Below are 72,089 nucleotides of genomic sequence, written 5' to 3'. Positions count from 1 at the left end.
AAAGATAAAGTCTGGCTCAAATGGAAGACATATAAAGGTCTTTCTGATTATCGTGAATTTTCCTTCTTACGTGCTACATACAAAAAATTGACTTATGAAACCCGAAGGTTATTTTTTGACAACATCGAAAGTTCATTTCAAAATAACATCAAAAGCTTTTGGTCATACATATCCTCATTAAAATCGTCTGATGGATACCCTGCTGCAATGTCCTTCGAAGGGCGCAAATCTGACGATGCCCAGGAAATTTGTGATATGTTCTCTGAATTCTTTAAGTCAACATTTGAACCTTCCTCTATCAATGACCCAATTATTAACATTGACCAACTTGAGGAAGTTCAGGACTCTGGACTTGCGCACATTCACACAATTAAACTAACGGAAAAAGAAGTGCACTCGAGTTTAAAATCGATGGACATAAACAAGGGTGCGGGTCACGATGGAATACCGGAGTTTTTCCTTAGATCTGCTGCGTCGTCACTGTGTGTGCCGCTTACCATAATATTTAATAAATGCCTGAGTGATGGAGTTTTCCCTGATAGGTGGAAGTTGGCATATATTATACCGGTCCACAAGGGTGACTCGCGTCAAAGAGTGGAAAACTATAGACCAATATCCATTCTCTCGGCGATCCCTAAACTATTGGAAAGACTTGTCCATAACAATATATATCCCCAGCTTGCTGCCAAAATTACTGAACAACAACACGGGTTTGTAAAAGGCAAATCTACCATGAGTAATTTACTTATTTACTCAAATTTCTTATTTACTAGTATGGATCGAGGCCACCAGGTAGATGCAATATATTGCGATTTCATAAAAGCTTTTGACAAGGTTGACCACCTTATTCTTATCAAAAAAATTATGTACAACGGAATTAGAGGAAATTTATTACGTTGGTTTATCTCATATTTAACAAAAAGACAACAAGCCGTATCATTACGAGGACACACTTCTACATGGGAACCAGTTACTTCTGGCGTGCCTCAGGGGTCAATCCTGGGTCCGCTGTTGTTTATTCTTTTTATTAACACTGTTACTAAATGTTTCGTGCACTGTTTATATCTTTTGTACGCTGATGACATAAAAATATTTGCCATTGTTCGGAATCTAAACGATTGTCTGCTCATACAAAGCGACTTAGTAAGGTTCGAAACGTTTTGCAATGAAAACAAAATTTACCTAAGCTACAATAAATGTAAACAAATAAGTTTTACTAAAAACCACAACGCTATCAAACACAATTATTGTATTGGTAATTATTTACTCGAGCGCGTTTACTGTATAAGAGATCTAGGCGTTCTCTTTGATTCCAAACTCCACTTCGATGCGCACATTGATAATATTGTGAATAAAGCTTACAACATGCTAGGATTTGTCATCAGAAACAGCCGTGAATTTCGAAAACCTGAAACATATCTTCTTCTTTACCACACTCTGGTCCGTTCTCAACTTGAATACTGCACCTCCATATGGAATCCACTTTACGATATCTATAAAGAAAATATTGAAAGTATTCAAAAGAAATTTCTGCGTTGCCTCAATTACAGAATGAGCGCACCCAAACGCGGGTACATAAATATGCTCTCGAGTTATAAAGTCTCCACTCTATCTAACCGGCGAACATACCTTGATCTCATGACTCTGTATAAAATCTGTAACAACGTTATTGACTGTCCCGACTTACTGAAATTAATAAACTTCAAAGTACCACCCAGAGTAACAAGGCTTAACGACTTATTCCACATTAGCAGGACGCGTACAAATGCTGGTGTCAGGGATCCAATCAGAAGAATGTGCGAATCACTTAATCAGAACCAAAACCTCAAGGACTCTGACTTATTCTTTGACACACGCACTACTTTTAGTAGAAAAATGAAGACTGTTTTCCTACAAAGTTCACAGTAAAAAACTTAGACATACTTGTTTAAATATGTATATATTTTTTAATTTCTGTTTAACATTGTTTATCTATTTATATATATATATATATTTTTTTTTTTTTGTTTTACTCTCTAAATTTTTTCAAAAATAATTTGTAAATTCTTATAAGGATATTGCGCATTTCTTTCATATCTCTATTTGTAAAATAATATTCTTATGTATATATTTTTCCCCTATTTATAAGTCAAAATATTTGTAAATGTTTTTAACTGCTGTTTAAGTTAATTCGTGAGAAATAGTTTGGATGCAGGTAAATTCTCTAGTTGATGTTTTGTATATTCTTGTCAATTGATATCTGTATCTGTTTTTTCTCCTATATAAAAAAAAAAAAAAAAAAAAAAGTTAAATTACCCGCGGTTAGTAAGATAAGCACATTAAATTCTAAAAACATATAATACGACTAATTGTTAAATCATACACGGAAAACCGGTTTTACCTGATGTCTGGTTAAATATTTCGAAGCGTGGTAAGCATTCCTTTTGTATATTCGACTGATCAATGTTAATTTCCGTACAAGAAAATCCCCCTTCGTCTTCTTTTCGGGGTCCAAGTTCCGCCTTGATAGTAACTGTCTCCATATTAATGCTACCTTGAAAAATAAAACGACAATATGTACGTTGAACAGTGATATAAACCCTACCCAATTCAAACACGAAAGATAATATCACAATTGAGTTGAATTTTCGTTAAAAAAATATTATTTCTTTGCAAATAGTATCGAAATATCTTAATATGTAATTTATTGTTATGTATTTTTTTTATCTATTATTTTTTTTTTTTAAATAAGTAATTTTTTTAATTAAATAACTCTAATCTAAAATATTTACGAAAGATACAGATTTAACATGTATAAGCGGAAATTTGGATAAGATTGTATCCAAGATGTCCGCTTCAGGGACCGATCCTTAAACGAAAAACCCATCTCCCGAGCACTTTTAGTATGGGGTTTGGTTATTTTTAGTCCATGGAATGATGTTTTCTTCAATCCGCATTATTTATGTTTTTTAAATAAATACGTGTAACTTATATCATATCCGTATAACATGAGATGAAAACTTGAGAAATCAAGAACTTATAGTAAGCAATTAAAATAAATAAAAAGTTCGGTAATATGGTAGTTTTAGGCAGACGCTACAACAGACAACAACCAAATATACTAATGTACGGCAAGAGAGGATGTAATGAATAGGTATGCATGTGTCCTGTTTCCACGACATTTAAAAACGGACATGAATTCCGAACATCCGCATTCAACATCCAACCAGTCTTACAGATTTAATATTCCCTCCCTAAAGACGAGTAATTCTCATTTGGTAAGGTATTAATTTTCATTACGGAACATCTATTTACCCTTATGCGGATAATTTCAAATAACAAATTGTTTTACTCCGTTATTGGAAAGTTGGTATTTTGGTATTATTTTGCTATGACCTTGTTATTAATTTGTAATTTCTTATTTTTACCTTCTGTCTAGTTAACACTGAGATTATCTAATAAACAAAAAAAGGATAAATAAAACTAACGGGCTGTACGAGTACTATCCGCATATTCCAAACATTCTTTTTTCACATCTTGGAGGTCGAAATCTATATCCATATACGGCATTTCACCTCCACCTTCCTCCTGGGGCCCTGGTTCCGTCTTGATGGAAACAGTTTCTAGATTAAGTAGATCCATGGCACTGCTTTGTGGTAGCGATTGGTGATTTGTTCAAGCTCAAACAAATATACCTGAAACATTACAAAGAAGATACGGAACTCTTATTCGAATGAGCTTTGAATATTTGTTGTCGCTTGGAATAACATTGAATTCTTATACATAACTTATAATTATTGGGAATAAGTATATTATTGTGGCAGTATCACAACATTTGCAAACGGTCGTGAAAATCGTCATAAATCGCAGATAACTCAATTCATACAATATCTATCTCCAAAGATAATATCCGGTAATACGTTTTATTGAATCCGTCATTCCGCTTTTAACAGAAAATCGGAAATCCATATTTTTATAATGTTTGTACTGTAATCAATGCAATTTAAAAATCGTCACCCACCAATATGATTCTGCGACGTATTTACAAATACTGAAGGCGGTAATGTTATTTGTCTTCGGTACACGACAACTGATTTATTCAATACGCGATATGACAATGGGTTATGTCAACGCTTCCGGAGATCTGGGATCATAGATATTTTATTCACTAGATCGATATCGCAGGTTTTTTTAATGAAAAAAAAATGTGTGTTCCACTTAACCACAGATTAAACGGACCTACGTGTTTACCATAGACGATGATTGATGATAATTCAAGGCCTTTAATTTAAAACAATATGTCGTAATGTTTTGAAACATTATGATTTAAAAAGTGCCACCATAGTCAATATTATTGCACTAAGACATTATTGCTTTCATTCATTATCTCAATAAATATTTTTAGTTAAAAACGATCGATTTCATAAAACAACCAAACATTTTCACTCGACAATGGTTCTATCTAATCACAAACAAATTGAAACATTATGTTTTCACACCATTGTCTAAATAGGACTAGACACGGCCTATTGACATTGAAATAACCCCAATCCAATTTTGATTTGGTTCACGTGAACATTTAAAAAAAGCGCGCGGATTGTGTCGCAATGCGAAGAGGGCAATGTTTTGCTTTTTGCGTTTTGCCTTTTGTTGAAATATAAGCTAATCGGTTTCCCAGTCATGCTTTGAAAGAAATTTTTTTTCAAGAAACAACACATTTGTAAATATTTTAGAGGGCATCTATCGCGGACTTTATTTCTGAATAAAAAAATAAATATTTAAATAAAATCATACGTAAAACACCTCAAAATACATAAATCATTCCATATAATTTAAATAATTATTTAATTTATAATTGTTTTACTACACCATCTATCGACCAGTGGACAAAGCGTAATCAGTTACCTACCGAGAAATATGTTTCAAAAACCAGAAGTATGCCGATAGATTTCACAAGAGTGCAAATTTAATAATATTTAATACAAATCTAAAATTTAACAGATATAAATTATGAATATCAAAATCAAACCATTTTTTTTAAATGGCACCAAAAAGTAATATATATTAATAAATGTGAAAGCTTCATAGAACAATTATTGCAAAAAAATGACTGATGGAATTGATCTCCAACTGCAAAATTTAAAAAAAAAGGCTAAAATAAACTATTTTTAGATATTAAAAACGATATACAAGGCCTAGTTAAAAGCGTAGAATTCTGCTCGAACAAAATTGATGATTTTGAAAAAGAAATTAAAAAACAAACGACCACCCAAAAAAAACGAAGCGAAACATCAAAATCAAACTATCTGTTAATCATTTCCGACAAAGCGCACTTGAAAATTTTACCGAAATACAAGAAGTCTAAGTGAAGCAAAATGATTACGTACAAAAATCTATTTATCTACTGAAGTCGGCCCTAGACTGCCGCGAACTACTAAATAATAATTCTTTAATAAGCTTCTACAACAATCCGGCCAAGCAAATTATTTCTATCCAATTCAATTCAAAAGAAACAAAGGAGAAGGATATTAAACAAAAAATAAAAATAAGGAATTCTCACCCCTAAAGAAATAAAATTCTCGGAGTTAACTCAAAAAACCTTCATCAATGACAAGCTAACCCCGCAAAATAAGCATCTCCTGTGGTTGGCAAAGACGACAAAAGCTTTGGGATACAAATATGTATGGACGAAGGACGGACTAATTTTACTAAGAAAGAGCGACAACTCCCCTATAATACGAAATAAGGATGCAAACGACATACCATTACAGTAAACAGTACTGGGACACGAGGAAGAAATCTTATCACCTTGGCTATAATTAATGCATAGAAAAAATCCAAAAAATGGAAGACATAGCAGACTTAATAGATTAACACAACACCAATCCCATGGACGTCTACTAATGATTCCGAAATAGTACGTCAACTGTTACTTCCTAATTCTACCATTAAAATATTCCCTATGAACATAAGAAGTTTTTTATGAACTCTTAATTCTTCTCACTGACCTAGCCGCAGATTTCAGTGTAATTGTTTTGAGCGAATGGTGAATGAAAAAAAATGTCATCCCTAAAACTATAAGAAATTACAATCACTACAATACACAACATAATCAAACTTAAAGCGATGGCGTTAATGTCAACATTAAAATCTGTCACAGATCACTATGTAATCATAACTTCCCTCATCCAAACAATCCACAAATCATCACAAAATACCCTCACCCAAAAAAGATCTCCTACGACGCTCTCCTAAACAATGTCTCTAAAGTAAACTGGTAACTTACATATTCTTATACCGATGCCACCTCTGCGTGTGATTATTTTATTAATACTTTTCATGACCACTTGGCCGATGCCATATCCTACATCAAAACTTAAAAAAAAACGATCCAATGCTAATCTGAAAACAAGGGTAACTGCTGATATTCTTCACTGTATCAGAAAGCGTGATAAGATTCACAGCGTCTGTATCTCAACGATTATGCATCTCTATTATTCTACAAACGCTATAGAAACAACTGTAAAAAAATATTTGTGAGCGTTAAAATGGAATACAACCAAAAACAAATCAGTGAAGCTTCCAATGACAAAAACATTGGAATATTATTAAAGATATTGCCAATATTAATAAAACCAACTCACCCATTGTAAAGATTAATATCGAAGGTCAAACAATACACGACAACTCTGACCCTGAAAAAATATCGGACCATTTCAACAATTTTTTCTCCAATATCGGACCTTACTTAGCAAAAAGTATTTTACATTATAATTAATTTAATAACTACCGACCCATATCTTAACATAGCACAGTATCTAAAATCATAGTAAAAGCGGTGATTTTCTTGAAGATAACAAAATACTATCGGATAACCAATATGGCTTCCGCAAAGGAAGGAGTACTTCAGATGCAATAGCCGCCCTCACATAATCTCGACATTGGTCGCAAACCACTAGCTGTTTTTTTTCGATCTCGCAAAAGCGTTTGATACGGTATCCCACCCCTTACTGCTTAAAAAACTTCAACAGATCAGAATAACAGGGGTACCCTACACTTGGTTTGAAAACTCTAACAAACGAAATTCAACAAACTCTTATCCAATCTGACAAAATTCATTTAAGCAAAAAATTATCAATGTCCTTCGGCGTGCCTCCAGGCAGTGTACTAGGACCAATTCTATTTCTTATATACATATAATCATGATGTACTATGGATATTGGAGGTAAGATATTATTTATTTATTTATTTATTTAGACGCCGTAAAAGGCTTTTACAATATACATGATTTATGTTTACAGTGGTTCACAGGAGCGAAACAGTATTATGTTAAACAGAATAATTACTGAGAAATTATGTTGAAAATTAAACAAAAATAACATCTGGTATACATAGGTACATTAGCATTTTTATTTTCAATCCGTACAGTAGTTTAGTATTGAGGTTATTGTTACCTTCAATATTGAATTTGGTTGAATTTGCTGAGAACTAAGAGTTAGCTCTATTGAATCAGGGCTGTCAGTAAGACATCTCATAACAATTTTGGGAAAAATTATAGTTTTGATTAAGTATATAAAATTATTAGATAACACTCTTCTGTCTGATATCTGATGTAAGTGCATAGTTTAGGTTCTGTGATAACTTATGAATAGAATGGTATTATGCCTAATAACATTGATAATTACGACAGAGGTATGTTATTATAGCCTTCTTATAACTATATTCCGTGCAGTTGAATACATCTACTACTTCTGAGAAAGCATTGCCAACTGCATGCAATCTAGGTATAAGCGAGTTTCTAAATGACGCAGTCCTGATATTTTTATTGAAATTAAAAAGAATTTTGGATCGAGTGGTTCTAGTGGGTATATGGAAGGTAATTAGGCTTAATATATCAGGGCGGTCTATAATACCATTGACAATTTTAAAAATAAAAGTCAAATCGGAAATAAGTCTTCTATCTGAGAGTTTAAGTAAGTTTAATTCTTTCATCAAGTGATTGTAATTTATTGATTCTATAGGTAGACCGAGTTTATAGTTAATGTATCTTAGGAATTTATGCTGAATTTTTTCAATAGAATCGGAGTGGATTTTAAAGTCAGGACACCAAATAGGAGAATTATATTCGATTTGACTTCGAACAAGTGAGGAATATAAGATTTTTAGTGTTGAAATATTTTTAAAGTCTCTGCCATTTCGGAGAATGAAGCCGAGCATTTTTAATCCTTTGTTGGTGACTGTTTCTACATGTGAAAGAAAGTTAAATTTTGAATCGAAAATAATGCCGAGATCGTTAATTTCACTTACAGAGGCTAGAGAAACATTGTTAATTTTGTATTGATAGTTAAGGGGTTGTTTTGTTCTGAAAAATCTTATAATATGGCATTTACTAATATTGAGATAAAGTTTGTTAGTTTTGCACCAATCTTGAAGTTTATTTAAATTTATTTGAATGTGAATACAGTCATTTATTGTTTTTATAATTTGAAATAGTTTAAGGTCATCGGCAAAAAGTAGCACTTCAACATTTTTATCAAATACAGTAACAATATCGTTTATGAAAAGTAGAAACAGTATTGGGCCTAAATGTGACCCTTGGGGTACACCGCTAGTAGCTATGAATTTGTGTGAAAGGTTAGAATTATTTTTTACTTGAAGATTTCTATTTGTTAAGTAGCTATTTAACCATTCCAATAGTTTACCCTCAATTCCGATTTGACTAAGTTTATAGAGAAGAATTTTGTGGTTAACTTTGTCAAACGCTTTTACAAAGTCTGTATATATTGAGTCGACTTGGGTTTTGTTTTCGAGTGAACATGCTATAAAATTTTCATATAAGGAGAGATTTGTTAGTGTGGATCTGCCTGGCATAAATCCATGTTGATTAGTTACAATGATGTTGTTAATATGTATGGAGATTTTATCGAGGATAAGTTTTTCAAACAGTTTGGGGATAGTTGAGAGCATGCAAATGGGTCGGTAATTAGTGACATCATGAATATCGCCTTTTTTAAATACAGGTGTTAGATAGCAATTTTTCCATAGGTCGGGGAAGCAGCCAGAATTTAATGATTGGTTAAATATATGACATAGTGGATTGGCTATTATTGATGCACAGTTAATTAGAAAGGCAGGACTAATTTTGTCAGGACCCGCATTATTCTTTAAGTCGAGTGTTTTTATTTTGCGTATAACATCAGGAACATTTATATGTAAAGCGGGAATGTGGACCGATTCCTTTGGATGAAAGGGTGGAAGTTGAACATTTGGGATATCATTATCGTAAACATTTTTGAAGAAGTCGGCAAACAAATTAACGATGTCATTAGTATCTAATGACAATACACAAGATAGACACAACAATACGAATATACACATTACTAACGTGTTTGAATCAGCTCCTGCTAAAATATTAAAAAAATAACGAATTTAAATAGATCCTGATCATAAGTAATACGTTACTCTAGTGCTAATTTAGTAACAGTGCAGTGAAAGTAGTGCATCACTCCACATACGTGTTGTGTCAACTCAAAACCCAAGTTTATTAAAAATAATCCGCCATTACCGCTATTAGGTACCTAATTCCACCGAGCGCGACTTACTACTCTAGTGTGACTGTGTGCGTGTCCGTACTAGCCGCTCAGCGCAAGTACTCACTCCTTCCCGCCGATACAAGTCAGGGCAGCTAAACCTATCTCGCCAGCTACTTTATCATGGACTCCTGCGATACATATGCATTCATCACATTAGCAAACAATATTATACGTGATTTAAATACGACCATCATGGATCCCACTAATAAATTTACTAAAGAACAAATGGGTAAATTAACGCCTCAACTCTCAGTGCTACTAGGCAATATTAGTTTGGTTTCCACAAAAGTTGGTTTTCTTGAAGGTGAATTGAATGCCTACAGGAACATTTCACCTAATCATTCCAAAAATTTATCAACTACCAACATCGAAACGGAACAACTAACAGGAATTTGCGAAACTTTGAATGAAATGGACGAGAGAAAATCGCGATCTAAAAATGTAATAATGTTCAATGTTCCTGAAAGCTCGGGTAATTCTCAAACTGCAACAATGAGTGAAGATCTGAATAATGTCAAGAATATTCTTAACAATGTTGATAATGTAGATACCTCGCTAATTAAAGTGTATCGATTGGGTAAGAAGGACACTAATAAAACACGCCCCATCAAGGTCGAACTGTCCGATAAATATCAAGCCAGAACTGTTCTACAGAAAAAAGGAATACCGTATGGAAATGTAATTATCAAGACCAAGAACGACTTAACAATGCTTCAACGGCAAGAAGTACAAAACTTGTGGAAGGAGCTGGAAGATCGAAAAAGCAAGGGAGAAAATAATTTAATTATCAAATATATAAACAATAGACCCAAAATTATAATAAATATACCAAAAAACTTATAACCGCGCCACGTTACATCTTCTACCAGAACGTCAGGGGACTTCGGACTAAACTCAGTGACTTTAGAACTAATGCACCCACCATCACACAGGACATCATCATACTCTCTGAGACCTGGCTGGAACCATCGATATACTCAGCGGAGCTCGGTCTACCTAACCACAGTATCTACCGAGTTGACCGAAATCGGAACACCAGCTCCAAATCAAGAGGAGGAGGCGTCCTGATAGCAGTAAATAAAAAAATTTCATCGAAATTATTAAAAAACAAAAACAATGATGTTGAGCAAATTTTTGTAATGTTAAACGATAAATCCAAAAAAACTATCATCGGATGTGTATATATTCCACCAAATTCTAATATAATAATGTATAAAAATCACTGTGAAGATGTCGAGCTACTCAAATCTAACCACCCTAATCACAATATTATAATTTGCGGTGATTATAACCTACCTAATTGTAAATTTAATGATTTGGATTACTTACCATTAACGGCGTGCGAGAGAGAAATCTTAGACATGTCGAACTATTTAGGTCTATTTCAATGTAACAATGTGCTGAATTGTAGTAATCGGACACTTGATTTAATTTTTTCTACTGATGAGGGTATAAAAGTCTATGAGTCAGCCGAATCCTTTGACCCAATTGATAGTCACCACCCTCCACTTACAATACTAGTACCTATTACAATAGAGTGTGACCCTCTAATTAAAAATTGTAGTCGTAATTTCATTAATGCTAATTACCAGGACATTAATCATGCACTTAACAAAGTAAATTGGCCTGTTCTCAAGGAAGGTGATCTCAACTATAGCGTAGAACTATTTTACTCTCAACTGAATAGTATCATTTCCGACACAATTCCTCTAATTCATCATAAAGTACGAAAGTATCCGATATGGTTCAGCAAAGAATTAATTCAGTTAATTGTTATTAAAAAAGAAACACATAAAAAATATAAAGAACACAGAACAATTCCCAACTATACGGCATTCAACAATATTAGAAGAGATTGCAAAAAAATGACAAAAAGATGTTATAAAAATTACATTAATTCGGTTGAGAACACGATACTTCATGATGTAAAATACTTTTGGAAATACACAAAATCAATGAAAAACAATGATGCTGGTATTTCTGGTAATATACGTTACAGACAAAATAGCTCCAGTAAAATTTATGAAATTGTTAACATGTTTGCTGATTACTTTAAGGACGTGTATGAACCTGATATTCCAGATGACTTAATTCCTTACTTCAATTCGGATATAAATTTACACTTATCGCAAATACACATTGATATTGAAGACATTATAGTCTGTATTAAATCACTTGAACCCAAAACGAGCTCGGGACCTGATAAGATTCCTTCCATCTTACTTAAGAATTGTGTCCAAAGTTTATCTGTTCCGCTTAATATACTGTTCAACAAGTCACTCTCCACAGGACACTTTCCACAAATATGGAAACTTAGCTACCTAACTCCTGTATTTAAAAGTGGTGATAAATCCTTTGTTGAAAATTATCGGCCTATCTGTATTCAATCGTCTATACCTAAACTTTTTGAGAAATTGATTCTTAAGAAAATCAGCTTCTTTGTAAACTCTTGTATCGCAACTTGTCAACACGGCTTTATCTCCGGCAGATCAACTTTGACTAACCTAACATTTTATGAAAATTTTATTTCCAATGCACTTGCCAACAAACAACAAGTTGATTCTATATATACCGACTTCAGTAAGGCGTTTGATAAGGTCTGTCATAAAATCCTCATTAATAAACTTTTGAAACTCGGCATTAATGGAAACCTTTTATCTTGGTTTAAGAGTTACCTACTTAGGCGTCAGTTAACTGTCTGTATTAATGATCACTTATCCTACATGTTCGAAGCTACCAGTGGCGTACCCCAGGGTTCGCATCTTGGTCCTTTACTTTTTAATTTATTCATTAACGACGTAACAAACATATTCACCCGTGTTCTCATTCTAATGTTCGCTGATGATATGAAGATATATAGAATTATTGACAGTATCGAGGACTGTCTAACACTTCAATCTAATATTAATAGCTTTTACGATTGGTGTCTTAAAAACAAATTAACTCTTAATGTAAAAAAATGTCAACTTATGAGATTCCACAGAAAAAAAAACCCATTTTTGTTCACCTACTTTCTCAATAATCACACCTTATTATCTGTGGATGAAATAAGAGACCTTGGTATAACATTTGACACTAAATTAACATTCATTAAACACATTAATAATATAACCAGTAAAGCAATGCAAATGTTAGGATTTGTCTTACGGATTTCAAAGGATTTTAAAAATTTAAAAACTGTCAAATTACTTTACACTTCACTTGTTAGAAGCCAACTAGAATTTAACACCACCATTTGGAGTCCTTACTACAGTGTACATGAGAATTCCCTTGAGCGAGTCCAACATAAATTTTTACGTTATATTAATTTTAAATTGGGAATATTCGTCGAAAACATTAATTACCCCTCTCTGTTACAATTATTGGGACTCGATACATTAAAAGAAAGAAGAATTTGTTTTGACCTATTTTATTTATTTAAAATCGTTACCAACCTGTTGAACTCCCCTGAACTTCTTTCGTTAATATGTTTCCATGTACCTAGTCGATCAGTTCGTTTCAAATTACCCTATCATTGCAACAATACAGGATCTAACGCTGAACTCAATTCCATAATAAATCGCCTACATGTACTTGGTAATAAATATGTTTTGGATGAATCTATAAACATTACTAGCTTAACCTCATACAAACACTATTTAATTAAAACTGTATGTCAGCGCTTCTCAGATTGATTATAATCAAATATAGTTTTAAAGTATTAATTTATCAGGGATTTATTGTATATGAATTGTTTATATATTTATATATATATATAAATATATAAACAATTGTTGTATTGTATTTATAATAACTATTTCTATTGTTCTCTTTTATGTATTTTATATTTATATTTTTTTTATCTATGTATTTTCTGTATTAATATGTATAACAAATGTTATTTTTTTGTAAAAGCCGCTATAATCGGCGTTAATAAATAAATAAATAAATAAATAAATAAAAGTATCACTACTACTTTTCCCTTCGAAATACATGTATGTTGGTAGGCTAGGTTTGTTTTTTCTTAGTGAGTTTACATGTGTAAAAAAGTTTTTGGTATTTGAAGGAATAGACTTTTCTGTGTTGAGTATGTATGTTTGATATAATTTTTTGGAGAGCTTTTTACAGTCAGTTCTATATTTATGAAATATTTTGTAGTCTGAGATAGAGTTGCTCTCTTTGAAATTTTTGTGCCAGATTTTTTTGTTAATTATTAAGTGTTTTAAGTCATTATTAAACCATTTGGGGAACTTTGATGGTTTGAATTGAATTAAGGGAACATATTTTTCAATAGCCGTGTTGATGATGAAGTAAAAAGATTCAAGATTTTGGTTAACATTTGTGTTTTTGTCTAAAAAGGACCAGTCTGTACTTTCTAAGTATTTTGTTATCAGTGGATAATTTGCCCTTGCAAAATTGAATGAATATTTAGGAACACTAATAGAGTAAATGTTTAGGAAGTTGTTAGTAATGGTGATGTTTAAGGGAGGATGGTGGGAATCTTCGGGAAGAAGGGGGTCTATGGATTTACATAATTCTACTGAAGGATCGCTACTAAATGCAAGATCTAGTAAGTGGTGATTAGAATTGTATACGTTATTAATTTGTTTAAGACCTAGGAAATTTGACATATTTATAATTTCACGAGCATTAGCAGATGTATTAAAATGAGTTGTTGAGTTATCGCTATGGGTAATCCAGTCAATATTGGGAGTATTGTAGTCGCCGATTAGCAGCATTCTAGCTTCCGGATATTTGAGCTTGAGGGCCTCTACATCTTCAATGTGGTTTACGTAAATTTGTGTAATTGATCCGGGAGGAATATAAACACATCCAAGAATGATTTTTCCTAGGTTTGTCTTGAGTAGTAGGAAAAATTGTTCTATATTTTTGTGTTTGCATTTTAGCCTGGATGAAGTTATAGATTTGGTGACTGATATTAATACACCTCCTCCTCTTGATTTGGTGCTGGTGGCGGTACTTCTATCTAAGCGGTAGGTGTTGTGTGAAGTGAAGCCTAGTTCTTCTGTGTTAAAGGACGGATCCAACCAAGTTTCAGTCAGGAAATATATATGAAAGGGATGGATTGGAATCGATGATCTTAGCTCATTAAGTTTTGTGCGGCAGCCTCTGATATTCTGATAGTAAGCCATGATAGGTTTTAGTTTTTTGAGTTACTATTTACAATAACAGGTTTATTATTTTTGTATTTTATTGTGAGTCCAATCTCACCATCTTTGGTTCTTTGTTCTAGTGTTAAACGTAGCTTGGTGAGATAGTTTCTTTGAGCTGGGGTTTGGTCTGAATAAATTTTAATACCGGGGTATTCGGTTATGTTGTTCTTTTTCTTCAGTATGTCTATGGCTTGGATGGAACTGTCAAGGATGACTTTAAGAGGTCGAGGTTTGTCAGGTTTTGTGATTCCCAGACGAAAAGTTGTTATGTTGGCTCGGGTGATGGATGAGTTAAGAGTTGTTAGTGTGGTTAAGATTCTCGTTGTATCATCAGTATTTTTTTCTATATGGGAACTGGCTGAGCTTTCAGGGAAGTTAAAAATAATTATGTTTTTTGACCGTTTTTTCCTCTCTTCGAGCTCATCGGCAGCTTCACACATTGATACAGTTGATGAGTTTGTGGATTCTTGTGATGAGTTTGAATCTATCAATTTTGAAGAGACCATGTGCTCGTACGACTTGACCTGTCCCTCGAGAATTCCAACTTTTACACCTACATCCAACATAGTGCCAGAGAGGTTGGACAGTTTATTGAGTAGTTTGGTCATCTGATCTTTAGTTAGTTTTAAAGCGGGATCCGTTATGTTACTGTATAAAGCACTAATTTCTTCTTTCGCTTTATTGATATAAGAAAGAGCATCTGTGGCACTCATCTTGCAAGTTGGAATTTATAAAATTATTTTAATTTTATTTTATATAATATAGCGGTGACAACCCTGCACTTGAGTTGTCTGTGACAAGTTAGATGGGCAATTCACTTGCACACTTTAATACTCTGAATGTGTATGTCAGTAGTACTTCCTTCTGTATGGCGTTTGTTTGTGTGTGTCTAATGCGCTCTGGTGACAGTTGAGATTTGAGATATTAAGTTATAAATAAAGAGTTACCAGTTAGGCAGCTGCAATTGTATGTATCTAAATTGCATATTGTATTGTATGTATTTAAATTGTAAAAAAATGACATTTGTTGTTGAGTTTCACTTTTTCACAAGAAACATAAAAATTATGAACATACAAAACGTTAATAAAAATAAAGATTTAACACAAAAAATATACAAAAAACTTATTACCTTGAAAATTATAAAAAAAAACTTAACTAATCGTATTCATCCAACTTCAACGTATAGTTGGGCGAGTTGGCAAATGATGTTGACGGTTGAGTTTGTCTAGAATTAGAAATGTTTTATTAGAGATCTCATTCATTCTACTTTCATCGTACCTCCTAGCTGGACTGCTTGCCTCTCCAAGGACAATTGTTAATAATCGTGTTCCATCCCTTGTGAACATACTTCGCAATCTCTCAAGTGACATATTAAATAATGCAATATTTAATTTAATTCGTTCAGTTTTGTACATTAAATGTTTTTAAAAGCCTGTATAGATGTATAGCAAATAAATACCTCGCCAACTGTCGTTGGAGTAAACAAACCCTTTCACGTTCCACTGCCGTGTATCTCTGAAACAAGAGATGATAATTCATTAATTTACTAACTTAATTTACCTTCTATAGTTAATTAGTTATTAGTGCCAGTGAGACGAGACCAGAAAAGCACCATGTCTATGTAGACACTGTATCTTGCCCGGTCTCGGGGTGCCCTGACAAATAATTACAAAAAGGAACAGGAAATACCTCAAAAATGTCAGCAAATCGATCCATTGAACTCTGAAATGATAAATAACAACTCATTAATTTATTTTAAATAACAAAAGGTAGTCGACATACTAAAAGGAAGATTATAAATTAATTTATTCATTTTGAATTTCTCGCCAAGCTGGATTTTACATGTTTATTAATTTTTTTTAACACAAAGAATATCTAAACAAACAGAACAATAAAAACTCCACCGCGCAAAATGGAAAAATAGTACATTGGGAATAGTACAATAAATAAATGAAATAAGTCAAAGCTGGGCATTTTATTTTGTTCTACTAAGATTTAATTCTAATTTAAAAGTACAGTGCCACACTTATAAGTTGGCGGTGGCCTAAACATGATTTGACGCTATTTCTTTATATTTTAATCTGGCAACTTACACGTGTAGCGCTGTATTTGGGAGTGATTCGAAGAGAAATAGGAAATACCTTAAAAATATTGGAGAAATTATTAATAGCTCCCACAAGCTCCTTGGATGATTTGTTACTAGCCTCCTGCGCCATCACCATCCGAACCCCCACATCTGGCTTGTCAGTTAGCTTCCTCTTCTTGCTCGGGCGAGAAGGGGAAGCTAACTGCGCCGTCTGGAAATCTGTGGGCCCTTCTCCAACTTCATCGGAATACTGTAAAACACACAAATAATTTTCATTGATAATGAAAGATCAACTAAATTTTGACAGAATATATTATATTAACATTTTAAGACATTAGTGACCTCAACATCCTGCATTATGAGTTCAGGTCCCTCTCCTATACAGCTTTCTGGAAGTCCGCTGCCCTCAGAACTGGCTCTGCCGATGATGTTGATGACCTTCTGTGTCAGGTCAGTTAACACCGGTATCTCGGCAGTGTTTCCAGTCGTGAGGGCAGCTCGCTTGGCATCGGCATTTTGGGCACGCGACTTACATTTTAAGTCACGCCATGTCTGTAAAATGTAAAAATAATGTCAGGTTAAAAGTGATTTACGGTCTTATATCAAGTGTCTCGATGATAGATTATATTAGAAGGTCAGCAAAGTTTGCTGCAACCAGTTTGTATAGGTAGGTACAAATACTCACTGTTTTCCACTGCTCGGCTGACTTAGCAGGACCCAATTCTGCCAGTTGTTCCGCCAAATTCCGCCACATTTCCTTATTTCAACCCTGAGGTCCCACAAACCTTCCAGCGGCGAACTCCGAATGGTCAGCCATATAGCTGGTTAGCAGATCCATTTGACTGGTCGTCGACCTTACTCTCTTCCTGAAATCATAATATCAGCATTTTGAATATCTTAAAATACTGCGTATGATTGAAATATTAGTAAAAATAACTTCAAAATTTTGACACAATAGAATGTAAGTATATCTCTTTGATAATAATGGAAATTCTTTCACATAAAAAGATAAATAAATAACTTACCCAGCTACCATTGCTTGCGACATCGTAAAATATTAAAAAAAAACAAGGCGGTTACAATGATCAAGCTTGAAATCTGACGTTTGACGTCTGACGTCTATCCAATTCATAGACAATTCCGTCCCAGTATTGCCAGCGTATATCGATTTGTATTTATTGCCTTATCGATGTCGTTAGAGATATCAATGGAGTTCTCATGCTAGGGAAGTCGTTATAAAATGGTCGGTAGATACACTTAGCAATCCGATATCGTTAAGTTCGATCGATTCTCATGCTAAGGCCCCAGAAGAGGCAATGATATTCCCATGCTTGATCTTGGATCGAACCTGAGTAGAACGGAATTATTTTCGATCTGTGGCAAGCTGACGGGGCACTACCCCGTATGTGGATGGCTAAGGATAGCCTGCAGCTTCATGAAGAGGGAGTGTCAAGGCCAGACGTGGGATGATTACGTAGGTGACAGGGCCCAAAAAATGGCTGAAGAGCTTCTGGTGAGATTGCGAATTGATGATCCTGTACAAGGAGAGTGGCTAGTCCCCGAATCATTAGGCGGTGCCAGAGTTTACTGTGATGCGAATAATCTGGCCCTAGGAGTTACCTTGAAAATTAAGGGGAGAACTGTTGAAGATGCCGCATGGCTGGGGAAGACCACTGATGTAGTGCACATCAACGTAGCGGAGCTAGATGCTGTCCTTAAGGGATTAAACCTGGCTCTCAAGTGGAATCTTCAAACTCTGGAGATCATTACAGATTCAGCGACGGTTTTGTGCTGGGTGCGATCTACACTGACCGGGAGTAGTCGTGTCAGAGATGCTCGTTAAGTGACGCTTGGGGTTGGTGAAGGAGATTGTAGAAGAATTTGATCTGACATTGTCGATCACTCTTGTAGAGTCCTGTAGAAATAAAACTGATGTACTTACTAGGGTTTGCAAGACCCGGGCAAAGAGTTGCCATGACAGGAAACGTTGTGAAAGAGACTCCTCAGAGTGTGAAGATAGGTGGGAGAGACTTGAAAGTGGAACTGGTGAACTGGAGTAGAAACTCTTCATGCTCAGCATCACTTTGGAGTAAAGCGAACGCTTTATCTTGCCCGGCTGGTCGATCCCGAGGTGAGAAGAGAGGACGTCGATAGATGCGTGCGTTCCTGCGTACAATGCAGGACAATTGACCCACCGCATCCCATGAAGTGGGTAATCTGAACGTTGTGACAATCTGGAGTTGCTTGGCTGTTGATGTTACTCATTTTGGTAGGAAATGTTTAATCACATTTATCGATTGCGGTCCAAGTAGATTTTCCGTGTGGCGGGAAATCGAGTCAGAGAATGCCGCTTCGATTGTCAGACATTTGGAAGAAGTGTTTCGGGAAAGAGGCCCGCCGAAACTAGTTATCATGGACAATGGTACTGCATTTCATTCATTACAGAGTTGCAGACATGTTTAAGAGATGGATTGTTTGTCAAAGATTTCGCGCGGCATACCGACCAGCTGGAAACGGTATACGAAATCATCAAACAATAAAGAGAACTGATCAATCAAATCAATCAACTGAATCTGTTGATCAAAATAAAAAAGTCTAGCTATATTTTTAGACTTAAGAAAAGCGTTTGAAACTGTAAATCATAATCTACTCATAAACAAAATTAATCAAATAGGTTTAAAAAAATGCACTAAAAATTCTCACTAACTATCTCAAAGACAGATTACAAAAAACAAAAATAGGGAACTTTTATAGTACAGAAACAGTGATAAAAAATGGAGTACCACAGGGGACTGTGCTTGGCCCAATTCTGTTTCTAATATATATCAATGATTTATGTAATGTTGTAATCCCTGGTAAAATTGTATCTTACGCTGATGATACAGCAATAATAATAAATGGAAAATCCTGGCCTGAAACTTTTTTAAATGCAACAAAATGTACTTCATATGTCTTATCATAACTAACTTGTAATAGACTTTTGTTAAACTATAATAAAACATTTTACCTAACTTTTTATGAAAACAGTAAAAACAAACCTCCCAATAACCTTAAAATTAGATTACATAATGCTAACTGTAATAAAGTAACATGCACCTCTTGCTTTGAAATTGGAAAAATTGAAAAGATCAAATATTTGGGTATATATATTGACACAAATTTAAACTGGCAACCACAAATTAATATCACCATTTCTAAATTAAGATATCTGACGTTCATATTTTATAGACTTAAGGAAGTACTCCGTGTTGACAAATTGAAGATGATTTATTTTTCTCTAGTGCAATCCTCAATTATGTACGGTATATAAGGATGGGGTGGCGCACTAGATACATTTATAAAACCACTACAAATAGTACAAAATCATATTATCAAGGTTATATATAATAAAAAGAGGACATTTTCGACTGATCAATTGTACAAGGAATCTCAACTATTCAATCTCCGTAAACTATTTTTACTTCAAAGGCTGAAATATGTCATGAAAAACCAAAACAAATTTCAAAAATATGAACCCAAAATCAACTTTAGAAAAAATCATGTATTTTATACCCCACAAACCAATACCAAACTAATGCAAACTCACAGTAGCTTTATTGGACCTCGCACTTTTAATCAATTACCGAAAAAAATTCAAGTAACAACTAAACTAGCGCAATACCAAAAAGAATTTAAGTTGTGGCTGTACAATGCAAATGTTAAAGCATTATTCATTTAATTTTTACTTCTTTCTCTTTTTCTATTTTGTTTCTGTATGGTTATTATTATTTTATTTTGTGTTCTTTTACTTCATATATATTATCTTACAATCTTTATTTTTACTTTGATTTTTTTTTTAATGTGCACCTCTTGCACAATCTTTTAGACTAACATTAATTATAATCCTACCGTTTTTCTTTATATGCTTACTGTTATTTTTAGGTACAAAAATATAATGTATAAACTTATATTACCCACGCACAGGCTGCGCCTTAGTGGGTTCCCTCTCTTATTATTATAAAACTGTAATGTCAAATGTATAAATTGGGAAAAAATAAAGGAAAAAAAAAAAAAAAAAAAACTGCATCCAGAAGTGGAAGCGATCCCCTGCAGGCAGTGTTTTGGTACAATCTGGCTGCGAAGGGTCAGGATGATCAAGGTGTTGCGCTTTCTAGAATAGTTCACACTTACTCGTGGAGACACCCTTCTGCGCAAGTGAATATAGAAGAGAAAGTATTGACTGAGTTCTAAGTGGGCGATCTTCTTGCGATTAAGTCAGTAGATGGGAGATGCACATCGTGCTGGAGGCTTGGAAGGGTGACAGGACTTACTTCAGTCAACAACATAGAAGTAGATGGCATACCAAGACATGTGCTTGACCCGCGGAAAATGCCTGACAGAGAACGGACTGTGTCTGAGGAGAGACGAGATGGAATTACCGCACGTTCCACCGTCAATATTTTGGGTTTGTTTGAAGGGGACAGAGAAGAACCGGATCCGGGTATGCGTCAGGAGGAGATCCACTTGGAAAGAGATGGTGATATTAGAGGAGAGATAATCACAGAACAACGACCTATTAGGAACCGAAGGGCTCCGGGTTGCTTAAATCAATTGGTGCAGTAATGATGACATCAGGAGGGCGTGTGGTGATAAGCAGGTACCACTGCAAAAGTGGTGAACGCAATCGCAGAGGCACATAAAACAAGAGAGCTAGGGCAGAGCGTCACACGGTTCAGAAGACTTCAGTTTAGACTACAGATACAAACACTATTCATGACTTCACAATTAAAATTAAGGTTATAAAATGTTCAAATTGATTAATCAACTTACCTCAGTTAATTTCACGGTAAAACTATTACACCGTAAATAAATTCCCTCAGTCAAAAACACAACCAGCGCGCACGGCTCACCGGCCAATACTGAATTAAGGAGTTTCGAAGTATTCGCGAGTAAAAATGGCACCATGGTGTTACGCAGTTTCCTAATTTGTGTTTATCTAAAAGGTTAATTTTTTTTAAATTTGCGAGTTTTACTAGTCGATGCGGGACTAATTTTAACACCAGATGGCATTAAAAACGTATTTTCGAAAAATTTGGAGTTACGGAGTCTACGAATTAAAGCGACGAATATATATTGACCTCTTCCTATAGTATGTTGATCCAGTAAGAAGTTGTTAGACTAAGATGATCCACCTTTAACACCATATAACTTGGCTATTATGGAATACATAAGAAAGCTCGAACAATTGGGCATTATAAACATTATAGGGGCAGCAGATATTCAACCTGTTGACTGTGGGAAATCCGGAACCTTACTAACAAATCACAGTAAAATATGTACACAAAATTTAAAAAAACATTGTTTCTAAAATAAAATTTAGTGCAAGCGATTTGGACACTTACCTTTATTTCAGTTTCTTTATACATAAGGATTAAAATCGCTTTAAAAACTAAGGGCAAACACATTACTATCCTATTAGTCGTTAACCCTTAACTAGGCAAGGATATCAAAATTTAAATTTTTATAGTTAAACCGCGTTATTAAGTTTCTGGGTCTAAAAGAGTTCTTGAAAAATAGAGCAAAAAATTATGTTTTTAAATTTTCAGTAATGTGAGAGTTTAAATGTTAACTACGGTAAACAACGTAATGTTAGATATAAATGAAAAATTGTAGCGAATAAGTAGTTATCTGTATTTACTTCAAATAATTACAAAAACAAGAATATTTCAACTTTGTTTTTAAATGAAAGAGTTTTCGTTTTTTCCAATAAAATCATAGAATATATTGGCATTGCAGCCCTTACAAACCCATCTTTACTGTTTTCTGTTCCCTGCTTTACTACATTACACAGGATCAATACTTAATTGATTCTCGTGCCGCAGTTCGTCCTAATTTTCTCTACAATTGGCAATATATTTTACCAGAATAATCTTAGTAACTATTGTCAAAGTGCAAAAATTTACGAATTTGTTGATTACGCTTCAAGAGTGGGTTGTAGGGCAGAATGTTGATTTGCTGGATAACGGCTCTCTAAAACGGCTTAATACTACCTTTCGTATGTCATTCTCAGACTTCATATTCTTTGTTACCAATTAATGGACTATTACGTTTCAGTCTGCCTATTTTTTTTGTAGTTGTTGTAGGCATTCGACCATAAAAAATAAAAACATTGATACACCATACAACCCACTTTTAAAACTTGGATCTATGATTATCGCGTTAATAACGGCTTTACACAATATTTTTAATTTAAAATTTGTATATAATACACACATCTGTAGAAGTACGGCCTCTTATTATCGTTATGCTATCTGTGGATATTAACAATTAAATAAATACTTCATCTTGCACCAAATTTTCAACACATTTCACAGTTTTTTTACTTATTCCAGGATGGAAGCCCCCGGTGATGGCGGTGAAACAATAGGCTCCCTGTTTTACGGCGTATATATTTCGAAAATGCCATCAAAATGTTTCATTAACCATTTCGTCCCGGAGAGAAAAAAATCACATAAGATCCGAAGGGGGGTCACTAGGGTCCCCCAATTTGTTTTGCTTATTAAAGGATGTTAATGGCATAATATTGCGTTTATTTGTTTTAGTAATAATTAGGAGGGAGTATATTCAACGTGTTTCAGAAGTCATTATCTAAATAATTCCATAAATAAAGTCGTAGTTAATATTCTAATGAATTTAGATAATAATGCGCCTTTTCCCATACAAAACAGGGAAGGCGGGCCGATAACGAGCATAACTCCTCGATTCTGAATCTCTACTGGCGATTGGCGATTACAGCGTGGCTAGTTTGTTGCACAGGGTGGTCCGTAAATGATGGATATATTTATAAATATATATTTTTTAAGTTTTAAAAACCTACCACTACTAAACCAGGTACGGATGTTATTCCGAATATAATGGAATTTTTAGATGTAAGTGAAGGTTATAATTCCTAATTTATGGTTTTATATAGTACATTTACATTTAGGGTTAAATTGTAGTGTTTGCCTTACCATAAATAATGGGTTCGTTTGTATGTCAAGGGGTTCGAAATAAAACGAATTTTCGGAAAAAAGTGAAAAAAACAAGGTATTTTTAAAACTTAAACGTGGAGTAAATTATTTTTAATTGTAACCTCAGATATTCCTGTTTTTGATTTTTCTATGTAAATACACCACGACAGTCCCAACTGCTCCTAATCATCTGGAACCAGTGCGACTATGGCATTCCCAGATGGGGGATGTTGGAGTGGCGGCTCGTAACTTTTAGGTGTACTAGAGTGATAATATTTCAATTAATAGTAGACCCAAAAGTCACGAGCCGCTACTGGTATGTTGTAAGGCTAAAGGTAGTGGGGAGGGTAAGGAGATGGGGAAGAGGAAGGTGAGAAAATTTCTGGCTATTCAGATCTGGTCACCAAACAAGGTAAAAGTCATTTCAAGCAACATTCGAAATGAATTCTGGTCAGTAAATTGTGAAATATCACAAAGTAATCTATTAAAATTTACTTGCGCACACCGGGATTGGAACCCGCGTCCTCCAGTTTACTAGTCTAGAGCCTTACCTCTCGACAACAGATGCTGTAATATTTATGAAAAAATATATATAATATCAAGTTGCAGGGCGGTAGATGCTTTCAGTATTGCCCTAGTAAAAGACCACCATGTAGAATCCAAACGTTGCTTGAAATGACTTAAGCCCATATGGTAACTAGATTTGAATATGCATGTACTTCCACCTTTGTCTTTCCCATATCCTCCCCCTCCCCATCCCCACTATCTTCAGCCTCACAAAATACCCCAATTGGGGATGCCATAGTTCCACTGGATAGGAAAGTTGGGGCTGTTGGGCGGCTTTCACACAAATTAATTAAAACCATAGAATTTTATGATCTAATTTAAAACATTGGTAAATATGCCGTAAGAAACTGCAATAAATACATGCCGACTGATTACATAAATTCTAATATTCTAGGTACAGAATAAATATTTTACAACCCTGAAATAGATATTAATTTATAAACACCATTTCATAAGTATAAATGAAGTACTTATCAGTCTGAAGATGCCCATAGCAGGGCGAAACTAGTCCGGTTTTGCAGAGAATTATTTACCACGAAAATTTAGAAAATTAGCAACTAAAACCCAATATCCAATTTAACACACGTTTGCGATAGACTTTTTAACCATAACTTAAAAATGTAAACAAAATATGTGTCTCTTTCTGACCGATTTCTTTTCCATGTGAGAAACAGAGACAGACATAATTTTAATGTTGACTTTAAACATGAAACATTTACCGGATGCACGCCAGACAGGCCGATCTTAGTCCGGCAAGTGAACATTTTAGCATCGCAAAAGGAAATACCAGTAGTGCAGTGTAAGCGACCGGGAGTTAGCCCTTTCCATAAAATGCAACTTTTACGGTCCAGTTCGCAGCTCGCTGGATCGTTCACGGTGGAGAGCGGAGAGTAGGGATGGGGACGGGGGAATTTTAGCCGATGCAACGAAGCTGAGGTGCGGGGCAGGGGACAGGAATTTTGCCGCAATTTTGTACAAATTATTTAATATCTAAGAAACTAGAACAAAAATATATGTTTTTTAAATGAAGATCGATAACCAAATAGTTTTTTTAGGCTTAACTAAATTACAGAGTATGTGGTGTAAAAAACAACTTAGATATAGCATAAAACTCTCGTTAGTGTAAGTGTGTTCCCCCTGTCCGGTACGGGAGTGTTAATGGGTCTAAAAGTAGAATACCGACTCACTTAAACAATTGCAATAATCTAAGGAAGCTATAAAAACAGTAAGTACTCACAAATTCTCTTTTTTCATGTAAATTTGACGTATTGTATTTTTTCAAGTGTCATATTTTTTAAAAGGCGTAAAATACAACATTTAATATGCGTTCCTTTTCCAAACGGTTAGCACTAACGTCATGTTGTTTACTGGCGGCATCTTTATGCAAGTTTGTGTGAGATAATTCATTGTCTTTACGCGCTCTGACTAAGTGGGAGAGTGAACGTTTTTTCATATGGCACGTTTGGTAATTAAACCAAAAATTACCATCTCACGCCAGATCATTTGTTGGTTTGGTAAAATCGGACGTTTTAAGTGAAAACAAGTCAAGTTTTTCACTGTTCCTACCTTAAGGGGTATTAACACGTTGAACGCCATTGTTAAAATGAAGAAACATTACCATTTTAAACTTGGAAAAAAAAATACTCAGATGGCATCGGCGACCATCAAAACGTATTCCTTTTTTTTTACCAAAATTTTCCATGAACATCAAGAAAATTAACTGCGGTCACCGGTGACCGTCATGGCACTATGGGAGAAAAATGACGATTTTCGTTATGAGGAGTAAACAAGTTTAGTACCGTTTTTTATTTTTATCTTTAGATTAAACAGATAAAAAAATCTTTTTAAGGAAATTAACAATACCATCGCTTTTCTGCGTATAAACACGTAACCATTCACACGTTGTCAAATCAAAGATATTCTATCTATGTGTTGTGTTGTAAAGTTCCAAACAATAATATTATTTTTCTCTTTATAGATCAATATTATGATTTATCCATGGCAGCCGGAAAAAATACTCCAAACAAGGTATGCTTCAAGTAACGAATAAATGAAAAAAGATTATTGTTTAGTTGTACTAAATAACACAGAATAATTTAACAAATATATAAATAAATAAAAAAATTACTTTTATTTCTCGAGGTCAATTTATTAATGATGTTATTAATATGTATAGATATTCTATCAAATTTAAAATTAAGAAATTTACCAAATAAATCCACCTTCGATTTTCTCGAAAACGAAAGCTCAAATAAAAAAAGTCATAACCCAAAATTGACAATAAATGAAAGGTTATTCACAAGTTATCCCTTTATAGGACAACTTTTTTTTAAACGATACGCCCTTAATGGTTTTATTTATGTATTCTATATTCATTTTGATGAACAGAAAAAAACTTTTTTTGAAATTTTCGATTTTCCAGCGGGTTTTTTTCTGACCGGTGTCCATTTAAAAAAAATGATATAAAATTATTGTTTTCATTACAAAACGGCAGGTTGGTAAGGAAAAATGTACTTTTATTTATTTGCGTTACAGGGGAATAACTGCTTTGATAATTTTATAGAGAAACTGACTAGGACGCGATTTTCGTAAATTTACTCAACATGTGCGAACTTCGGGCGGTTGGTTCGATTCAAGACCTCTGTGCGTTACCTCAGAATGATTACAACCCAAGGGCTTATAACTTGTAAACATAAAGAAATATAAACCTTAATGTTGCAGGTCTCAAAACTATCCGTTTTTAGCTTATGACCTATAAAGGGTTTTACCGTTTATACCACGAGTTTCCGAACACCGTGTAAAACAAACTATATGTATCGGAAATGTTCCTCAACACTAATGACAACAGCAAGTGAATGATGAAACATTTATAAAAAAATGTCAAATTAAATGCTTTACCAAAATAGTAGGTTCTGCAAATAAGTCATACCTATTTACTAAGTTGTTTGTTTTACTTAATATTTCACATTCATATTATACGTTCATTGCATTGCGACAAACGCACATGTGACGTTATATTTTAACAAGTTCATTAATGTACAACTACCGCCCTCTAGTGACAAAAAAATGAAGACATTTTGACAGTTTGCGAAATTTCGCTATCATTTAACAAGCGCTTAACGGAATTATATCTGCTTTAAGCACGTAACGAAATGTATGATTGCATGAAGCCATTTCGACAACAATTTTCAATTAGTAAAGATTTAAAAAAAAATCTTAAGTTATGATTTGTCGGTTCAGTTATGTAAGGAGAAAAATACTAACATTTTAAAATATCGGAGGAAAATCGTCATCAGTCAAATCACTGGAATTTTTTCTGTCTACCCAGGTAGTACGTTCTCGAGCGGTTGAAGTACCTAGCGGTTGTGTTTACCAAATAATTCTAGTAGGTACAAGGTGCGATCTCCGTATAGTAAACAAAAAAGAAAATGTTCTAGAATGCACTAGTAGCTGCTTCTACAGTTCTACAGTTTAGACAGTGAATGTAGAAGTGTAAAAATATTATTTGAAAAAATAATTAAATATATTACTGTACATATATTTACATATATTTTGATATTCGTGTTAGAAGCATGACATAATTATCTTTTTACACATATATTTACATTTAACTTACAAGTACATTTAAGTTTTTAAAAAATCAAATATTTTACAATGCGATTCAGAAAAAATTCAAGGAAATCTAGGAAGGGTTATAAATATTTTGACCATTATAAAATTATACAAATTTTATATACTGGAAACTCTCTGGTGAAACATATCATATCTAATACTAGAATTTATTTTGTAAATAGTTTTCGTGAAGGTGAATGTTAACGCAAGGAACAAGAAAAGTGTCCAGTCAAAGATTCTTTTCGAGAAAACGCATAATTAAATACGAAAAAAAAACTGTGAGTGCGCACGCGTTTTTTCAAATCTCTCTTCAGCCAGAAAACGAAAAAGTTTTTTCTCAGCTGTCATTAAGTATTTTCTCTTCAAGGAACACTGTTGATAACTTGCATAGTTGCACTAGGAACAAGAAAAGGGGGGTTTTATCCGCTCTGAGTCAGCATGTGTCCCAACAAATGTCCTATATGGGTGGCCTTTCCTAGAATCTGAATATGTGCACTTGGAAAATGAAAAAAGTTTGTTGCCACTGTGAAACAGCATGTGGCTTTTTAGATGTGCGTTTTGAGAATATCCATAGATGAACAAGGAAAAAGAAAATGTTGACTCCGTAGTGACTTAACGTGCGCTTCATATTGCCTTTATAATAACATTAATATGTGCACTTGGAACATAAAACAGGTTTTTCGCCACTGTGAGAGAGAATGTGGGCCTTTAGATGGGCGTTTTGATAAAATGAAATGTTTCACACGGGACATGAAAAAGGATTTTCTCCACCGTGAGTTAGCATGTTGCACTTCAGATAACATGTTTAGTTGCACACGGAATATTAAAGAGGTTTTCCTACGATGTGAGAGAGCATATGGCTCTTCAGTTGGCCCTTTTGATAACATGCATAGTTGCACTCCGAACATGAAAAAGGTTTTTCTCCACTGTGAGTCAGCTTGTGCCTCTTCAGCTGACCCTTTTGACAACACGTATAGTTGCACTCGGAACATGAAAAAGGTTTTTCTCTACTGTGAATCTGCATGTGTACGTTTAGTTGGCTTTTTCGATAACATGCATAGTTGCACAAGGAACATGAAAAAGGTTTTTCTCTACTGTGAATCCGCATGTGTACGTTTAGATCGCTTTTTCGATAACATGCATAGTTGCACAAGGAACATGAAAATGGTTTTTCTCCACTATGAGTCAGCATATGGCTAATCAGTTGACTCCTCCGATTACATGCATAGTTGCACACGGAACAAGAAAATGGTTTTTCTCCACTATGAGTCAGCATATGGCTAATCAGTTGACCCCTTCGATTACATGCATAGTCGCACTCTGAACATGAAAAAGGTTTTTCTCCACTGTGAGTCAGCTTGTGCCTCTTCAGATGATCCTTTCGACAACACGCATAGTTGCAATCGGAACATGAAAAAGGTTTTTCTCTACTGTGAATCCGCATGTGTACGTTTAGATCGCTTTTTCGATAACATGCATAGTTGCACAAGGAACATGAAAACGGTTTTTCTCCACTATGAGTCAGCATATGGCTAATCAGTTGACCACTTAGATTACATGCATAGTTGCACACGGAACATGAAAATGGTTTTTCTCCACTATGAGTCAGCATATGGCTAATCAGTTGACCCCTTCGATTACATGCATAGTTGCACACGGAACAAGAAAATGGTTTTTCTCCACTATGAGTCAGCATATGGCTAATCAGTTGACCCCTTTGATTACATGCATAGTCGCACTCGGAACATGAAAAAGGTTTTTCTCTACTGTGAATCTGCATGTGTACGTTTAGTTGGCTTTTTCGATAACATGCATAGTTGCACAAGGAACATGAAAAAGGTTTTTCTCTACTGTGAATCCGCATGTGTACGTTTAGATCGCTTTTTCGATAACATGCATAGTTGCACAAGGAACATGAAAATGGTTTTTCTCCACTATGAGTCAGCATATGGCTAATCAGTTGACCCCTTAGATTACATGCATAGTTGCACACGGAACATGAAAATGGTTTTTCTCCACTGTGAGTCAGCAAGTGTCTCTTCAGGTTACCTGGTTGATAACTTGCATAGTTGCACTCCGAACATGAAAAAGGTTTTTCTCCAATGTGAATCAGCATGTGCCTCTTCAGATGATCCTTTCGACAACACGCATAGTTGCACACCGAACATGGAAAAGGTTTTTTTCCACTGTGGGTCAGCATATGCCTCTTTAACATTCTATTTTGAGCATTTGAATAGTTGCACTTGGAACAAGAAAAAGTTTTTTCTCTTGCATAGGTGCGTACGTTTATTGCAAAATTTGACTTAGGAGAGGAGGAGTAGTTGTGATGGGGAGGAGTGAATCCCTTTTCCACAAAATGCGTCTGAAGATCTGTCGACAAATTTTAAAAATAACATGGGTGAAAAAGATTCAGTTAAACTTATTTCCTAAACTTAGAGTAAATAAGCGAAGTAAGTTCGTAGAAACGATAAAAAAAATAGGAGAGTCCGAATCGTTCAAGTTTACAGTGAAAAATTGGTTTTACCTGCTTCCTTGGTAATTCTTCCAAATCGTTCTAAGCATTCCTCTTTTACATCCAGCAGGTCTATGTCAATTTTCATGTAAGTAAGCGCCGCTTCATCTTGTCGGGGTCCAAGATCCGCGTTTATGGTGACTGTATTCACATTAATGTTTCCTGGAATAAAAAAGGACAGTAAAGATATGAATTAATCTTTGCATGGCCAGCCCCAAACCAAACGGCGCCTGGCGCTAGTTGAATTTTGGCTGCCCTTACGATCAAAATTAGTACACGCCAAGGCAGTATAACACTGTAATCATTAAAATGATGATTTATATTTTTTTGTAGAGCGGTATTTATCAAAAATAATATCAAGGACGATGTAATAGGTTAAGTATTCGACGCCCGGAACGAACTGCACTAATTGCGCCCGCAAAGAGCCAGCCCTGTGTCTTCGTCAAATTGACATTGACGAGATTTTTTTTAATTGAAAAACAATAAACTATTCTTTTACGAATAAATACCATTGATCAACAAGGTCAATGTCAGATAAAAAATGAACTCAGATGTCCGCTTCAGGGACCGATTCTTCAAGAAGGAAAAACCTTTCTTTAGAGCACCTGTAGTAGAGAGTTTGGTTGTTTTCGGTCAAAGAGATATTGTTTTTACAATCAATATTTATGTATTTTTAACGTATAATACGTGTAATTCACATCATATCTCAAATAAAATAAGGTGAAAATCGAGGAACCGACAACTTTCTATGAATAATATAATAAAGTTTAATGAGTGCTGTATTTTGGTATTTTCCGGCAAGGACACATATTAAGGTAAATACCCAATACACCTCATGTTTTATAAGAAAGGATGTTGTGCACAAGTGTGTGTCCTGTTTGCACGACATTTCAAAAGAGACATTGATTCCGAATTTTAAGTTCTATATTTAACACGTATGCAATGCAACAAACTGGCTGTCTGAGTACTCTTCGCATATTGCGAGCATTCCTTCGTTACAGCTGGGTGGTCGAAATCTAAATCTGAAAATGCAATTTCACCTCCATCTTCTTCCTGGAGCCCTGGTTCCGTCTCGATGAATATAGTATCTGGCTTCAGTAGATCCATGGTCTGCTTTGGTAGAGTTTGGTTATTGGTTTAACCCTAAACAATATATCTGAAACAGAACATTGTTAAAATAAAATAAAATGATAAAATTCAAAAGTTAAATTAAAACAGGATACATGATTTTTAGCTCAAATCGTAAAATCATTCCTCCTAACGTACCCTTAAAAATTGAATATAACAACCTGTAAATCCTGATACGGGAGAATTATCATGGGCTGTGCATTGATAAACACCTAACTTTTAAATAGCATATTCAAGATATTAAAGATAAAATCACCCCTTTAATTAGCGTATTTAGCCGGATATCATATCTGTTACTAGATAAAATTAAAAAACGGTCTATATTATAGCCTCGTATATTAACATTTAAACTACTTGATTGAAATCTGGTTAAATGCATATGAAACATATATAAATGAACTACACGTAAAACAAAACAAAGTAATCAAAAAGCTATTTCACTTCAAACCTAGAACATCAACAGAAAAATTATGTATGAAAACAAAACTATTAACATTAAGAAACTTTTTATGAATATAATACATGTCTCACTATATGAAAAATAAATAATAAACTAATACATCCAAATACAGAAATCATTAAAACGTACCAAGTAAACACACACACACGGCAACAAGATAAAATACATTTAAATACCATACATACTCATTACGGCAAGCAATCCATTGGTTACGAGGGGAGCAACATACATAATTGCCTCCCAGACGAAATTAAAAATGAAAAAAGTGTAGTTAAATTTTTTTTAAAGTTGTTCAGTTTTATGATCAATCAACAAAACAATGATCGTGAGTAAAATAGTTGTGTAATATATTAATTTATTTATTTATTTATATATACGCCTAAAAAGGCTTTTACATAGAAGTGATACATGATGCAGTACAATAAGAGAATATGTATTATACAGGAGATATTGACAGTAAATAGATGTAATCCATTTTAAAGAAGGTAAAAAATACACACTTGTAAAATTGTGATTACAAGTATAATGAGAAAATATTAAAAAATATGAAGCAATATTAGTAAAACGTAAGAGTAACATAAAGTAAAAAAGAAATTATAACAACACTACATATAAGACAAATCATTAAAACTAATTTATTATAACGCTTCTCTAATTTGTAGGAATCAACAAAGTGTTGGTGTAGATTATGCATAATTCTATTTATGGAGTCAATAAATAAATCAATAGCACCCCCATACTTGTTGCCCAGATCATGCATCCTATTGGTCAGTGAGTGTGTCTGATAGTTGGTCGAGTATGTATTACAGAAAAATGTTATATTTTGTCTTGTATTCCCAGTCGGCACATGTAGTTTAATAGTGGCAAGGATGGCAGGACTATCAATTAAGTTGTTAATGACTCTGTGTAACACAACCAGGTCTGAAATAATTCTCCTGTCAGACAGTGTTATTAGATGCAATTGATTCATCAAACTGACATAATTAATGTAATCAATAGGAATTTCGAGCTTAAAATTTACGTACTTAAGAAATTTATGGTGAACTCTTTCTATATTATTGGAGTGAACTTTATATAAAGGGGACCAAATAGGTGAATTATACTCCAATTGACTTCTGACTAATTAAATATAGAGGGTTCTCATACAATCTATGGACTTAAAATCAGTTAAAGTTCTGCAAAGGAAGCCAAGCATCTGTAATAATGTGTAATGTATTAGTTTTTTCTAGTTAAATAAGTGAAAATGTAATTTTCTTTTATCTAGAATAAAAATAAATAAAAAAATGTGGTTTCGCTTGGAATATCCTGTTAAAACAACGAAGACGTAGCCAAAACACATTTGTCAACCTTGAAGATATGACAACGGTTAAGAGAAACGTTGTTTATAGTGGGAAAACTATATATATATATATATGTTTACAATGTTTACCGCCATTCCGCTTTTAACAAAATATCTGTTAACAATATGTTTTTTTTTGTGATCATTGTAATAAATGCCTTCGAAATGCTAATCTAATAATAGGTAGACGTCAAATTGACAGTTTAAACATTCTACTGTGACAAAACGCCCAATGATTCCCTAACTAAACTGGAATAACGGCAGCTACCAAATAAATAGCGATGAATATAAGAATAAGTACATACTTTACCAATAACCATCACAGGCGTGTGATAGTATGTTTAACAGGAATAAACGGCTCTCGGAGAAGAAAGCACTTGTTAGCACTTGTCAAAAATAATTATAGGTTATGCATAGACAAGAATGAAGTCATAGACAATTATTATAATTATCATGGCGACCAGATAACTCAAAAAAAAAAACATTTTCATCATGTGACTTTTGAACACATACATAATATATTGTTAACATACAAAATCATCATATGATAATTAATCACGGTAATTAATAAGAACGGTTATTATTAAGAAGGATCGTAACTAAGAATAATGATTTTTAAGAACATTTCATATTCAGCACAATTTGCGAGTCATTCCACGAGAGTAAAAATTAGTTCTGCCTCAAAGTCTCAACAAAACAGTTCCATTATTTTACCTGGTTAATTATTGATTTGATAAGGGTTATTATAAATTTTAATTATATTTTCATTTGTGTTCCGAGTTTCAGCAGGAAAGCAACTAAATAATTTGGAGTCTTAATGTGAACATGTTCGTGATATTTGAAAGTAAATTGATTATTTGTTTTTGACGTTGTTATGTAAATATTTTGTTGGTGTATTTATTTGCAGGTATCGACACTTGCAGAGAGCCATTTCTTTGTGATTCTCTTTCGACGAGACCAATCCTGTCCTTACTGTCCCATAACTTTTTCGTCCATTGCCATTGTTTTTAAAACCTTCTGTTTAAATGTGAGTATATTCAATAACAAACCTAACAAATCGACAGTCCCGAAAAACCATGTCAGATGTGCATGTATTGTATTTTTGCAATAAAGCTGTTTAAAGTTTCTTTGATGTATTTTAACTGTTTTTGAAATCAAGAAATGTTGTGTTGTTAGATATGTGGCGTCAATAGAAGAATGCAGACTAAATAATTAATAGTAAACAGCTCAACCTACTTAGGTACTTGCAAATTACTACAAAGAACAAATCGTAAACAACGCGACCTACCTACGACAATATGATTGCAAGTCGGTCTGGCACGCCAACTCGCTAGAAGGTTCTAGCCGGTCGCCTATGCGTAATTGCGACGCCGCCGAAAGTTCCCGAAAGGCCCATACTGAGCGATTGGCTCCGATTTATTTGCAATTCCACCTACCTACTGTTACCGCCGGCTGTACCGTATAAATAAGCCCAACGCAGCGGGCAGTCAGTCAGTCATCCGTCCGCCGTCATTTAACAAGGATCAACGAGTGATAACCCGCGCTCCTCTTACTAGCACGAAGGACAATATTCCCGGCTTTGCCCGTACTCATCGTGGACTCCATTGGGACATCATCCTAGCGCCTTGGCCACCGTTCCTGGCCAGCGCTACAACGGATTAAAGCGCCCTGTTTCCAGCGCCTCTCACCAGCACTTCATCCACCTACGTCATCTGTCCTACGTCAACTCTCATTACGGCTACCTGACTCATCAATAAACACTGTGACCTTCACGACACGTCTTTCATTTCGTGCCTCTCGCCAGATCCCCAAAGATATATTGGCTATTTATTTAAATGGAGAAATACATTATCGAAAACAAATAAAATGCAGAAACGAAACTTTTTGCCAAACTAAAAATTTGCACATTTGACATTTTTCTTCGGTACCATCGAAATGTTGGGAAATGAACAAAAGTTTTTTTTGTTATTTTTTTGGGGTGTTATGCCGTGTTGCGCTAACTCCCTCTTTAGCCATCGTTTCGGACAGCATTGCAGTGCTGCACTGTAATGCTGTCCGAAACGCTGGCTAAATAAGGAGTTAGCGCAACACGGCAAAACACCCCAAAAACAAATAGCAAAAATACTTTTGGTGGTGAAAATCTTAAATCATATAAAACAAAAGATTATATAAAACGAAAAATGTACAAAACAATACATTTATAGCCATGGAGAGAGGTTGTAGATATAAATCAAATCATAATAGAAATATAAACAATAGAGACATAAGTCACAAAAAAATACTGTACAAGCTTAACAAAATAGGAATTATAGATAATGCTAAAATGTGGATAGAAAGTTTCCTGAACTATAGAAATAAATATGTAAAAATAAAGAACACTCTCAGTGAACCGAACACAAGTAACTTTGTATTACCACAAGGCACCATTTTGGGCCCTCTTCTATTCATATTATTTGTTATATATCTTTTAATTACCATTAACAGGAAAACTCATTTCATATGCAGATGATACTGCAATTATATATCAAGCGAATTCATTGAATGAACTTGAAATAATTGCTAACAATGATATCAATACGTTAAAGAAATGGTTTGATAAAAACTTATTAACATTAAATATTGAAAAACATATTATATAATTTTTAGTATAACAAAAAAAACTTTTATTACCTTAAATATTAAAAGACATTAAAAAAGTGAAATTAAATATTTAGTTGTAATAATAGATAGTAACCTTTAGTGGAAAACTCTTATAAACAATATCATAAATAGATTAAGAAAACTCATTTACATATTTATTAGTCTAAGAAATATACGAACTGAAAAATTATTAAAAATATTTACTACGCTCTAGCCCATTCAATAATACAGTATGGTATCGTTGCATGGGGGGAGCTTACAAATCATCACTTTTACCGCTGGAAATCACTCAAAGGCTGTTCATAAAAATTTTAATAAAAAAAACCATCAGACTACCCAACCTCACAACTTTTCCAAGACTTTCAAGTCCCACCACTAAAAAATATATACAAAAAATACGCTGCTTCAAATCCACAAAGATCTGTATAAAAAGTCACACCATGCCATGGTTCGTGTTGAGAGCAATAGGCAAAATACAATGGGTCGCTTATGTACTCCATTAATGCACTCCAGTTTAGCACAACACTATTACACGTACACTGGAGTGGTGTGGTTTAATGAACTAACGGCAGAGATAAGGTTAGAACCGGAATATAATAATTATGCTTATACAAGAAAAAACTGCACGCAGAGGACACTATATCAAAAAACAGTGGTCATCGCATGACCTTAAGTCTGCTATAGTTTTAATTTCAGTTTAACTGTATTTTAACTGTCTTAAAAAGCCTACAAATTGTTAGTTGTTATCATTTTTATTTAATTATTTTCAATTATTATTTCTATTTATTTTATTTTATTCTTAGTATTTTTTGCATTTTGTTAATTTAAATTGCCGTCGACTGTGAAAGGAGGTGGAGGTTTCGGATATTATGGATACGACTGTCTGAAAAGGTGCGTTTTAAGTTTAGACCTAAATTATGTCGAGTCTGTGATCATTCTCAAATCATGTGGCAGTCCATTCCAGGCTTTAGGTCCTGACACGGCGAAAGCACGCTCACCGAACTTAGTATCTGGTGTGCGCTTTGGTTCCTTCAACCTTCCGATAGCTGATGACGTTGCTGACCTAAGGGTTGACTGTCGGGAATTGGAATCTTCTGGAATACACAATTCTGATAAGTAAGCCGGAGCCATTCCGAAGTGACTTAAATACCATCCAGCATACCTTGAACTGGATTCTTTCAGGACATTTGAGCCAGTGCAGATTTTTGAGATGCTCTGAAATGTGGGAGTATTTAGATACTCCGGTGATAAGCCTTGCCGCGGCGTTGAAAACGGATTGTAATTTGTTGATTTGAAATTTGGGGAGACTTGCATATATTCCGTTGCAATAATCTAGACCTGAAACAACATAGGAATTGACTAGCAATTTAGTCGCCTCTGTTGGCAGGTTTCTCCGCACTGCTTTAATTTGCCTTAATTGAAAGAACCCCGTGCTTACAGTTCTGTTCACCTGAGTTTTAAGGGAAAAAATTAGCATTCAGATTGACACCCAGTAATTTGATGCACGTTTTTGGAGTGATGTCACTTCCTGAAATGGTTATTGGGGAGTTTTCAAAGCTATGCTGACGTCTGCTTGTAGCAGTCCACAGAAACTTAGTCTTTGTAGGATTCAGTTTCAATCTATTTGAGGTCATCCAGCGAGTAATTGCTTCTATACACTCAGTTATACGAATTTTTAGACTGTTTATTTCTTCTGGTAAGCAGTAAAAATAAACTTGCTGGTCATCAGCGTAGCAGTGAGATAGAAGGCCAAATGATTCGATTATTTTAGCGACATCATTTGTGAAGAGGATGAAGAGTAGTGGGCCCAGAACGGACCCTTGGGGTACTCCAGATGAAAGGGTTGCATAATTTTATTGGTTTTTTCCCACTTTTACGGCTTGTAAACGGTTGGCCAGGTAATATGTTTGTTCTACATTGATGTCCATTATTAAATGAAAAAATTGTGTAAAAATTCTATAATTATTTTAATTGTTTGACCTGAGAAACCATTTTGCATTTTCAATGCATTTTGAAAATAGGTATTTTGCATTTTGCATTTGAAATGCTTTTCTAAAAACCATTTTGCATTTTGCATTTTCAAATGGAAAAGTTTTGACCCATTTCCATTTTGCATTTCAAATGGTTAATGTTTTGTATAAAAAAAACATTAATCCCTTCACTTTATCTTTACTTTCCCCCATACACACAAGCCCTGCTTATTTATGGGGGTACATCAAATACATATATTATGTAATTAATAACTGTGCCATATTCAATATTTTTTTTACTAATAAAAAAATAAAAATAATATTCAAAATTAAAGAAAACAATTTGAAATTAAAAAAAAAAAAAAGTGTTTTTATGATTTTTTTTGTTGTATTTACAATTGTATGTTTAGTTATTATTTTTTATTTTTTTCCCTTTACACACGAGTTTTTGACTCTTGTAAAGGAAAACATGTTAACTTTTATTTGAAATATCTTCTTACTATGTAAATTTAAATAAATAAAAACAAAATTTAAAAAAAAAATAACATCAGAGAAATATTATTTTATGGACCTCTTGTAGTTGGTTAGTTCACAACTGAAAATATCAACCTTGGATAAAACTCTATTGTAATAATTGCATAGTCTGTTCAGGCAAGAATTCTGCTTAGAGTTCGTTTTGCATTGATCAACCCTGAACAGGACACAAGAGCGTGCTGAACGTGCTAGTACATTGAATTGAATCTTATTTAGCAACTCTGGGCAATGAGTATTATTTTTAACTACTTTATACAGGAATCGTGCATCCTTATGAAGCCTCCGCAAGCTCAGTGAATCAATTTCAAAGTATGAAGCTACCTCTTCATAATTATAAAATCTTAAAAATGACTTGCAACAAAGATATTTTATGAATTTGTTTTCAATTGCTTCGATTTTGTTGAATGGAGACCAAACAACTGTTGCATACTCCAAATGACTTCGCATCTATCTATCTGACTATCTGAGACTGTCGCAATGTTGACAATTCACAGCATGAAACGATCATTGGAGTAATCAGCTTTCAGAAAAATTAATCAATGAATCTCTTTTTACGTAACGGGCGGCCTTCAGGCCCTCAAACCCATTATCGAGTTATGCAACCCACATGTATAGTGAGTACATGTGAGGTTTTTGTTTATAATATTTCTTTAGAAAGCAAATCACGGCTGTTCTGTTACCAGCTGTAAAGCGCGGGAAGGGGGGGTAGCGGGTGTAAGTTCTAGGATTGGCTGGTCGATTTCAAATGATCCAAAAGCAATAATAATTTTTCGTTCGTAGCTGAAAAGTACATCTAAAAGTTGAAATTTAAAAAAAGTTTTTTTTCTTTTTTACTTCTACCATCATATATAACCTCCCGAAATTACTGCACTTTCACCCCGGACACCCTATATCAGTGTTTCCCACGGTGGGGCGTACGCCCCACCGGTGGGGCATAGCGCCTCAGTGGTGGGGCACCACGCTTCAGAGATGAGACACGTAGGCATTCCACATATAAAGGGGAATACTAAATTGAAATATACGCCAAATTGTACTTAAAATAAAATGAAACCCGTTACAATTTCAATAATTATCTTAAATCACAGAAACTATTCAGGATGTAGCTGTAGTTATTGTATTGCTTAATTTTTTTATACCTACATAATGTATAAATATAGTGAGGAAACCTATAATTGGTTTCTCAGTTAAGTAAATTGCACATGTATAAACCAACCAAGTAACTGTTAATTTTCCTAAAATAAAATATATAATTACGATTAGAACATGAAACATGATTTTTCCTAAGCATGAGTGCGAATTTGTAACATTAAGCTGGAAATTAGTGAAATCGAATGAGCACAGTAAGAACATGAGAATGGATTTTGCATAGTATGAGTGCGAATGTGTCTTTTTAAGCTTGACTTTTGTGAACATGAATAGTTACACTAATAAAATGAGAATGGTTTATCCTTAATATGAGTGATAATATGGATCGTCAAATTTGACTTCCATAAACATGAATAATTACAGTAAGAATTGTTTTTTAGTGCTATTGTTTCGACTTCTGTGAACATGAATTATCGCAGTAAGAACATGAAAACGGTTTATCCTTAGTGTGAATGCGAATGTGAGTCACTAAGTTTGTCTTTTGTGAATATTAATAGTTACAGTATGAATATGAAAATGATTTTGCCTTAGTATGAATGCTAATGTTTGCCATTAAGCTTGACTTCTGCGAACATGGATAGCTACAGAAAGAACACGAGAAAAGAGAAAAGAGAGAGAGAGGGTTTCCTTAGTATAAGTGTGCATGTGTCTGATTATGCTTGACCATGAATAATCACAGTAAGAAAATAAGAATAAAGTTTCCTTAGAATGAGTGAGAACGTGTTGCAATAACTGTGACTTTATTTACTCATTAAAATTATTATTAACCTTTCCCTCAACTTATTTGGTGGACTGTGGTTTTAGCGCCATAAGCGATTTACCTATTAGAAAACTAAATCGATTGGAAATAACTAATAGAGGGGACCTAAGACCGAAATTAACTAAGTTAGATCCGGACATAAAATTTCTTTGAAGCAAACGTAACTGAATTTAATTTCATTTGTAATATTATATGAATTAGAAAAGGTTTTATTCATTTTTATTAGGGGTTCATATGTTTAAAAACATATTACATTATGATTTTAAAATTTACCTTCTGTTTCATAAAAAAAATGCCGGTGGGGCATTTGACTTTTGAAAAGACTACGGTGGGGCATGGTATAAAGAAGGCTGGGAAACACTGCCCTATATAGATATTTAAATTTTAGCTAATACTTTTTTTTATTTTGTGAAATTTCTAGAGAGCGATTAAAAACACGACAGCCGTCATTGAATATTATTGTGTTAATTACTTATACTATGGTGTATCTATGCACAATACTTGTAGCAGAATATTATTGTGTTAATTATTTATACTATGGTGTATCTATGTACAATACTTGTAGCAGAATATTATTGTGTTAATTACTTATACTATGGTGCACGGACGTATATATAGCTTTGATAAGGGGGGGGTCCGCAAATTAAAAAAAAATATATAAGGTCATGTTTTCGTGAAAAAAATAGTCAGTCTTAATCAATCAGCCTTTATTTTTAAATATTATATATATAAATCATTCAGTCTCTGATATTTGAACTAAAAATAAACATAACATAATTATCGCTCCTTATTTAAATAAAATCGCTTCGTTTATAACATAAAAAAAAGAAATAACATAAAATAAAAGGTGGAAAACAAAATAACTTTTTTTTATACCTAATTTGTTAAGGTACACTAAACAAAAATACTCTTTCATCTTAAGAACAAATAATTTGTTTTAAAATTGAAACACCTTTTATTTAATCACATAACCAAATAATTTATTCTAAACTTTGGTCATATTGTAAGGCACTCTTTTTAATGAACTACAATTATAAAATTAAAATCAAAAAGTATCATCTTACCTACAATAACAAAATATTTTTAATGCAAATAATACTTAATGTATGAAAAAAATAAGCGTTTTCTCTCAAGCTAAATGAAGAGCTGAACAAAATAAGCTCTTTTAATGCTCTCAGCTTTTCCTCGTCATTGCTTGGAGGATGACATACGTAGAGCGCAATATCATAACCCGTCCTGGCTGCGGCTGCGGACGTAGCCGAACACAAATCCATCCTGGCTGTAACAAAGACATATTTGACTAAAACAAAACAACAGCACATACCCATCTTCAAACAGCTTTTTGGTCATATTTAATTGTAAGAATAATAATAATAATTTGTGACTCTAATACTCTAATCCATACTATAATTAAATCGTAAGCGTTCCGTTTCTGTAAGTACATAAATATTTACAAAAAAAAAACAATTCATACGCACTATAATTATGTTACTGAGGTCAATAAAATAGTTATTAAAATTTTTGTCTGTTTGTCTGTGCGTTTGACCACGCTAATCTCAGAAACGGCTTAATCGATTTGTATGCGGTTTTGTTTAACATTTTAGTCTATGTTTCATTCCAATCGGTTCATAAACTAAAAAGTTATGTTAAGAATAAGAATTTTCAACTAAAAATTAAGTCTACGCGAACTATGTCGCGGGCACCAGTTAGTTGTTAGTTAAATATAATTGTATTTCTTTCTGTTAAAAGGCGAAATGATTTTATAACACTTAGGTACACGTCGCATATACACTGAAATTACCATTTGTCAAATATTTTATGCTCACGGCAAAACATTTGTTTACAGAAATTCTCTGGGAATAAAAATAAGAGCAGGATAAAAGTTTTTAAAATTCTAGTAACTGGGTTCCTTCCTAATAAAATAAACAAGAGACTTACCTTTCTTCACTTCATCGTCATCAGTATCTGTGGATGGCCCCGCTCTATTTATTCCTACTTCTTCAATATGACAGGATTCCACATTGTCTTTTGATAAAAGTTCATTGGGATTTGGTCTCTCTTTCTTAGAAAAAAAACTCAAAAGAGATACCTGATTTGATCGTTTCATACTTTTTAAATGCGACACTTCTTTCTGTATTAAAACAACTGACAACTGCGCAACGCGAAGAGACAAAATAGACTAAACTAGATTCTAGCTTGGTATGGTGCGCGCGGCCGAAACGCGGGCGGCGGCGGCGCGCCGCGGCGGGGGCACTGCCCATTCCCCCGCTCCCCGCACTGTGGCGGACTTAAGAAACTATCGTATTCTACAATCGGCGCGGTGCAATGGGGGGGGTCCGGACCCCCAAGACCCCCCCCTTATATACGTCCGTGCTATGGTGTATCTATGCACAATGCTTGCAGCAGAATAATGATGGGTTAATTTTATATTATCTTGTCCCACAAAATAACTGATAATAATTAATCCAAAGCGCGAATTAAAAACTACACCATTCAACACTGACAAGCTTATGGTTCACTCTTGGCCTTCGCATTACCGAATTACTAAAGGCAATGCTGAGAGTATCTACCACCAAGTGCATCTCTTTATATAAATACAATTATTCTAAACACTTTACCATAGATAAAATAATTTACCAAAAACAAACAAAAAATCTGATGTTCAAAATTGCCTCTACCAAAGCATAATTATTTAATGTCACATAAATTATTTTCACGTCAATTTTACCAAAAGACTTATTTAATAATGCTTTATATACGGTCAAAATGTATTTTAGAAAAACGGCAATAACATTTTATTTCCAAAATGTATGTGGTTTTAAAAGTAAACGAAATGGTTTGTACTGCAAAGTGCTCAGATGCAATTATGACTTAATTTGTTCTACAGAAACATGGCGAGACTCCACAATCTATGACCAAGAAATAGTAAATGAACGTTACAATATTTATAGACGCCATAGGGACACGTTCTCATAAAAAATCAGGCGGTGGAATTTTAACCTTTCTGGGAGTATGGACGTTTTTGAACGACGGTACACACTTTCGTCAAAGGAGTATGGACGGCTATGGACGTAAGGCGTCGCATAGTAAAATTTCGTAAATATGCATCGTATTGCCATCTATGGGCATATTCCTGTAACTTTACACCATTTTACAAAATTATCGACAGAGATATCGGCCGTTATTTATTTTGCATGACGTCACAGGAACAATTTCGGACATACACAGAAATATTCAACAACTGATTTCGGCGCGTACGTGTTTTTACGTTTTTCTCGCGGATTTCTAATAATTTGTTGTAATATCTGAACATTAGAGTTTGAATTTGATGTATTTTATGTTTATACCGGAAAGCAGTTGGATGTACCTACCTTAATAAATATTGAAATAATTAAGGAAAATAATATTTATCTATTATCACACATTTTACGACGCCGCGCCGAATCCTTTATGATGCTTATCACCGGACACGTATCATGTCTCAAATAGGATTTAACCGAAGTAATTAAATTTTTGGTTATTTTTTCTTGGTTCCTTAACCCGGCGGTACTCGCTAGGTATTTACGAACATGAACACTCGCTACCGGGTAATAAATACCACAGACTTTAATTGCCGTTATTTTCCAAAAGAAGTTTGAGTTACAATGTTTGACAATGTATTTGTGTTATTGGTACTATTGCTCATAAATAAAACTAGAAATGCAAGTTTTAATGTTTATTTTTTTGTATTTAGAGTTTATCCTAAAAAACAATAAAAATAAAAAAAATTCTTAGTTACGAGTATCTTACGAAAATCAACAATAATATATTTTTTTTCTTACAAATTTGGCGAAATTGAGATCGGTATCGAAAATAAACTAGGTACACTCCTAAAATAATACAAAATAATGATACCTTTATACTGAGTGAACATTGAGATAATCAACACTAAACAAACTGTTTCAAATATTTTGCGAAAAACGAAACTACTTCACTCTATCATAGCAATCCTCACATATTGGGGTTGTATGCTCGCGGCATATCTTTTTGAAGCACAATTCGCAAACCGTCTTCGTTTTCCGATCCTTCTTCCATTCACAAACGGCACAGAGAGAAGTAGATATAGGCGGACGCGACCTGGATGAGTCAGCGTTGGCGGATGTGTGTTCGTCATTCGAGTCGTCACTGACCAAAAACTTTATTTTAGTTTTTATATATGATGACAAATTAGGTACCGATGATCGCATATTTTTAACTGCGGCTTCACAAGACTCAAAGCCAGATCTTTTAAGGCAATTCTTCTCTGGACCATAACCAATCCGCTATGTTCTTTATTTTCTTTCACTACAACGTACGCATTGATGCCACTGACGTTCAGAAGACCATAAAAGAGTACTAATGGCCATCTTTTGGTTGCCCGTGACACTGAGTAGGTAGCACACATCCCATCTACAACCTCGACACCACATTTTGTTCTGTTGTAGTCCATAATCATTTCCGGCTTTTTGTTTTCTTCAGAACTTTTCTTGCCGTCATGGTGCATAGTTGAAGCCAAGAGCACTACTTTATTTTTTTTGGGATATACGAGACTACAGTACAGTTTTTCTGAAACCCAAAAAGGGAGCTGTGAATATCTCGGCCCTTAGTTGCCGTGAAAAAAGGTGGGATTTCAGCTTTATTCTTCCTCAAAGTGCCGAGTGCTGTCAATCCATAATCATTGAGCAAGTCACTCAATAGGGGCAAACTGGTGAACCAGTTATCCATCACAACGTTTCGGTGGCTGTTAATTATAGTTTCTACCAAACGCTTGACAAGATCTCTTGGTGAATTGCTGTGATCATATGGACCGTCATTTTTTCCAACGTAGACTTCCATGTTATTGGTATAAAAGGTTCGCGCGTCAGCCATCACTAAAATTTTTATGCCATATTTACCTGGCTTATATTGCCTGAATGGGCACCGACCACGAGTCTTCTCCAACTTTTCATCAATCGTTACATCGTTGCCAACGCTGTAATATTTTTTGAAATTGGCAACGATCTCTTGGAAAATCTCGCAAAAAGGCGCCAGTTTATCCGTTTGTCTTCTTTCAACCCTTGTTCGAATATCGTCGAAACGCAAATTTCGCAGTAAAAAATGGAACCTCTCTCGTGACATGGTGGCAATGCATACATCGCAACCACTTCCATCCTTTTCCCAGAGATCTCTTGTATTCAGGTGACCGCTTCTCAGTCTTCCGCAGAAATATAGTAATCCTAAAAGAGCTCGAAGTTTCACAATGTCTGTACTCTTACAATCGCGTTCTCTGGAAAATTTTGATCTCTGCTCTTGAATGTAAATATTAGTGGAATAGACTATCTTTTGTAGACAAGTTTCCGGAATCATATGATCCCAGGCTTCTAACATAGATGTACATGATCTTCTTTTGCCAATAGGTCCTGGTAAATGATAAACAATATTATGGGATCTTGTGCGGACACGTTGCGTTGGCGCAAGAACTTGCCACTAAGTAGATCCATCTTTTCCAATAAACTTTCCTCGCATCCGGTACTTCAATGGCACATCTTCTAAATATTCTTCATCTATTGGACGCAGTTCTTTATATTCTTCAACTTCTGAATCTGAAGGTAGACGGTCAAAAACATTTTCTGAATTTGAGGGCGCATCTGAACTATCAGCTTCTTGTTCAGTTTCACTTTCGTGTTCACTATTCACCTCAAAATCTTCTCTTTCTGACACATTTTCTTCTCCGCTGTCTTCTTCTTGAAGCAGCTGTTCTATTGTACTGTCACTCAAAGGAATACTCATTGTATTACAGCTCTTAAACAAAAAACATAGTCGTAAACATATCGAAAAATAATGGAACAAGGATCGTCGCTACCGGGTATTTTTTGCCCATACTCACTTTACACGTCCGTCGTTAACAAGCGCCGTGCGCATAAATAAACCAATCACTAGATTGATAACTCCGAGCTTTTGTAGGGGGAAATTTTGTCCACTATTTTTTAACCGATGACGTCATTACAGCCTTTGATTTCATAGACAAGGTAGCCGAAACAATAAAAAAAAGGCGCGGCCATAGACAATATGATCTTTCCTAGGTGCCTACCTAGGAAAGATCATATTGCCATTCATCAGCCTAAAATATTATTTTAAAAATAAATGTTAGAAGTGTTAACAAATTCTCTCAGGACGAGAAGGTTCCAACTCACAAAGTGCGGTCCTGCAAAAATGAGCTATAAGGTATCTTTCCTTACGGCACATTTTCTCAGGACGGCGCTTTGTAAGTTGAAAATCTGTCGTCCCGAGGCCGTCGTGAAAATAGCTTCAAATTACTTGAAATTTGAATTCCTTTACTTTAAAAGGAAAAACATTTTCAAACAATTATTGTGCTTTTCTACGACAGTGTTGAATGTTTACATTTCTCTGTTTATCAGAAAAATGAAAAACTTTGTTACATGTGAAGTATTTTTATTTTATTTCACTAATATGACAGAAACAAGAAACACAAATAAATTTATAAGCACAAAACACATTTTAAATGTAAACCAAGTTTTTTGAGTCGCTAATATTGTTCTGAATGATAAAATATTTCAATTTGAGGTTTTAGTCATAAAGTTATTCAAAAAATAATATGAATACAGCATTCATGAGCACAAAACATGATTATCAAACAAGAAACTATAAATATTCTTACACAAGGGAGCATCGTTTTTTCGTGTGGTGACTGAATTACTACCGCTGGGTCCTACAGGAACACTTGAATCTGAAAAAAAAATTATCTTATAGATCGAGGAAAGGAATTAAAAGATCTGCATAATGGATGAAGACATTTTCGAATATTTTCAAGTAACATAGAACGGATGTTTACCTTCATAATCTTCCTTAATCCTTTTGGAAGAAGGATTCATATCTCGCAAGACGTAATATGGTTTTTGGTGACATCACACGGTCCTGTAATGTAGGGTCCTTTGCACCTGTATTTTCGTCACAACGGGTCCGATATTGTCGTAAATCCGGATAACTACCAATGCCGGGAAGATTTAAAGTCGGCAGTGCGGAACTTCGAAGTTATCCATTCGGCTTTCTGTTTCTGATGGAGAAATGGCAGCCACAAACGAATATAGGTTAAGATACGAATTCGATTCTGTCGATTCTACAGGCCCATTCGCCGAACTTGTGCTTCTCAAAGCTTCCGTGTTTTGGATATTTATGTCGGGTCGATTGTCTGTCAGTACAGCCCTTCACACAACACGGCTTGATAACTTTACCTTCAGACATTTTCACATAACAAACAACTCAAAACAACAATATGAACTGTCAAGATGGCGTCACATTCACGTCCGTCACATGGTTTCAGGCATTTCCGGGGAGGTGGAACGTAGCCTCTCTTTCTGTTACACGGGTCTGATGCTAGAGAGAGTGAGAGATCAAACCACGACGGCTTTTCATTGGTCGGGCTGTAGCGACGTCATCAAAAACCAAAAAAAGTATCGGAGTTATACCCCCCTGCGGCCAACTGGCTAGCGGCTGGCGGCTGGCACAAACACAGCTGTGCGGTCGTAGGTATCAATGGTCTAAATCAAAATACAACTGCAGACGTGTGGATGTCTCATGTTCCCGCATAGCGAATTAAAGCGGGACATCAATAGCGTGTCATTTCCTCGCACACTCTTCGCGTATTAGTATCACACGGTTGATTGTATTGATGTATTTGTTCCCGATTTTTGACAAAAATCTCTGATTTTTAATTGAATTTGAAAACTATGTAAAATATTATTTTTTAATTCAGTGCATAAATGTATAACGAAGGGATATCTAAAATCTGAACTCAGAATTTATTATATTTATAGTGTTATTAGAATCAATGTGTAGTAAATACACACCACAGATAAGGAAAGGTTACAGGAATAAGTGTTCAATATAAAGACCCAAAAGATAATATGAAACAATGCCATTATTTATTTAATTAAAAATTACAACTTAGTTTACATTACATTTATTATATTTACATTTAATTTTATATTTGTACATTAGTACACAGTTTACATGTTCTCCTGATAAAATGAACATCGTTCGCGAAACATGTAGATTGTGTACCTATGTGTATATAAAAATAAATTGATGTAAACTACTTGAAATTATTACGTTGTACTCTGATTTGATTGTTTTATGCAATAAGGCCTAGTTTGATAGCTTGCAAATTATTCGTTGGAATTAAATGAAAACTTACAGACAGCTTAGCAACTATCTTTTGACGTATGCTACAAAATAGTAAAACTGCCCTCGTGACCTTTAATACTCACATTTACCTCAAAGTTTTGATCTTCTCTATAATATATTGATTTGTAGTTTTATAGAGAACATGAATAAATGAAAAAATCTATGTTTTGGGATTTCTAAACGGTGTCTTATTTTAGCAATGACGTGGTTCTTTTTTGAAGTGAAAAATTATATACAATTTCTTTCGCGATCAAACATTTTGCTGAAACTTTCTGAACATTATCAGAATGAACCCGCCCAGTATTTCAATAAGGTGTTTTCCTCTCAGTGCAAAAAATACATTCGGCTTGCCTTCTTTTTACTTAGAAATTACTGTTTTTATTTTAAACTTCCGATTTTGTTGTCCGGGTTAAATCTTCCCCAAAGGAAAAACTTAACCCTTCCACACACTTTTCCACAAATGATCATCTAGTCAATCAACATTATGTAAGTGCATTATATAAGCAAAATAAATACAAAACAATACAAGAACAACACGTCAACTCACCAGAGATCAAATGTGAAAATAATTCACCGACTCCAGATATTTTCATATCAGAGGGTTCGGCTCGGTAGAACTTCTAACAGGGCCTATAAATCCCACTGATCACTCAACATAAATATTTAAAAAATCCCAGGGTTTTGGAAATTTCTGTTTATTATTATTTTATTTTATTATATTTAGTCAATATCCAGGTGAATTAATTTTGCATTTAAGATGTTGAGTATAAAATAAATTAGTTTAGTTCCATTCACAATTTTTGATATTACCGATTTGTTCATGAACATTAACATTGTAATGTCATTGATTTTTAAATTTTGAACGGTGACCGGATAAATCATCACAATGATAATTCATCACATCTTTAAAAAGTTATTAAAAGTCATGGAAAGTGATGAAACAAAAACTTTCTTTACTTGTTTAAGTAGAATAGGTAAGGTTAGGTTAAAAATTTTATTTCTTTCATCGTTTCTAATGACTTTATATTACTTTTTAAAAGTGTGTTGAATTGTCACAGTGTTGAGTTATCATGGAACCCTTTTGAACATTTTTATTATCACAGTTGCAAGTAGGTACCGTAATAGGCTAATTAAAAAAAACTTGTGTGTTGTGCATAGTCTATGGTTAAGTCAATCTAATGATTAACGTGCTTTCGCACGACAATATTTTTGTTCGACGGTTAATATTCAGTAATGGTGCATTTAGGGTGGTTATTTCAATAAACATATCATTTTTGTGACTTTTTTTATATAATCATAAATTGAAGTTGGTTCTTCTACTTTTCTACATTCTACAGACGTTTCTTCAACACATTGGAACTGTCCGCAGCGCTTCGTCTTACGTAAGTAGGTTAAAGTAACTAAATTAGACGTGAGATCTTTTTAGATGCCAGTTTATTGTCAGAATATGTCACATTACACTTTTTAATCCGTAATCTTGTACAACATTCGATAAATAATTTACAGATATATCAACACTAATCATGCTTACACGCTACAGACGATAGTACATTTTTGTTTGCTCATTGTAGATAATGTAAATTTACATAGCGATACGCTTTATATGCACTTTATTATGTAAAAATTACTTTGTATCAGTTAGTTAATAATCAGAGTAAGTATTTCAGCTTGCAGAAATATGAAATACCGCATTTCATTAGCTTTTTCGTAAAAAACGGATTCTTTGACGTCTTTTCCTCAAGCCATCTTTTGACATATTAATAATATTCCTTTTTTTACCCAAGTTTTTAGAACTCAAACTAAGAACCTATTTTAGGATCACAGGTATTTATTTTGGTTTAAATAAGGGAGGTAAAAAACTAACCCTAAAACTTTCACATCAGTATCAATGGCTCCCTAGTGAACACCCGATTTTAATTTTAACCAAATATCTATTAAAATTCAATTCCAGGAACTGAAAACTTACTTTTCAGTATAATCTAGCTACCAAAAGTGTTTTTTAAATAATTAGTAGGTACATATTAAACGTTTACATCTTTTATTTATATTTCCACTTCATTAAATAATTTCACGAAACGAAATACTTACATTCATATAATGATTCCATTATTATAGCATAGTTTTTGTTGCGTTTACCAAATGTCAATATAAGACACCGAGAGGTTGTTGTATTATTCACAACTGGTTCGACCCAAGTAAACTACGTCCACATTATTTTGACATTTCTACACTTATGTCACGTTTTTAGCTGCTCATAAGGTCTGAGACACATTATGTGCGCATACATTGGGCGTGGCATGGACGTATTATATGTTGTGCTGATACATTACGCTAAAATCTTCCTTAGGAAAGTATGTCAAATCAATTGGGGGACTGCCGCGGAATGTCATTTCATGTATGGGAGCTGTCACTTTGTAATTACGGCTCTTCGTTACTTTTTCAGGCCCTTCTCATGCGGTTGGTAGGAGAGGGGGTCGCATTATTTTAAAATAAAGCCTGGCTAGCAGATCCCGGCGTATATCCTCGCTACGTCCACACTTATGTGTGACAGGCCTGTATGGGATTGTATGGCGAGCAATATGGAGTTATGATGTAATCTGTCACCCCCTTACAGCTTGGCTGATGTGAATTTGCAACCTTATAGCGCTGTCAACAAGTTTTTTGTTGGTTGCTAATACGAATCCTGTCAAACGTAATCCTTAACCCTTAAATGCATGACTTTTTTTATTTAAAATAAATATATATTTTTGCATTCTTTTTATAAATTAAAAATAGGGAAAAATAATTAAAAAAATATTTATCCATAAATTCTGTTTATTTTGAGAAAAACGTTATTATATCATATGTGAAACACTATGCATCCATGTCTAAAATGCTCTTTCCTAATGTTACAAAAATAATTATCAGTGAATAAAGCGAACTAATTTATGACTTATAAAATGAAGACAAATAAAAACAGGGGAAAGTATTAATTTAAATGAAATGCCGTAAAACAGTTTTTGTTCTTATTAAAACATAGAGGGACCTTGTACTTTTGGCAGTGGCAGTACGTCAGACCATTGCAGGTAGGAAGTCGACACCTCTGCCTCTTTTCGTGCCATGTTGACCAATAAGATACCTCATCGCTTCTTATGTCTTTTGGTGGGACATTTAATTTTGGGCCTTTTTTCTTCTTTTGTAAAACGGGCTCTAAACTTCCACTTGGCCGACCAGTTTGTTTGTTGGTAAACTTAGAGTCAACGGTGCATAAAGATCGAGCAATTAGGGTTTTAAATTGGGCGAGACGCATAATATTTTTTGTATTGGCATTTTTTTAATCTTGTACTTTCTATATAAAAACCAATAATTTACTATAGTCATATCAACTAAGTGGTATAGCACCCTCATCCCTCATATACCATCTATTGCTTCTCATCGCAATTTTATATCTTCCCATGACACTGTCTAGTAAGACCTCCCATATGTCTGTTGTACTCTATTATAGCAAATGGGCAGTTAACTGTGACCTTAGTTTTCTTTTTTTTTGTCATAACGTTTAACAGTTTTCATTGGAAGTTCCCTGCAAAAGACGATAGTAATGTGACCACCTTGTTATCCTTCTAAACAACATTAGACATTTCAACGCCTTGATACGATCCATTAAATTCTGAGCTTGTTCCTCGTGGAGCATTTTTCAGGGATTCTATTCCTCCTAGCTGTCCCAAGAGATTGAATGCCTATGCAAGCCAAATGGCTTAAAAGTTAAATTGAGGTGTAATAATTGTCAAAATAAAGTCTGTGGTTCAAGTTTTTTGGTACTACGCGACATAGATGCACAACAATATTTCCACAGGCTCCCAAGTCTGGTTCACTTTCAAGTCTTGGCAAGCAATTCTCTTGTCCAGAATAAAATTCAAAATTATAAGCGTAACCAGATACGCCACTCAATACAAAAAGTTTAGAACCCCATTTGTGGGGTTTCATGGGCATGTACTGTTCCATATAACTTCTTGCTTTAGTTGAACACATTTGTTCATCAACGCCGATTATTTCGTCCAACTCCTTTTTGGATAAACCCCTCTTTGCCATTTTGAAACTACGTCATGCTATAATTAGTAATGACTAAATACAAATATCAAAATATGGTCTCAGTGCATAGTGTTACATATATGATATAATAACGTTTTGTCAAATTTAGACTGTCAAAATACATAATACACATAAAATTTATATTTAAAACACCCTAAACGTACCTTATTATTTGTAAAATAATATATTTACGATCCAACACGTCGAAAAAACACTATATTTTGATATAATACTGGACATCAAAATGCACACAATCTGTAACCTCCAACTCTCAAGTTTAAAATCAAAATTTCAAATTATTGTGTGTAATCTATTGTAATTTTTCGACAACATTATTATGCAGAAATAATGTAAAAACAATACTGTAATACCAAAACCCACCAACAGATGTCAAAATGAAAAAAAAATTAAAAAAAGCTAATTATATCAGATGTGTTACACTATGCAGTTAAGGGTTAATATTCTTTATAAATATATCCGTCAGAATAACTCTTTTATGTTCCAAATAAAAGGTTCTCTCAAAACGAATTTAAATGTTTTCAATCGTTGTTTCAGTACATATGTATATTGAACTGGGTTCAATGTCCGTTATATAACAGAACGCTATCACAGAAAACAATGGATCTTCCCGACCCAGAGAGCGCTTTCATCAAAGTGGAACCAGGGACCCAGGAAGAGGGTGGAAGTGAAATGCCGTATACGGTTATAGATTTCGACCACCAGGATGTAAAGAAGGAATGCTTGCAGTATTCTGAGACTACTCCGACAGCCAGTAAGTAGTATTGAAAAAGCAAGAAAAGTTTGAATGTTAATTTCAAATGTTTTAGAATGTTTCGCGGACGGGACGCATACTTGTTTATGGCGTCACCCAATAATAATAATAATATTTGGCTAATTTATATAGCGCCGTTTTCGTGAGAAATCACCTCAAGGGCGCTGTACAAATATATTTCTTAAATATTTAATACTAGAACTACTGACTTATCTCTAAGACTTATATCTAGTGACTTACGACTAAGGCCTATAACTACTATCTTAACGACATATACACGAGTATTTACATATTTGGCAACTTACAACTAAAATTAAAATTAACAATTTAATCTTACTAACGCCAGAAGAAGAAGGAAGTTCTATTATATTAGGGTGGATTTATTGTTAGCTGGATATATTATATGTTAAATGAATTAAATTAATGAATAAAATCAATCAATCGCCAATCTTAAACGCATTTAGATGATTCATCTGCCAACAATTAAACCGATTTTTTTGTTATGTTCCCGCTGATATTGTCCATTGTCCACTGGCAGGCAAGTCAATAGCAAAATTGAATGAACGGAATCGCTAGATAATGTAACAATTACGGTATAAAAAAATGAAAAAAAAGAAATATTTGGATAGAATGACGGATTTATGGAAATGAGTGTCTGAAAAAGTGAGTTTTTAGTTTGGATCTAAATTCTGTTGGGCTGGTTATACATCTCAATTCCATAGGAAGTTTATTCCAAGCCTTGGGGCCGGATACTCCGAATGCACGATCACCAAACTTAGTGTTCGGATTTCGCTTAGGCTCTTTCAACCTTCCAATTGCAGATGATGTCGCTGATCTAAGAGTTGACTGCCTTAGACCAGTATTTTCCGGAATGCATAGCTCAGTAATATACGGTGGCGCCATTTCGTTGATAGCTTTAAACACCATCCAGCATAGCTTGTACTGGATCCTTTCAGGACACTTCAGCCAGTGAAGATTTCGGAGGTGTTCCGAAATGTGCGAAAACTTGGGTACCCCGGTGATAAGCCTTGCTGCGGCGTTGAACACTGATTGTAGTTTATCAGTTTCGCATTTAGGAAGATTTGCATAAATGCCGTTGCAATAGTCAAGACGTGATACTATATATGAGTTCACAAGTAATTTTGTTGCCTCTGTTGAAAGGTTTCTACGAACTGACTTAAGTTGTCTAAGGTAGAAGAACCCCGTGCTAACGGTCTTATTTACCTGACTTTTTAAAGAAAGGTCTGAATCCAGATAAACTCCCAGAAGTTTGACGGTTGTTTTAGCAGTTACGTCGTTGCCGGAAATAGCGGTTGGTGAGTTTTCTATTAAATGTTGGCGTCTATGTGTGGCTGCCCAGAGAAACTCCGTTTTTGAAGGATTTAGCTTAAGTTTATTTGAGGACATCCAGAGATTGATTGCTTCTAGACACTCAGCTGTGCGAATTTTTAGGCCGTCGATCTCATTTGGTGAGCAGTAAAAGTATATTTGCTGATCGTCAGCATAACAGTGAGATAAAAGGCCAAATGACTCGATAATTTTTGCGACGTCATTTGTAAAAAGAATGAAGAGAAGTGGACCCAAAACGGATCCCTGGGGTACCCCTGAAGAGAGTTTTGAGAAGTTGGACTGTTTATTTCCAACCTTTACTGCTTGCGAGCGATTGGATAGATAGGATTCTAGCCAATATTTGATGTTAGAATGTAAGCCAAACGTTACTTCTAGTCTCTTAATGAGAAAGTCGTGGTCAATGGTATCAAATGCAGCGCTCATATCCAAAAGTGAAATAAGTGCTAACTTACCTGACTCTATGGCAAGGGTTATATCTGACTAAATAAAATGACTAAATAAAATACGTAAACGAGGTCTTCGCCTACCAATAAAACATTCTGAACAAAAACTAGAAAGTAAATACTGCCGCCATGGAGCTGAAATTGGTGCTATAATTAAGGGTTTGGGTCCAAAGAAGGCACCAGGGCATGACAGACTTAATGGCGAGATAGTGAAGCATGTCTGGGTCCACGCTAAAGAGGAGCTCTTTCAAGTGATGGAATCGTGCCTGAGAAGAGGAATTTTCCCTTCTGAATGGAAGAGGGGCGTGCTCAGGATTATACCTAAAGGGAACGGCAAACCACTCACCGACGTAAAGGCTTATCGCCCGATAACCTTGCTCCCAATCCTCGGCAAGATCCTGGAAATACTAATTCGGCAGCGACTTCGCAGTACACTTTCACCGTCCAGTGAACTTCAATTTGGTTTCGTCCCGGGTAAATCCACCGTGCACGCCATTTCGTTTGCGCTTAACTGGGTGAAGGTCTGCTCAAAGAGGTACGTTGTAGCAATCTTCTTAGATATAACTGGTGCCTTCGACTTCGCGTGGTGGGAAATGATACGCACAAAGGTTAAAAGTAGGAATTGTCCAAAACGCCTGTTTAAATCGGTTGACAACTACCTATCGGGACGAACTGTCTCGATATCCCATGGTGATTTTACTATAGAACGCGAAGTAAATATGGGTTGTCCCCAGGGCTCCGTTCTGGGACCTGAATTTTGGAATATTGACTTTGACGACTCCTCTAGGTTACCCTTGCCTGAAGGATGTATCATGATCGACTACGCGGATGATAAGATGTATCTTGTCTCGGGGAACAGCAGAAAGGAAATTGAAGAAAAGGCTGGTGATGGTTTGAACACCCTCCTTTAATGGGGGGAGAGGAATAAGATGACCTTCGCTCCCCACAAGACAAAGGGTCTCCTGATGAAGGGCTCTCTCAGTAGAAAAAGAAACCCTACCATCCGGATGGGAGACACCAACATCAAATTTGCAGACACGGTCAAGTACCTAGGTGTAACACTCGATCGATCGTCCTCATTTCTGGCTCATGTTAAAGATGTTTCAAGCAAGGCTCAGGCGCTGTTCCTAAAGCTGAGGAGACTCTCCACCGCTGAATGGGGACTACGCAATCCGGCACTACGTGCTCTGTACAGGGGCGTATACGTTGCGCAAGTTTCGTATGCTGCCTCTGTTTGGGAGCACCGTCTGGATAACTGCCTTATACTTCTCGCTCTTACTAGGGGCCAGCGAACTTCTTTGCTGGCACTATCTGGCGCATACCGTACTGTTGCTTCGGACGCTTTGCCAGTTTTGGCCGGCATTTTGCCAATCGATCTGGAGATTAGGGAAGTCTTAACCAAGCAGAGACTTTCCAGAGGATCCCCGGCAACCCATCTTGGTGTCGTTCTGACACCAGGTGGACCGGGAACTCTCCCTGGACTGCTTCGGACGATGAAGGACCTTTCGCTCAAAGAGTGGCAGGTCCGTTGGGATAGGTCGAGCATGGGAAGATGGACCTTTTCCTTCTTCCCATCAGTTAAACTCAGAATGGAAGGGGCCTTCCTCAAACTGGACCATCACATGACGCAGCTCCTCTCAGGACATGGGGAATTCAGGGGGAGGCTTCACAGCCTTGCCCTGTCTACCCATCCCAATTGCGCTTGTGGCAATACTTACCAGTCGGCCGAGCACATTCTGTGGCACTGTGAGATCTTGAAGGATGCCAGAGACGAAATGATAGACGGTCTGAATGTCCCCATTAGACCGGTGTGGAACACCGATCTTGTTTCTAACAGAGTTAATTTCGAATGTCTGAGGAAGTTTACTAGGATCTGGGTTGAGAGATGGTCTGTGCTTAGAGTCGCTGACTAGTGTGATAACTGAGAACCCCTGGTGTATTGCTCCTGCTCCATGACTAATTCTTTTACAATTCTCCGATTATTGTTTATGCATTCTGTTCTTCTTATTTTTATTATTTTTCTTTCCTTACTGTATCAGCTGCTTCAGATGATTTTCTTTCGTTTACATTTCTTTTAAACAACTTGTATCCTATTTTCTTCTAATTTTCAGTTTTCTTTTCTTATGTTTTGTGTCTAAGGTAGACACACTGTCATTTTTACAGACATTGCAGACACTCTTTATATATCTTTGCTTAGCTTATTATCTCTTTTACTTTGTCTTTTATCTTATACTTCACATACTGTCCTCTTTACAGACCATGCAAATGTTATTTTTATGCTTTCTACTTTTGTTTTACTTATTCTACCGATGTTCTTAAGTGGCACTTTTGGATTGTTTATTGTTTTTCTTTTCTTTTCTCGTCTTTTTTATATGTATTTTTTTTTTTTGGTTTTCTTTCTTTTTTTCAGTAACGGCAACGAGTTTACAGGCTAGAACTGAACTCCGGTGTTTTTTTGTATTGTTTACTTTTCCCCAATAGGGGTTGGACAACGGGCCTCGTCCCCGCATGCACTGCTGGAGCTTCTTTTAATTTCTTGTTTTTACCGGGGGACTCCGCCAGTCACCTGCGCCACCCCTGAGGAGCGTTGGTGGTCAGAGGGGTGACTGTGCGGATTGGGGTAACCTCCACCCTGCCTCCGACCTCCTGACGCTTCTTTCCCCTAGGTTCTTTAGGGTTTATCCCTCTTTTTCCCATGCTTATCTTCAGGGCACCACCGGGTGGTCGGCTAAGGGGTGTGGAAGTCCTGACCTGCACCAGTCACCCCAACCACCACCAATCTCTCAACAGGACTGCCAGACGTGGCTCGGCGAAACTCCCCCGTCACTCTATTATTTCACTTTGTTCTTTTTGTGCTTACAGGTACTGGAGTGTGGGTTCCCTCCACCAACTATTTGCCTGAAACTTGTTACTTGATTGTTTGATGCTTATTGTTCTGTGTTGTCTTTGGATTAATACCTGTAAGCGCTCGCATACCGCTTCCTAACACCGTATGCGGGGACATTGAAGGTCTAGCTTCATTTATATACTTTGTAGAACCGTTTATTCAATAATTAGATTCATACGAGAGCTCCGAAGGGGTGACCATAAGTCACCTATACCGGGGTGGGACAGGGCGGGTGTAACCTTCAATGCCGCCATGGAGTCAGTATTTACAACAGACAAAATATTATTGTCTTACATTTATCGACGTTGAGGGATAAGTTGTCAGCGATACACCAATTGGGTAATTTGTCGATATTCTTACTGTAAAATTAGGTTGTCGTTAATATTGGATGTTTCTTTGTTTAATTTGATGTGATCAGCAAAGAGCAGAACTTCTACATCATTGAAACGTTTGATAATGTAATTTATGATTTTTTACCTCCAGAATTTCATAATGTTTTTTCTGTAAACCAAAGGCTTAAATTAATTATAACAGTATGTTTTTATTTTTTTATTTTTTTTTTTTATTTTTTTTATTTTTTTTTTTTTTTATTATTATTTTTTTTTTATATATACAATAATATTATTATTGGGTTTATAAAAACAGTTTATTTTTAAACAAGTTCTGCTGTGTAATTATTATTACGCGTGACAGCTGTTTCGCCCTCTGAAGGCATTATCAAACTGTGGGTAGCCCACTTACAGACGATACATTTATATTATTTCTAGGTAGGTATTTTAATTTCATTTACTGATTTCTTAATTGATTTCTAAGTAAAATATTAAAAATTATTAATGGTTATTACCCCAGCAAAGTTTCCCCAATTAGTGTAATGTTTAAATTTGACTGAATGTCTTTATGTTAGTTATTCCCAAACGATGACTCATAGGGTTATTTTAATAGCATAATTAAGTACTTCATAGTGCACTCATATTTGCATTAGGTTTGAAGATATCTAGTAGGGGTGAACGAATTATATTTGTTTGTTCATTAATTAGAATAGCTTTCGGATTATTAGAGTTTTTGTTAATTTCTAATTGCTCTAAAAGATTCAGTTTACGGCCTTTATTTTGTACGTGTAACGGAGTTGGTTTATTATTATCATTAAGTGAGTGATTTTCATCTAGGAGATGTTTGGCAAATTGAGATTGTATTTTATTATTATTTTTAAAAGATCTTATATGTTCTTTAAACCTAGTGTTAAAGGACCGGCCCGTTTGTCCAACATAAACAGCGTTGCATTCGTCACACTGGAGTTTATAAATGCCACTATTTTGTAATTTGAGTACCTTACTTTTTGAGTTTTTAAGAGATGATCCTAAGTTGTTATTTGTGCGGAAGGCAATATCTAAACCACACTTTTTGAGGACTTTGGCAATTTTATTAGATGTCTGTCCGATGAATTCTAAACACCCGAATTTATTATTCGTCTTATTATTAGTCGTTGGGTAAATTAATTTAAGGTTATTTTTGTGTTTGTTATTATTAATTATTTTTTCAATGTCTCTACCCTTGAAGCCATTATTTTTAGCAATAGTTAGGATTGTATTTTTTTCCTTCTCGTATGCTTTCTTGTCGAGTGGGATATTAGTAAGCCTATGTACCATTGAGTGGTAGGCAGATAATTTATGTGACCATGGGTGTAAAGATTTATAATTAATGGTCGTATCTGTAAACGTAGGCTTACGGAAAATTTCAAACGTATGTTTATTATTTTCTCTACCGATAGTTAGGTCTAAAAAATTAATTTTATTATTACACTCTCTTTCAACCGTAAAGCAGATTTTACGGTTGATGGAGTTAGCAAATGTGACAAAAAGATCTAATTGTCTGTTGGTACCTTTCCAACAGACCAAAATGTCGTCAACATAACGAACATAGTATATTATGTGTTTGCTAAAGATTGAATTTAAAATTTGTTTTTCGTTGACGACATTTTGGTCTGTTGGAAAGGTACCAACAGACAATTAGATCTTTTTGTCACATTTGCTAACTCCATCAACCGTAAAATCTGCTTTACGGTTGAAAGAGAGTGTATTAATAAAATTAATTTTTTAGACCTAACTATCGGTAGAGAAAATAATAAACATACGTTTGAAATTTTCCGTAAGCCTACGTTTACAGATACGACCATTAATTATAAATCTTTACACCCATGGTCACATAAATTATCTGCCTACCACTCAATGGTACATAGGCTTACTAATATCCCACTCGACAAGAAAGCATACGAGAAGGAAAAAAATACAATCCTAACTATTGCTAAAAATAATGGCTTCAAGGGTAGAGACATTGAAAAAATAATTAATAATAACAAACACAAAAATAACCTTAAATTAATTTACCCAACGACTAATAATAAGACGAATAATAAATTCGGGTGTTTAGAAATCATCCGACAGACATCTAATAAAATTGCCAAAGTCCTCAAAAAGTGTGGTTTAGATATTGCCTTCCGCACAAATAACAACTTAGGATCATCTCTTAAAAACTCAAAAAGTAAGGTACTCAAATTACAAAATAGTGGCATTTATAAACTCCAGTGTGACGAATGCAACGCTGTTTATGTTGGACAAACGGGCCGGTCCTTTAACACTAGGTTTAAAGAACATATAAGATCTTTTAAAAATAATAATAAAATACAATCTCAATTTGCCGAACATCTCCTAGATGAAAATCACTCACTTAATGATAATAATAAACCAACTCCGTTACACGTACAAAATAAAGGCCGTAAACTGAATCTTTTAGAGCAATTAGAAATTAACAAAAACTCTAATAATCCGAAAGCTATTCTAATTAATGAACAAACAAATATAATTCGTTCACCCCTACTAGATATCTTCAAACCTAATGCAAATATGAGTGCACTATGAAGTACTTAATTATGCTATTAAAATAACCCTATGAGTCATCGTTTGGGAATAACTAACATAAAGACATTCAGTCAAATTTAAACATTACACTAATTGGGGAAACTTTGCTGGGGTAATAACCATTAATAATTTTTAATATTTTACTTAGAAATCAATTAAGAAATCAGTAAATGAAATTAAAATACCTACCTAGAAATAATATAAATGTATCGTCTGTAAGTGGGCTACCCACAGTTTGATAATGCCTTCAGAGGGCGAAACAGCTGTCACGCGTAATAATAATTACACAGCAGAACTTGTTTAAAAATAAACTGTTTTTATAAACCCAATAATAATATTATTGTATATATAAAAAATAAAAAAATAAAATGGAGTTCTACAAATTAAACTTAATAACAATAAATATATAACAGTATGCTTTCAGGGATTAAATATGACCTATTACATCGCCTACGAAACACGTAGGTTGTTTACATAAATATAAAGTGTTGCAAATAAATAATGCAAACACAAAGTAGAAAACGGTAAAAATAACCTTTCTTCCGAAAATGAATGTCATATCAATTTTGTCTTGTTGACTTTAATAATAACAGTAGTACTACAGTGTTTACACATTTAAGCAGTTCGTTAGACTATCTTTGTATTTTTGAATACATATTATAGAAAATTATAAAAGTTTTCGATTAGTTTATCACATTTTGTTTCAATTCTTACTGATATTTTTATTTATTTTTTTATTTAACTGTCGAAGAAAGCAAACACTTTGTGGCTTGACAATAAACAAAATGAAAAAGATTTTTTGTTTTAAACCACTTTATTTTAATATTTATGTCCACCGGTTTCGGTTGTTCCCAACCTTCTTCAGGACATATATGATTTAAGATTTTCACGGCCAAAAGTATTTTTGTTATTTGTTTTTGGGGTGGTATGCCGTGTTGCGTTAACTCCATCTTTAGCCAACGTTTCGGACAGCATTGCAGTGTCCATCATCAGGGCAGATGTGTTATTTGAGGTTGTGTAAAAATTTGAGCTTATGTATGAGGTTGTGATACCGTGTTGCCAGCTCCAACCCTCTGAGCTAACATTAACGAGTTATTATTTAAAGTGGTTTTCTTCGTTTAGCTCTGGTGTGGCCGTCAATTACCGGATACCAAGAACTATTGAGCTTAGCTCCATCGTCTCTATTAATGTTTACGGGATTTTTATGTATTTCAATGGCCTCCGTAATCAGCCGTGCTCTATAAGTTTTGGGTCTCCCCAGGATTTCAGGAACAAATCCAAAGTAATGCCCGGTGTCAATCAAATGCTCGGCAATTGCCGATTTGTCAGGGTGGCCGAGTTTACAGGGTCTGAAGTGTTCTGAAATCCTTTTGGAGATAGTCCGCTCTGTCTGGCCTACATAGACCTTGTCACATCCGGAACAGCTGAGTTTATATACTCCATCTGTTTCCAGAGGAAACTTAGTCTTTGCAGTCCTCAGTAAGTCCTGTATCTTTGTTGTTGTTCCGAATACAGTCTTGATATTTTCCTTTCTCAATAGCCTGGCAATTCTATCTGTCACATTGTGCACAGGCAGGAAGGCACAGCCTTTCGACTCTTGTTCAATTCTGTCTTCGTTTGGTGCAGATTTGGCTCTTATGATTTGCTTTGTCTGACTTGCTGGGTAGCCGTTACGCTCCAGTCCATCGGTCAGCTTCGTAAGTTCCGCTCCGATTTTATGTTCTTCACATATTCTGGTCGCTCGGGTCACCAATGTATGGATAAGTCCTCTCTTCTGCGCTGGGTGTGGTCCTCTCTTCTGCGTATGGGTTGGTTTCCTATATACAGTATGCCCTAGGCTACCATTGCTTTTTCGCATCACCTCCACATCTAGAAAAGGCAGGATTTTATCTTCGTTTTCCAGTTCCATTGTGAATTTAATTTTGCTGTGGAGAGAATTAGGGTGGTCCAGGAATTCGTTTAGTTTCTCTGTTCCATGAGGCCAAATGGCGAAGACATCGTCGACGTAGCGCCACCATACTTTAGGGACAGCTGAAGCTGTGTCGAGTGCCACTTCTTCAAACTTCTCCATAAAAAAGTTGGCTAGTACTGGCGATAACGGACTGCCCATCGCAACTCCCTCCAATTGCTCAAATAGTTCACCCTGAAACGCAAAGTATCCCGTTTTGAGGCAGTGTTCAAAAAGTTTGCAAATGTCTTCCTCATATATCTCCCTGAGCATTGTCATAGAGTCTTCTAGAGGCACATTTGTGAAAAGTGACACGACGTCAAAGCGTTAATTTGTGAAAAGTGACACGACGTTCTTCAGGACAATAAATATAATATATAAACTAAATAAAGTACAGAGAAATCTTTTGAGGTAAACAAAAAAGAAAGCATTTTAGAAAAGGGGTAGGGGGCGTCAGAGACAGGAAGGTAGAGGGGTAAGAGAAGGGTGGGGGTTAGATAGGGAGAAAGAGAACAACTTTAAAATTGGACTGGTGGTTAGTTTTAACTGTTTATTTAAAATTGTGGATTTACTTTTATTTTTATTTGATTTTACTAATTCTAATGCTTCTAAATTATTAAGGCGTATTCCTATTTTTTTTTTTTGACTCGTGTATATTTATTAAAAGTATGGTTAGTATTAATTTAATGTATAATGTTCCATTAATGCTAGTCGTTGATTCATTATTTGCACCTATGCAATATATTTATAAATGAAAAAGAAATATAAAGTATAAACATTATAAGGAATGACAAAATAATTTAAAAAAAAAATTAAAGGCAGTTAGTAGTAGTAGAGTTTTCGCATGATTATAATAAAAACAATAAAATAAACTAAAATGATAGGATTGTTACACAAAATAAAAAATTAAGTTATCAGTTTAGTATGTTGCATTTTATATGTTTTCAAGTTACACTTGAAAATGTCTACATCTCGTAAGGTATTGTGAGTTTTATTTTTTCCTATTAAATAGTTTTGCGAATATTTGGCATAAGAAGAGTCGTGATTTACTTTGTCAAATTCATTTGAAAAATCTTTGTAAATGGAATCTCCCTGTTTCCCACTATCCATAGAGTTGATAACAAAATCAGTAAACTGTCCTAGATTCGATTCAACAGATCTGCCTTGAAAAAAACCATGTTGTTTTTTTTTTTTTTTTTTGGTTTTAGGCATTTCACCCTGAAAAGAGTGCTTTGTGCCGGTAACAGTTAAAGTGGATAAAAAAATTCGGTTAATTTATTGGGAGAATAATAAAACAAATTAAATATTGGACTCATTTAGATCACTAAAACAAATTAAATGTTGAATTCATTCAGGTTAATAAACTTACATAAAGCTGTATGAACACGAGAATTGTTAAGAGATAAAAGGTATGAAATGTTAAGGGGGGACTGGTGTGTGATTTTAATAAGCCGGCGGTATATGTTCTTGAAAGATGAATAGTTTTTACAGTTAAAGAAAACGTGGTCGAGGGTTTCCTCTTCCACACCGCACTGGCAGACCGGATCATCCAAAACTCTAATTCTAGCCAAGTGAGACGCAATTGAACAGTGACCAATTCTCATTTTCGAAATACATGAAATGAATCGTTTTGACAGTTTTTTACCGTGAAACCATGGCTTAGCAGGGATATGGTTTTGAATTCCAGCATAGAAAGATCCAGTTCTTATTTTGGAGACTGCCCAATTTTCTTCCCAGGCACGAGTTATGTTGGATTTAAGAATCGGGAAGACATCGGAGATAGGAATTCTAAAATTTAATGGGATAGTTCCGGAATCTGAACCAGATTTGGCGAGAGAATCGGCCATCTCATTACCCTCGATACCCAAATGGGCAGGGACCCAGGCTAATATCGTCTCAAACCCAGATTCACTTAGAGAATTGAGAAGATTTTTTATTTTACATATAATACTGTCTTCCGGATAACATAGAATATTTGACATAATTTTAGTTAGAGCACTTAGCGAATCAGTACATAGTAAGGCTCGATGAATGTTGAGAATCTGGATTTGATTTAGCGCTTGTTCAATTGCAAAGCATTCAGCTGAAAATATGGAGACTTCTTTCGGTAATTTATAAGTGAGATTGATGTTGAATTTTGGACTATATATCGATGCTCCACATCTTTTATTTTCAAATTTGGAACCATCTGTGTAAAGGATGGAAAATCCAGGGAATTTTGAAGCCACAATGCTTTTAAAACAGTCATCCACATTTTGAAATTTATTTGGGGAAGATAAAATATTCTTCCGAAAGTCTGATGTTATTGTGTTCGGCATAAAAGTGATTGCCTTAAATGGAATATTGTATATAGGGAGATTGGGAACTTTTTGAAGATATTGGAGGGAAGATGACAGAGAATTATAGAGATGAAAACTTTTAATTAGGAGAGGAAAACATTTTTTTTCTCTCAATCTTTTGTTAGAATTCAAATTAACACTTAACCGATTAAGACTTTGTTTAATAGGATGATGTGATAACAATAAAGCCTTGAAAATATATTTATTGGCAAGGAATTGCCTTCTGAAATATAATGGAGGCTCCCCACATTCCACCTGAAGCGCATTAATTGGAGAAGACTTCATAGCTCCAATAATCATTCTGAGGGCTTTTGATTGAATTCTTTCCATTTTCTTATCTAAATATTTAGGGAGGGGGTCAAAAAGAAATGTGCCATAATCCAAGTGGCTCCGAACTAGGGAATTATACATTAATTTAAGAGTGGTAGGATGAGATCCCCACCACACTCTGGAAACTGCTCGCATCATATTAAGTCCCTTTTCACACTTTGTAGAAATTATCTGAATGTGTGGAAGCCAGGACAATTTATGATTCAAAAGAAGACCAAGGAATTTGATTTGAGTAGCGGTTTGTAGAGGCACATTATCAAAAGAGATTGAGAAGTGGGGAATTTTTCTTTTTCGCGTGAAAGCCACGACCCTTGTTTTAGATGCCGCCAGATTCATCCCCTTTATTGAAAACCAGCTTTTAATATATTGTAAAGCCAAATTCATTTCCTTAGCTGCAAGAATAATATTTTTATGTAACAAATATATAAGGATATCATCCGCAAAGTAAAGTCGCTTGATAGAAAAGGGAATTACTGAGTCTAGGTCGCTTATATAAATATTAAACAACAGAGGACTGATAATAGAACCCTGGGGTAAACCTCTCCATAGTTTGCGCCTTAAGCATTTAGAGGAAGACTCAATAATAATGGACCTATCTGTGAGCAAATTAATAATGAATTCGACTAATTTCGGGGGGATTTGTTTTTTAATTAGCTTTTCTTTCAAATCATTCAGTAAAACATCATCGTAAGCTGATGAAAGGTCAAGGAATGTGGCCAATGTATAAGAATTTAGGGATTGAGAAACTCGGATATCAGTTGTGAACAAACTTAAATTATCCATTGTAGATTTCTTTTTCCGAAAACCATACTGATTTGGTGAGATAATATCTTGACTTTCAACAAACCACTCCAGTCTGTTTTTTATCAAACGCTCCGCTACTTTCATCAAACATGATGAAAGAGCAATAGGCCGATAAGACGAAATTTCAGATGGATTTTTTCCAGGTTTTAAAATGGGAATGATTTTTTGAGTTTTCCAATCATCCGGGATTAGTCCTGTTTCAAACATATTATTAATAAGAGATAAGAAATATTCAACCGCCATATCAGAAAATGATTTGATGAAACTATAAAATATTCCATCGGGACCCGGAGCAGAGTCAGAAAGGGCTTCTTATCACTCGTTTCATCTCATCAATGGAGAAAGGAGCATCTAGCCAGTTAGAATGAGATGGATACGGCTTAATAGAAGGCATTTCTTCACATCCGGCAACTGATGGGGGGCTATTTTATCCGCAAATCCTATAAGAATTTCTTCTGATATATGTTTGATTCTCGGCGGAGAATACGATGATCCGAATTTTTTTAAGCTAGACCAAACTGAAGACTGGGGAGTTTCCGGAGACAGGTTCTCACAGAACTTCCGCCATCCAGCGCGCTTCTTATTTTTCAAAATTCGTTTGGTTTCTGCTTGGGCTTTTTTAACTGATAAAAAATTTTCTAGTGTCATACACTTACGAAAAGAGGAAATTGCTTTTTTTCGAGAGTTGACGGAGCGAGTGCATTCCTCGTCCCACCACGGAGTAGAGTGTTTTATTTTAATGTTCGCATTGCGTTTCGGGATGGATTTTTCTGCTGCATTTATAACCATAGAAGGAAACGTCTCACATTGCATTCTGATGTCTCCCGGGGACGATTTTGTTAAGTTAATAAGGTTATCTAGTTCAGAAGAGAAAATTCTCCAATTCGCATCTTTCGTTCTAAATTTGAGATTATTTTTAACTGGGGGGGAATAAGTGTTAAATTGATGGTGGAAGCGGATTATAATTGGGAAATGATCACTAGATAGGGGATCGTTTAGGATGTCCCAAGAGCATTTAGATGCTAACGAATACGAACAAAGAGATATATCAACAGCACTTTTCCGTTGATGAGGGGGGGTGAATCTGGTTGGAGATCCGTCATTTAAAAAACATAGGTTATGGGTATCAATGAAATCTAAAAGATTGCGGCCAGAACGATTTGTTATTTCGCTACCCCAAGAAGGGGAATGTGCATTAAAATCTCCAAGGATCATATAAGGGGAAAAAATCTGGTTTAAGATTGGTGCCCATTCATTTTCAATAAAAGTCGAAGAGGGAGGAATATATATTGACAATATTGTGATATCAGATAAGACAGCTGCTATTATCTGGATATCGTCGGAGGGAGTATGAATATTAATTTGTTTAAACGGGATAGAATTATGGATTATCAGAGCCGTGCCGCCTTTACCATCTGGTCTGTCGTGTCTGAGACAATAATAACCTGGAATTCTTAAGTGAAAGGAGGGTTTTAACCACGTTTCAGAAATGGCGGCTACTGAAACGTCGTGTTCATCGAGTAATTGAATTAGGTCAGATTTGTTAGCTGAAATAAGAACTTTGTTCAGTTTCGAAGCCATTGGGGAGGCAAGATAATAAAGATTTAATGTAATCGGCAGCGTTGGACGGTACAGTATTGTTGTTTGTAAGGATAGAAATTAAAAGGGTAATTAAAGTTTGTATAAAAGAATTATTATTCATTATTTCGGCGAGAGCAGGAGATTAAGTATTACCATTAATGGCACACCCATTGGGCGTCTGGGATTTGGCATTCCCATTCGGGCTGGCCAAAATATTATCATTCGCAGAGATGACATCGTCCTCAGCTCCTTTCCAAACAACCACCTTTTTAAATTCAACGTCATCTTCTCACAGAGAAACCATTCTCAAGCCAGTCAAACCCAACCCAAAATATACACCTTACCTTGATAAAAAACAATTGAAGTCAGAGTGTTCGCCAGACTTCCGCCCAGGAAGCTGCCCTCTCAGGAGTCGCTGCCTGCCGACTCCGCCCTTCGGAACCTTGGCCCAGGCTGAGCTGACTCCGCCCTTCGGAACCAGCCCAAGTTGCCGCTTGTGTTATCAGTGATAAGTGCGAACGTGGAGATCCGCGGTTCCAGAATCATCGTAAAGAGAAGTGCCTGAACAATTTTGTATGTTTATTTCGTAACGCGAAACAACTTTTTAAAGACATTGAATGAACAATAATTTAGAATTAAGGAAACGGACAACTAATGTTAAGAATTAGAATTAATAATATTATTAAGCCTAGATTTAAACCAACACACAACTTATATACTTATTTTCAATAAATGTTTAAAAAAAATTGTAAATATGTAAGTTTTTTTATTTATTCGTTCCTCCCTTTCTTTTACATGCATATTATTAATAATAAAAATCCCTTAAGTATAGTTATAACAAGTATTTCGTTTAATTACTTTATCGCACTGACACTCTCTTCAAGCAAACAATATCTGCAATTACACGTCCACTTCAAATCGATGGTACCGATCGAATCTTAAAAGCTCATTTCAATATAACGAGGAATACTCAAAATTGTTATAATGCAGAAATATTATATAACATGTACCGTGACGATACCGATGTTCTTATATTCTTTTTTACTCGCTCAGTCCTGGAACAGGTTCATAGAGTTATTAAATTATTTGAATCGAAAACTGCAGACCCGTACCTACAAGTTATCTGGTGACCAAAAGAGTCTATTGAGTTTCTCAGTGTCAAAAGTAGCCATTCCAATGAAAAAAAATGATCCGTTTACGATCAATATTGAAAGAGCAACAAACTCGCCTATCAATTACATAGAAACCGCAAAGAAAACGATCTTAAAGTTAATACTATAAAAACATAGATTGACTGATACAGACCAAATATTCAACAGCTGTGACGTACTAGATATACGCCAATTATACGTTAAAACACTACTAAACTACATTTTGACAAAAAAAAATTTCAACAAACACAAAATAACACTAACAGACCAGTTAGACAAGCTTTTAAAGAAAACATAAAATCTCCGACAGTAAATTCAAGCTTTGGACAAAGACACTACCAATACCATGCTATAAAAGCTTTCAACAGTGTAAAACTTGAAATTAAAATTGAGGAAAATAAAAATAAATTCACACGCAAAATTACAAATAGGAAGAACAAAAAAGAAAATATACCCAAAATGTCATTGCATAAAACCTACACGTAACACACAAAACCAATATAAACACACATCACTCACAAACACACAAGATTATATTTTAAATGTATTAGTTTTTCTTTAAATTTATTATGTAGATTATATTTTCATATTATAAAATGAAGGTTTCAGCACGGGCAAGCCACCCAGTGAGGCCAACATTACCGGAAAACTTTGAAATGTACAAAATATTGTACAAAATAAAAAAAATAAAAAAAGTCATCTGAATCCCAGACCATATTTGGGATACCAATTTGAATCCAAGATAACATCATTAAGGGAAAATAATATTGTGTCTGTAGCAGAGGAACAAACTTTACGTAAACGATGTGTTAATTTTACAGTTAAATTAATAAAATAACTACGTCAGAGACTTCCTGATAACTTTGAAATTTTGGAAAAATTAATGTTTTCAGCGAAAGCAACACATTGAAAGTACTCAAAGAGTCTATAACGCCTTTACTGGTATTATTTAACTAACCATCTGATGATATTTCTCTCACCATTGGAAAATGATACATTTAACCAAATGGAAAAAAATAAATAGCACAATCGAATTCTGGACTGAAGTCAAATTATATGAAGATGCTGCCAATTTGAATCCCTTTAAAAGAATTTATGTGATTTCGTATTTACAATGTTAGTATTACCACAGTCAAATGCAGATGTGGAAAGAGTTTTTAGTATCACGAACATTGTAAAATATCAATCTAGAAACAAATTGAAAACTGATACCTATGTCAATGCAATTTTGAATGTTTGATCGGAATTGCAGCAGCTATTGAATAAAACATGCGATAAATATTCATTACCCCCAGAGGTATTAAATAGGGTAGGAACTGGGAAAATATACAACAAGAAACGTGACCTAGACCAATCATTAACGTCTTCATTAACATTTGATGAGCAACAGTATCAACATGCGACGCCGGCGGAAAGTGAAGATGATGATAATTCAATAGTACTGTTTTAACTTTTTTTTACTAAAAAAACTAATTTTTAAGTGAACATTAACAATTTAATAATTTGTAATAAAACGTTTTTATTGTAGTGAAACTGTTTTCGTTCATCAATAAAAACTGTGTAATTTTCGTGCTCAAATTCAGCTGAATATCTGGCAGAATCCAAGTAAGTTTTTGACGGAATTTGGCGGATTTTGTTGTAGATTCTAGCGGAAATATATATTCGAAGCTGGCAACACTGCACTTGCCCTTGCACGACAATATTTTTCAGTTCATATTCAGTAATGGTGTATATAGGGTGGATATTTCAATAAATATAATATTATTATTGTGACGTTTTTTAACAAATGTTAAATTGAAGTTGGTTCTTCTACTTTTCTACATTCTACAGACGTTTCTTCAACACATTGGAACTGTCCGCAGCGCTTCGTCTTACGTAAGTAGGTTAAAGTGACTAAATTAGACCTGAGATCTTTTTAGATGCCAGTTTAGTGTCAGAATATGTCATATTACACTTTTTAACAATTTTTTTTATAATTTTCAGATATATCAACACTAATTAGGCTTACACGCTAAGGACGATAATACATTATTGTTTGTTCATTGTAGATAATGTAAATTTACATAGCGATACTCTTTATATGCACTTTTTTATATAACAATTACTTTTTATCAGTTAGATAATAATCAGAGTAAGTATTTCAGCTTGCAGAAATATAAAATACTGCATTTCATTAGCTTTTTCGTAAAAAACGGATTTTTTGACGTCTTTTCCTCAAGATTTCTCAATCTTTTGACATATTAATATTCCTTTTTTACCCAAGTTTTTAGAACTCAAAGTAAGAACCTATTTTACGATCATAGGTATTTATTTTGGTTTAAATAAGGGAGGTAAAACACTAACCCTTAAACTTTCACATCAGTATCAATGGCCGCCTAGTGAACACCCGATTTTAATTTTAACCAAATATCTATTAAAATTCAATTCCAGGAACTGAAAAACTTACTTTTCAGTATAATCTAGCTACCAAAAGTGTTTCTTAAATAATTAGTAGGAACATATTAAACGTTTACATCTTTTATTTATATTTCCACTTCATAAAATAATTTCACGAAACGAAATACTCACATTCATATAATGTATATATAATCAAACATTCAACTAGCCTACCTACCTACAAGTCGACTGTCAAACGCTCTACATAAAAATCTAAAAAACATCACCAAAATCACTGTAATAAAACCAAAAAAGTGTCAAACTCTACTCACAGTGTCATCACTGCGTTTCGCGCTGCTTATATAAATGTGATAAACAAATTAAGTATAAAAAAATCGAAATAGTCAAGTGATAAAATAGTGAAACTAAAACTGCAATCGTGTGTAAAACGGTGA

The 72,089-nt window shown here is 34.7% G+C and overlaps 1 protein-coding gene and 1 long non-coding RNA gene across 2 annotated transcripts; both read right to left on the bottom strand.

Annotated features, from left to right (window-relative positions):
• Positions 1 to 16,794: 16,794 nt before the first annotated feature.
• On the bottom strand, positions 16,795 to 17,462 carry LOC149416392 (uncharacterized). The gene is made up of 2 exons (XR_016303539.1): positions 17,154 to 17,462; positions 16,795 to 17,061 (listed from the first exon to the last, which is right to left on the bottom strand). It is a non-coding gene; the product is annotated as an uncharacterized LOC149416392 (long non-coding RNA).
• Positions 17,463 to 17,620: 158 nt separating this feature from the next.
• LOC149416391 (uncharacterized) lies at positions 17,621 to 31,603 on the bottom strand. Its single transcript, XM_089641644.1, has 4 exons — positions 31,532 to 31,603; positions 30,504 to 30,653; positions 30,141 to 30,349; positions 17,621 to 17,677 (listed from the first exon to the last, which is right to left on the bottom strand). The coding sequence occupies exons 1-4, from the start codon at positions 31,596 to 31,598 to the stop codon at positions 17,621 to 17,623; spliced, it is 483 nt and encodes a 160-aa protein (XP_089497770.1). The 5' UTR covers positions 31,599 to 31,603.
• Positions 31,604 to 72,089: the final 40,486 nt, after the last annotated feature.

Source organism: Hesperophylax consimilis, chromosome 17 (assembly GCF_061612785.1).
Source record: "Hesperophylax consimilis isolate HC1 chromosome 17, BYU_Hcon_1.0, whole genome shotgun sequence".
NCBI classification, from domain to species: Eukaryota; Metazoa; Arthropoda; class Insecta; order Trichoptera; family Limnephilidae; genus Hesperophylax; species Hesperophylax consimilis.
The sequence above is the reverse complement of the archived record's forward strand: the minus strand, read 5'-3'. Positions and strand labels throughout refer to the sequence as shown.

Bases quoted from the DNA above. Each gene is read 5' to 3' on its own strand.
- LOC149416391 (XM_089641644.1), bottom strand. From the start codon at position 31,598: ATGGATCTACTGAAGCCAGATACTATATTCATCGAGACGGAACCAGGG. The intron at 30,654-31,531 runs GTGAAATTGCAT...TTTTTATTCCAG, and splicing joins GCTCCAGGAAGAAGATGGAG to GAAACATTAATGTGAATACA. The intron at 30,350-30,503 runs GTAAAACCAATT...ATTTGTCGACAG, and splicing joins AAGAATTACCAAGGAAGCAG to ATCTTCAGACGCATTTTGTG.